This window comes from Rhipicephalus microplus, chromosome 1, assembly GCF_043290135.1.
Source record: "Rhipicephalus microplus isolate Deutch F79 chromosome 1, USDA_Rmic, whole genome shotgun sequence".
In the NCBI taxonomy this organism is placed as follows: domain Eukaryota; kingdom Metazoa; phylum Arthropoda; class Arachnida; order Ixodida; family Ixodidae; genus Rhipicephalus; species Rhipicephalus microplus.
In genome coordinates, this window is record NC_134700.1 from 265,342,100 (window position 1) to 265,413,379 (window position 71,280).

Genomic DNA, 71,280 nt, shown 5'->3' on the forward strand with positions numbered 1-71,280 from the left:
TTGTCACTGGACCATGATCCAAAATTTAAAAGCCTGAATTAATGGAAAAAGAGTGGACATAAAGAGTTCTCTGTGAAATAGCTGCAAGACAGGATGTCCAACAGTTCATTGGCAATGAATGAGGTCCTAAGCCAAGCTAAAGAAAATTAAATATCCAAGGGCAGTGCCAGGAAGTGCTGTGCTCCCCATGAAGCAGACTGGAGGCCTGACCCCCCTCCCGTACTCTCCACTTATGAAAGAAAGTGAAACCCAGGCTGTCTCCTATGCTATCTTAGTAGCGCATAAAATTTGAGTAGAGGAAAGTCTATGTGTTGTTTATGTAAAATCATCTAGCTATGAGGAGTGACTGATGTAAATAAGTATTTTCCACAATTTCTTTAGTAAAATTGTGTTTTGCTGTGCTTGTTTGGACTGACGCTGTTCCAGATTCAGAAATATTGAGGAGGGGCCTGCTGAAATGTGCACGCTGTCAGACACTGCTTACACATTTTTGCTCTGTTCAGCATGGGTCTTCTTTCTAATTACTGGTTATGCACTAGTGGTAGTCTATGGGACCCAAAGGGACACTGGACTTGGTGGTAGGATGCAGTACCAAGGTTGGGAATGCCGGACACTCTCCTACACCTGGCATTGAAGCTACTTGTGATCCAAATGGTTTGTTGCAAAGAAAATCACCAAGAACATTGCACTTGCTTTTTTTTTTTCTGTTTTTCTACGAATGACATCATATGCAGCTTGTGTTCTAGAAATGCCATATGTACTTTCAGGTTCGAAATATGCCAGAAATGTAGCCAGCTCTGTGTACAAATCAGTAAAATTATCTCAAGATTGCATGTATCTGTTCACTCACGTCATTATGTTCGAACACAACATTGAAATAATTAATGTGTCTTAAATTTTAAATGTACGATTGCTTGAGGATGCCAGACATTTTACTTTACACCCGATGGTCACAAGACCGAACGGCAGCGGCAGCGACCGATCTTATAGGGGGTAATGAAATTGTTCGAGGTCCGTTAATATTTACGTGTGCACCCAACTGGTCAAAATTTCCGAAGCTCTCCAATAAGGCGTCTCTCAAAATCATATCGTGGTTTTCGGACATTACACTCCAACAATGTCGATTTTTATTCAGCTTCTTTGCATACAGTGTAACATTGTTGGCGACATGCATAACGTTCGGAGATAGTTATGAGAACTGACGAGGGGACCTCCTAATTCTAAAGCAAATGTTTGTTAAATATTTTGTGCAGCATGAGCAAAAATAATACATTTATAAAAGTTTACATTGAAGCTAGGACAATGCATGATTCAAAAGTGAAAGCAAAATATTAATGAGAAATGATAGCAACGTGCAACAACGAAACTAACATGGTATATAGAACTACTATTGTACAATATTCCGTACGAGCTGAAAAAAAAATAAATAGTTCCAGTGAAAATCTTGATGATGCACACACCATGAACACATCAAATCAAAGTAAGCACAATAACATAAAACAATGTATTATAAACATTTTGCCTTACACTGAAAGCTTACCTCTGAACGTTAACATTTCTGACTGTTGACTTTATAGCAATTAGTCTTAGCCATAACCACATTCTATTCTTTTTTGTTAGGGTAAATGGAGTGTTATGTTACATTTGGCAATAGCCAGTAGATGTCAAAAAAAAGTAGGCCCTTTCCAGGCTTTTTCAGGAAATGTTTTTTTTTTATTTACATAAAAGAGAAAAAATAGCGATTTCTCCGTAAGTGCATCATCCCAGCCATGAGATATTAGAAGTGCACACAAATTTTGAAACTCGTTAATATTTTCCTTTCAGAATTTGCCCAAAGGACTTTATGCTGATATAAAATATTCAAGGTAGTACGGTACAGAACAAGTGCATAAAAAATTTATAGCTCTTGTTTCTTCGAGTGTTTCCTCATATTACTTATTAATTATACACCTTCGGCAAAATGTTGCACTTTTGGGTCTGCCAGCTTATGTCAGTATGCTTTGGCACTGCAATTCTTATCCCTTCTGAAGGCCGCCCTCACAACCATTGCCACAAGACTATTTAGAACATCCACGTATTTCACTGTCAGTATGCACTGCACTAATTTTTATGTAGTGACTTTACATCAAATATTTATTGACCTTCATTACATCCTGGTGGGGACCAACAAGCAGTCTGATTTCTGCTAGTATAAATAATTTACAAAAAGAGTCTCTTACTGAAGTTTCTTCCTGAAACATTTGGTATTCCACGTTACATTGTGAACATACTGCACTAGATAAAGCATGTGTATTTTACAATGTGCTATAGATGAATTCAGCCACTGGTTTTCATGCTAGTCTGCCTTTTATATATTGTATCCCCCTTCCCTAGTGATAGGGGAACATTAAACTGCCAATTGAAAAGTTCATCATCAGTGACAATGATAACTCAAATAGTATGAGTTAATAGGCCATCGAGACTTCATGAGACCACTTTCTAATTATAATTTTCGTGGTGAATATTACTTATGGCATGTGTATGAGAAAACTTTTTTTCTATTACCATGCACGTTTCAGACTTATGGCATAACCGTTAAGAACTCTTCCTACCTTTCGCCATGGCTTTTGTTGTCAGTTATCTCTCTTTCTTGACTGCTTTCACTGAAGGCCATGGAAAGTTCAGCTGCCCACAACACCCTGATGCAGGACATGTTGTAATCAACCACTTGTACAAACTGGTTCAACTTCCCTCCACTGTGTCTGGTGGTGCACATTATATCGTTTGTAATAACAGTGCTAAATTATTTTTGTGAAATGCGCATAATGCACAGGTCTAGTACAGAAGGCATAGATTCCCGATGTGTTTAAAGCTATTGTGAACTTTCATGCACGGAATCGAAAAGCTTGTGCAGACTGAGATGCAGCTTGCTTAATCTGTCCAACCATCTGTCCATCCATCTGTCAGTGACATTGTGCATGCTGTGGCTAATTTGCTTTACTTTTGGTCCGTGTATAAATACAACTTATCAGCAGGGAAATTCGTTCAACTGCTGTCAGTGGCATGCGCTGCACAAGAGACTCTCAGGCAGGCCTGTAGCCAGAAATTTTTCGCGTGCGGAAGGGGTTTCGGGAGCCCCACTCGATAAAGGCATTGATTATTTTAGAAAAACACCTACTTTCATAATTTATTTTCTCTAAAACACCCACTCCCCCTTTATCAAAACTACCTATTTTGTAGCTGTGAGCTTGTTCTCAGACAATCCAACCACTACACTGCATATTATTGTGCAGCATGTAGCTACTGCTTGACTTTTTTCACCCCCTCCTGTCCATGCGTTAAAACATCGGACTTTTGTTGGTGTACAACTTAGTTTTGAACGCTCTGTCGCCGTATATCTTTATTGGAGCCAGCCAGGGGCATACCCAGAAATATTTTTCATGGGGGATGGGTGCAACTATACTTTATGTGTCTTTGTGTACATGGAAGCAAAATTTCCAATTTTCGTCCCCCAGGCACGCCCTTGGAAGCTTACTTAATTGCTTGAGCTAGTATCCCTGTAGAAAGAAATAAAGAGAGGAAATAAAAGAACAATGATCGTGGCTTCTTTTTTTCCTTTTCACATTTTACAAAGCAGCAGAGTTATTGGACAACAACACAAATTGATGAATGGCATTCCTCTGCACAAGCTGGAACGTTAAACTAAAAGTGTGGCAGCTTGGGCTAATTGGTATGGCATGACGATAGTTATAGCGCGAAAACAAAACGACAACACAGAGACAAGAAGGACACGAGCGCTCGTGTCTTTCGTGTCCTTCTTGTCTCTGTGTCGTCGTTTTGTTTTCGCGCTATAACTATCGTCATTAAACTAAAAGCTGGGATGGTGGAGTAAATCTCACAGCAAATTCATGTTGTACATACTGCTCAAAAATTACTGATAATAAGTTACACGTGTAATTTCGGAAAGCGTGCAAGTTTTTAACAGCGGTGTTAGAACAGATTTTTTTTTTTCGTAGAAGGGGGAAGAGGGGGGAGGGTATTATTGCGCATCTAAAATACATGCTCGCCCCCCACCCCCCCACAACATTATGTCATAAATTAAATTGCTTTCAAGGACGGCTCCATGGGTGCCGCCATGATCCCCTACCGGCTGGCGTAAAGATTCCTGACCCCCCCCCCTCTCTCTCTGAAAAAAAAAAAAAAAAAAGGCACCGGTGTCAGCGCGCATCAGCATTTGCATTCTGTGCCAGCCACAACCCTTAAAAAAGCTGCTCCTCTTCTCCTTTCGAAAGGTCAATACATTGCTGCTAAATTTAACGAATGCTTTTGTGTGCCGACTTGAACACCCGATGCATAGGCGAAAGTGATAAGGTTATGCATAGGCTAGGATCATAACACTTTTTTTTTAACTGCAGTTAACTGGATCAATTTGTTGCTACAAAGCCGCTGCAATGTCGCGAGTTCGTATCTAAACAGTGGAATCGAAATTCCGGGGTAGATGGAATAAACCATGGAGAAAATAAACGATCGTTGCCTAGCTGTTCCGCTGCGAAACGGAAGCAGCTGAACAGCTAGGCAACGAAAATTGACCAGTTAGTCGTTCACTATCATTACTATACAATTTCCGGGAATCTCGTGCCTTTCTATAAGGTATTGCATCAGCCGACAACGCTTCTCATTAAGATAGCGCATACCCTATGTGAAGAGAACTGATAAAAAGAAGGAGGGGGGGGGGTGCGTTATATATTTGAGATTGCTGCCGATGCATTAAGATGGGTAATTAGTCGCGTATCAATAAGGCTCTAGACCGAGACGGTTCAGTGGTGTAGTACGTAATGCACTGTTTCATTACAATGCTAACGAGGAAAATAAATTCACGAGAGCTACTGCGGTGCACTGCAGGGGGGAGACGCGCTTAATTTATGCCTACAAGGTCAAGAGCGGAGCGCTCTCGGTGCGGAACGCGCCCCCTACGAAAGGAAACAAAAACGCTGTCCGATCCGAGAAGCGGGAGCGAAAAGCCTTCCTCTCTCCAGAATCTCTTGTCGCCGTGGGCGGCGGCCATATTGCTGGATGTTGGCCTTGTTTTTTGCTGCTCTCCGGCCGCGGCGTCTGGCCGCTAACCAGCACAAACTTGAGGAAGCGTAACCAGTGGAGTAGCCATCCCTGTTGAAAGGCACCGCTGCTCGAGGCTTCCGAAGTGCGAGCGCACGCTGCGTCCCCCGATATATCGTGTCCGTCGAGCCGGGAAGACTGTCCGTCACCGGAGCCGGCGGCTACTCGGCACCCAACGAAGCATCGATGCCCCCCAGGCGCTCAGACAATCAAGTGAAAGCGGTGCTTGTGCGACATCGAATTTTGGATTTGTGCTAGCGAGTGCACCACAGACTACCATCGCGGACCCACGATTCTGACCTGGGATAATCGAGGTCGGCTAAGCCTAAATGTGTTGACTTTTGATCTGGATGCCGGCGACGAGCAGATGGAGGTAAGCGGCCACTTTCCTGACTCTGGGGTCACCGTCGTTCTAATCATGCCCAGCGCTGCGCTCCCGTTGAATTCAAATCGTTGCATTTTGCCAGGCGCTCGTGAGACTGCGGCAACCCTAGCCATCGGCGCATCGGTATTTTTTTTTTTTTTTCGTAGGGTCGAAGTATTGGAGTGCGAAGAGAACGTTCGTTTTAGTTCTTTCTACCCTCTGCTTTCTCTTGAACAGCTGAGCGCTGCGCTCCGTTAAAAAAAATAAAAAAATGCAATGTATGCGCGGAGGTATGCAACGCGCCTTTGATGAAAAACAAAAAAAAAACAAAAAGGGGGCGAAAGCTCGTGATAGGCGAAACAATAGTCAGATCGCCATGTTTGTCTTTGCTTGTTTTTTGTGGATGTTTGCTTTTCATGTTCGCACGTCCCGCCGGTCCTGAGGAGGCGGCGCTAGGAGTGAGGGAGGGGCGCTGGAGGGGGAATTAGTAGTCATTGCAATTGGCGACTTCGATCGAAAAAGGCTGCGATCGAAGACAGCGGCGGCGCTCGCGCTTTGGAAGAGTTTTGCGTTTCCGTCGGATAGCTCGCGGTCACGTCCGTGGGCCTGATTGTCATTCGTAGCGCGTCGTTCCTTCGCGCGGTTGCAGTGTTTCTCGCCGCCTGCGGTGTTCGCGACTCTAGTTTGCGTGGAGGAAGCGGTTACTAATACGAAGCATGGAAAAAAATCGATGATTTCACAGCGTTATTTGGCGCTTCGTTTTCTCCTATTACGAGACGGGTGCGATATTTTTCACGAAGATGAGAGCAATACGAGATCATTGCTCGAGGAAATGGGTAGGTGCCGCCATCTACTAGTGCGTGATACGGCGCCTCCGTCGCTTTTTGATAGGCTTGTTGAATGTGTATGTATTTGTCGACGGCGGGAGGTGTGTGGTGGGTGAGAGGGAATGAACTCGCTGGCTCCATAGCTCGGGACATGTCTGCACTTGCGAGGAGGAAGGAGACCCAGGCTGGTGCCTTCCCCCCACCCTTCGCGTCGTCGATTCCCTTTCCTTCTCATTTCTTTTTTTGTCGTGTACCGGCGTGCTCTCCCTTCTCGGCATCTCTTTGTTCGGTGCGGTCCATGTGTTCTAAACCAAGCAGCTGTCGGGAGTTGTACGTCTGCATTGAGTGCATGCGCTAAGAGGTTCCAGGCCATTGTTTTAAGAGTCAACGTTACGTGTCAGTGCCGAGTAGCGCCGATCGTAGTGCAGTTTAAGCAAGCAGTCGATACCATCGCGCCGTGCCGTATCTCTTCGAGGAATGAAAAAGATAGCGGGCGAAATCTTAATCAGTTGAAGAGATTGATAGGATTTTTGCATTGTGAATGCCTGCACGTGCGCATCCTTAGTACCTTCCGCGTGGTTTAAACGTGCGGTGCGCCTAGCGAACCACCGCGAAGGAAATAAATAAAAGCAAAAAAGATTGCGCAATGAAAACAAAACAAAAATGTTCTCCCGCGGCGGCGTTGTCCATCGCCGTCGTCGCGAGGTAGCAAAGAGAAAGAAGGGGCGGCAGACGAAAACCCGAGACGGTAATTAACGAAAAGTTCGCCATTTTGAAAACGACACGGCGCGTTGGGGCGCGATTGAGGTTGTAATTTGTTATTTTTTCCGCACGTCTATGCCGTCCTTTCGAAGTCACTCTCGCGATTGCACTGGGACGAAAAAAATGCGAATGATCCGCACAAGCGAGTGATCAAGCCCGTTCCGCTGCGTCCGGTCGACGGAGCGCCATCCAAGTAAGCTGATGATGGCTGCGATGCCTTTAATTGAAAGGTCGGCTCGTCAGCTAATTGTTTCGTCGGACGCATTCTGTCGATTTCTGCGTCGCTTTCCAGCTGCGCGGTGTGCTGCGAGGACTCCTTGAATGGTTGGTGTACTTTTTGACATCGTTCGAATGTTTTTTTGGCGCGCTGGGGCCGTCCGTGCGGCCGTTTTCTACGCGAAGTGCTGGGACGCTGATACAAATGACCGGTCGGGTCAGCGACCCACGGCGGCTTGCCGTCCGCACAGGCTTACGTTGTTGTCAAGATTAACATATTTAGCGCGTCATTTTTTATACGCACGTAACATCGCGGGGGGGCTGATGGGTTCGATTGGAATCGCGGGTCTTGTACCGAGTGTTGTTTCGTATTAAAGCATTGGAAAGCAGGTCCCGCACTGCAGTTTACGTCACCAGTGCGCCGGTTTCCGATTCCTTCTTGCAACAAAAAGCTTTTGCACCAAAAGTATGCGTGCGTGTCAGTTCCCCACAACAATGTGTCGTAAGCCGAAGCTGTTTACCCGATGACGACTGATGTTTGAGAGTCGCACTTTCGATTCCCATCCGTCAATTTTCTGACGCCTTTAGCGAATCGAGCGCTCCATTCGGCGCAGTTTCTCAGTTGTGCACATTGTTCGGTTGTGTGCTGTGCACGACAAGGAGAAAGGTGTACACATCTGGAAAGATGCGTGTCGTGCAGGCATCCAGAAGTCGCAATGTCATCTCTTCCGCCGACCGCATTCATTTGTCCGCCCTTTTATTTCTAGGACGCTGGTAACGCGCGCGAGGCTGTGTGGTGGTGGTCGTCGTTTTTTTTTTTGTCTCTCGGGCGGTCGCATCCACCACCACCGGCGACGTTTGGCCAACACGCTCGGGCGTAGTGCGTGACCTACAATTCGCGGAGGCCGCACGCTCTTGCTGCTTGAGCGAGTACGGCTCGCACTGATGGTTGCACTTCCGCCGACGTTGCTAACAGGCGCACGCGCGATCATTTTTTTTTCGCAAACAGCATCAGTCGTCGCCCGCAACATCCATGCGGCCGACAGTTGTGGGTGTAGTATAAACATTCCGCCGCTAATAATCTCGTCTAGGTTTGCATGCCGAGCGGCTCGTGCGAGCTCTTCTTGCACGGGGTCTAACGTATCCGTACAGCAGTGACGCTGATTATGAATGATGAATTCCCCCCCCACCCCCCGCTGTCTTCCCAAAACATTTTGGCGGCTGTGTAGGCAACAAGTTTTCGAAGTGCAGCTTTCGTGTCGTTGCGGCGTATGTATGCACACTATCTGCTGGCCAATCCACTGTCTTTCGTTCCTCGCCGCTATGCCTCCTGGCTAGTTTTGTTTCCATCATCCTCCAAACGGCTACCTTTGCAAAACTATGCTTCCTAAACGGAGACCATGTTTGGACTGTGCTCTCAGTTCGTTCTTCCAAATGCCTATGCACATTTTCTTTGGATTTCTTTTTCTCATGCAATGCCACGCATATCCCCCCCCTTTTTTTTTCTTTGTAAGCAATGTGTAGCATTGTGTCCCAAGAATGCTTTGCCAAGTGTAAAAAGAAATGTGTCCACACAACTTCCCGAGCTTCAATAAACCTTCCATTTCACTTCCATGTTTTTCCGTTTTAGATTGCACAACCTTTCATCTACTGTGCTTGCGACTGAGCCCAACAGTTAATTAACTTGCACCATTGCTTTTTCATGAATACTTGCTGTACTCTATAGCAAACACTCACTGATAAAGTGCACAATTGTCAATCTGGTTGCCACTTACACCATGTCCAGTGTCTGTTCTGTGCAGCAGCGCAGTGCTTGAAAAGGTCATAAACCATCCCTCTGGCTTGCTGGGCAACGGTGATGAGACACTGTCCGCAGCTTAGCCAAATCTTGCATTCGTGTGCGGCAAGGAGCGTTTAGAAGGGGAGCGCAAACTTGCAATTTTCTCGGGTGCCCCCTTTGCATACAGAGACCCCTGCTCACTTTCTTTGGGGCTGCCGGCAGCTGCTGTTTAACATCGGAAAAAAAAATGGCATGCTTTTGGCCAGTAGCCAACACAAATCATGAGTGGTGTTTGGTGAGGTGGGCTTCTTGCTACGGAATGCCACCTCATTGTGGGGCCACGCTCGCATGCACAAGAATGTTGATGGAAGAGAGCAGTCGGGTTTAATCACGCACTTTTATGAATTTTCTTTCCCATGTCCCATTCCTATTGTAGCTTTCAGCATGTACATCGGAATGAGAGAAGCGAGAAAGTGCGTGACAAGTTCCCGTTAATCCACTTCTTTGACTTGAATATGAGAAATATTTGCTGCGATTGACTCGAAAGGCAATAAACTCCCAATACTGAAGTCATTCAATGACTACTTCGAAAAAGTGGTTCCAAGCAGTCATGCACAAAGCTCCGATCCCTTTAACGGCTTGAATTCTGTACATTGGTTGCAATACAGCAGGGCATGACTAAAAGTGCATGCACGCATCTTGCTCTCTATGCAGCTGTAGTTCAATACTTAGTTAAGAAGCACCTATTGTTGGTTTAATTAATGTGATCTGTTCTAATTTGTATTTACAGCCGATAACTGCGAGTGCTCACCAGAGTGATTTGACAAGGGCCAGTTTGTTTCCTCATCTGCCAATTTTATCGTTACTATCAAGTCCTTAGTGTGACTTGGCGTCGAGCACATTGGGTTGCATTAGCTGTAGACGTTCTACCCACTGGCTGTAAAGCAACACATGAGAGAAGCAGCAAGATGGCAAGTTGGGCCAGTTGGATTACGTTCATAATTGAAAATTTTGTTGAAGCGCACTAAAAAATGGACGGGCAGATGAGACTGAAGAGGCAAGTGTTGTTCTTGTCATCCTCTTCTGTCCGCCCGTTTTTTAGTGTGCTTCAACAAAATTTTCAACATGAGAGAAAAACTGTTTTCGTCATATTAGCAAATTGCTCATTCGAAATACCAAAACCACCGACCTTTCTGTGAAAAGATGCTCGTTTTAAACGATAAAATGGGCGAAAACTACTTGGGATTGGCAATGCCATCCTGAAGTTCCCACGCCAAGTGCTGTTGCTACATATATTTTGATGGCATCTGCTAGGTATTGCATAGTTTCTATTCGGTAACAAGGAAGTATGATGTCCTCTGATGAGGCCAGAGGCTTAACATACCAAGTTTCAGGAAACTTCACGTAGCCCATGTCACCAAAATGTAGCAAATACTTGATGAAATTTGTGACGTCATGTGTGTCCAAATTTCAAAATGGAACTTTCGCTTTTATCTTCTGATCCCGTGACGGTGAAATTAGCATTTAGAGTAATCTGAGTGTAATTTATGAAAATAGAATCGTTCATTGCTTCTCTTAGGTGTCTAGGCACTTAACTTGTGGACCTTAGCCTTAGCTGGTAATTACCAATAGCGGGAGTTCTAGGGTGGAAACCTTAGTGCATTGCAGTTGAGGTGCAAAATGTTCATTGACCAGTTTTCTTTTGCCGACATTAGATTTTCAGCGCACCATTAATAAAGCTGTCTCTCAAGCACACGGCCAACTTTCGTTTCAACTGCCTGAAAAAAAAAAAACAGCATTTTCTGCATTTAATGCTGGCATCACACATGCTAGGATGGAATGCGGTGACCTTGAATATTGTCAAAAGTATGACACTGCTAAAAATGCCCTCTCTTCTGTAACCGAATCAGGTTAAATTAACTAACATAGCCTATCATTCCTAGTCGCCCTGACAGATGTGTTATTTCTCTGTGTTCACGCGCACCTGCAGAGACAAAATGGTTCATATTGGTTTGGTAGCTGAGGTCGTTATTGCTAGCGCAGGACCTGCATATGTTGCACCTCTGAATCAAGTAGTCTGTGTTTCAAGAGTGAAACTTTGCCCTTGTAGTATGCAACCATTTCAGTTTACTAGAATTTGTGTTCGAGCTCTCACCTAGTTTATGTGACAGTTAGAATGCTGTCCAAATTTTCTGTGCTCATAGCATTTCTGCCTTTGCTGAGTGTTCTTATTGTGCATATGTAATGCCCCCCCCCCTTTTTTTTTTCTTATTTTGTCACAGTCTTAGCAGTGGAGGCTTATTTGACAATTGTCTACAAGCAACAGGTGCTTGGACATTATTGTCTTGAAAGTCGGGCTGACAAAGTGACTTGCTTGCTATTCAGATACGTTAGTTCTATTTTTAGTAGGTATTTTATTACCATACTGTTAACTACTTACATTTTTTAACGTACTTTTTTAAAATTTCTCTTATTTCTAGTTGCATAAATAAATGCCCATTCACTAATTTGCTCAAAGCCCCTTGCTATGTTTTAAAACTTGCACCATATAATTGCCCAATATTTGGGCATTATTATTTAGTTCTTGTTAGAACGAGATGTTTCAGAGATAAATATGTACCCATTACTTTTCATGAAGTAAGAACTTGGCCTTGTGTCCTTTTTTTTTTTTCAAATTTTTTGTTATAAGGGATTTAAGAATGGTATGCAGGACTTTAATGCATGAGAACATGGCTCAATATAATTCTCAGAAAGTGAATTGTATAGATTTCTCACGTGAATGAAATGAACATTCAGTCATTTTTTTCAATAGTAATTTAGATTTCGCACTTTTATGCAAATAATTTTTACAAGTTGTCGTAGGATTGACAGTAAGAGTGGGCTACATCTGCTAGTCACATGACATCAAAATAGTATTTTTATGAGAGCTGCTCATGCTCTAAAAGCACTTCAGCCATATGGGGCATCCTCCTGTTTCTAAACAATAGCAGTGTTCTGGAATTCAAAGGTTTTCTTTTTTATGTAGGCATGTGATGTGGTATCTAGCAGTACAATGTAAAACTTTTTCTGTTTTTTTTTTTTTTGAACAGTTATGCTATATCTATTGTTGCAAAATACTGCGAAATCTACGGCACGAATCCCTTTGAGTGTGTTGCAGATATCCTGTGGATATGTGTGAAACCGCTTTCCTTTTGTAACAATATGCAAAACGTTTTGTGCACGTGTTTAGCCTTTGCCATGCAGTTTACCAGTGTATCCTCCCCTTGATCAAGGAAGTGCTAAACTGTGAACGGCACGCCGCCAAACTTACTTCAATAAAAGAAATTCGCATGCGGTTACAATGCCACCGAATGCTAATTCATAGTGCAGTCGTGTTGAGGCAAAGACAACTTTGTTTGCAGTTGGCTGCCGACGAGGTATTGACTGCGCGGTAAAACATAATTTTCGTCAAGTAGGACAGCGTCCAATGCGCTATTATTCACCTTTCTGTAAATAAGTAAGGTGCCCGTTGCACATCTGTAAGGTAATATGTGCATTTTCTTGATGCTGCGTGAGGCTGGTGAGGATGAATTAGGGCTGAATATTTTGCGAGGCGGGTTTGGAAGCATTAAACCACACACATTGTGCAGGCAGCATTGTGTGGTTGTTAGTTTTTCTTTGACTCTTCTGCCATGCTAATTACATTGGTTGATACGATTCCTGGCCTGACATGATGCCACTATAGGCTCTTTTTGTGATCGAGTTTCAGGCACCATCATAGCTCTGTGGCAGAATACACTACTGACATGCAGTGGGCCCTGATGCAATTACCATTCGATCATGTTTAATTTTATTTTCTCATTATTAATTTTTTTATGTATGTCTGTTACACCAACTGCAATCCCACTCAAAGCAAGAATGGACGCCTAATAGTAGCTGCATTCTAAAATCTTACATGCTTTGTTTTGTTTTTGAGCTTTGTATTACTATTGTATTTATTGGAATAGCTGCTGTAGTTGGGTAAATTTTCTTGATAGGCAGAACTACCACAGAAAGCTATTGCATATAAGTTTAGCAGGTGTACCTAATAAAAGTGTCCGCGCACATTTCTTTCAGGGTGTCGGCATGGCGGCAGCTCTTCACTGCTAGGAAAAGTGACTGGTGGCAGTAGGCTAGAATCATCATGGAGACCAACCCATTTTTTCGAGGAATCCTTGGCCAGGCTCTTCCACGACCTCTCCTCAGGCCACCTCCCGAGCCAAGGTAGGCAACATTTTTGGCCAATGCGGTTCAGAGTTGTTCTTAAAGGGGCCCTGCAACACTTTTTGAGCATGGTCAGAAACCACTGCTATTCGGTAGTAGAGGCTCCCGACAACACGCGAGCCAAATATTAGAGCACTGCACGCGGCCTGGAAATCACAATGAATTATCAAACTCAGCTATAGATTGCTTTCTATTCTCTCGACAAATAACGTTATATGCCCAAAAATCGCGCGTCAACGACCCATCTATCAGCCATTGGCCGATTTGAACATGGCACGCTCGCTCATTACAGAGATTGCCGCGGGAGGCTGCTACTTGTCCAGGCGTTCGCACGATCGCACTGAAAAAGTCACATACGAGAAAAAAAAGAAAAAAGTGCTCAAGGTCGCAATGCGCACTTAGAGTTTTTCTGTGGCCCTGCCATCCTTTCCTGCTTAGTTTCCAGCGCTTTCGGCGGGACTAGAGAAGAGAGAATGCAATTGCAGCATGCAACAAACCTTCGTAACTGCACTCGCACTGGATGCATTCTTAAAATTTTTGTGGCATTGAATTTGTGAGGCAATAAGCTCTTCCTCTGAATTCATTCCATTGTTGCTTAAAAAAGTGTTTCAGAGTCCCGTTAATGAAAAGTCACACGTTCTCCTTGTGTGTGATCCCTATGGGATCTTTAAAGGGACACTAAAGTCAAATGACAATTTCCATCAGAGGGAAAGCTCAGTGTATGACAACATCTAAAACGATAATATTATCAACAACAGTGCCCTACTTACCGAGAAATTGAGGTAAATGCACAAGAACACATGTGCCGCGTTAGGACATCTTCAACATGATCCCAATGACATCAGACAGACCACATACAATTAATCACTAGTAATCAATCTAGCTGCACTAAATAAAGAACCTTTTGTGCTTCAAGAGACGACATAAAATGGTGCCTGTTCATTTCTGTATGATTCATTGAAAAAAAAAAAAAAAAACGCTGGATGCTACTATGGGAAATGGCGCGAGTGGTTCGGAAATTCAGTTTTCGCGTAGTTACACAGGACAGGTGGTGCCCTCTAGCGTCCAAAAAACGCCTGCAATCTTGAAGCCAATGGTGGGAAATCGATCAATGGCCGTTGTTGCTGCTGTGGCTCCCGCTGCTTTTGGTGTGCTGCTACTAGCGCAGTAAAGCCGGGCAATGTTGTGCACGGCAAGTAACAGGAGTCTTTCCGGTCGGTTTGCTTCTTGAGGCGGGTAATTTGAAGTGCGCTAACGTGATGCGGACCACTAAAATGTGATTTTATATCAAAATAGGCCCTTCCTTAGCACAAAAGTATCGCTACGTGGTTCCCGGACCGCTATTTCAACAATCAATGTCTGCTTAATAGTTGTCTTTAGTGTCCCTTTAACATCTCATAATCACTGATTAAGGATCGGCAACCTTTTCAGGCAGAGGGCTAAGTTGCATGAAGCCAACAGCTGGGGGATGCACACCAAATGAGTTAGAAGCAGGGGTGCTACGCAAGCAACGAGAATTGTTGCTACGTATTGGGAATAGTGTACCCAATTCGAATAGCAATCGTAATTATTTTCAGAGACTATATCGTAAAGTTGCAGTGTACGAATATAGGTTACAAGCAAAAGAAAAAAAAACTAAAATTTCTTTAATTTGATTAGCTAATTTGCAAACATTAGTCATTAGTTAGTCGGGAACAAAAGTTTATCTGGTGCACTTCATTCCCGAAAATCTGTTTGCAGGCTTGTGTGCTGCCGAACACTGCAGTCATGGCTGCTGCTTGTTTCTAAATAGTCTCGCATTCTCATATATGTTTCTTGCATTTGCTGGAGAAGTGGATGCAGAAACGTTCAATTTACCACAACTAAATAAAACAAATTATATCAGTGAGTGTTAAGTCTTTCCTGCATCTTTCCTCTTATCCTCCTCCATTGGGGGAATGTAAAGCCATCACACGTGGTAGTTACACCAATTCAGTGTCCATGCTAAGAGATTGAAAGAGTTTTTAAATACTGTCAGAATACTGGCAGTCGTGCAGCATTCCTTTCACTGACATAGAAGATTGTCTACATATAGCTCTTAGAGCATATGGGCACTGTGGAAAAGCTTGTAGCAAGGGCTTGAGGAGTAGACCAGACACTAAAGGTTAGCGGTTCTTTAATTCACAGTGCAATAAAAAAATAATTTAGTTGTCCGTCACATTGTCCTTCGAAAGGGTGTCCTATAGTGCCACAATTTTTGACCTGAGCTCTTAGAGCATATGGGCACTGTGGAAAAGCTTGTAGCAAGGGCTTGAGGAGTAGACCAGACACTAAAGGTTAGCGGTTCTTTAATTCACAGTGCAATAAAAAAATAATTTAGTTGTCTGTCACTTTGTCCTTCAAAAGGGTGTCCTATAGTGCCACAATTTTCGACCTGACAGGCCCTATCTTCTCATTGTTGTGCCTAAGCATTTGCAGCGCTGTGTCCTCATTGAACTTAACTGCGCACCCACAGCTGGACACCTTGGCGTATCTCGTAGGTACGAGCACGTACGGTGCTGTTTCTTCTGACCAGGTCTTGCTCGCTCAGTACTCCGATACGTCGCCATGTGCGAGTTGTGTCAACATCTTAAAACACCATCGCTACTACCCGCTGGCCATCTTCAACAAATCAACATACCCGCAGAACCATTTTACCATGCTAGGTTAGACCTGCATGATTGTTTTCCCGCATTAACATTGAGAAACAAATGGATAGCCGCCACTACAAATTACGCGAGCTTTACTGACAAGCTGTGCAACTGACGTCGCTGACTTGTCACGGGACACTATATTGGTTCTTGGTGCCCTGAGACAACTCCTCACAGACCGTGGCTGTACATTTTTAACCCTAAGTCATCGCCTACATTCTGCGTTCTTGTTCCACGCTACACACACTGACCACAGCTTACCGCCCTCAAATCAATGCACTCACGGAACGTTTTAACTGTACTCTCACGAATATGCTCGCTATATATGTGTCGCCCGACCACCGAGACTGGGATCCTGCCTTACCCCACACAACTTTCGCATATAGTTTATTATGTCTCGACACGCCCCGCCGCGGTGGTCTAGTGGCTAAGGTACTCGGCTACTGACCCGCAGGTCGCGGGTTCAAATCCCGGCTGCGGCGGCTGCATTTCCGATGGAGGCGGAAACGTCGAGGCCTGTGTGCTCAGATTTGGGTGCACGTTAAAGAACCCCAGGTGGTCAAAATTTCCGGAGCCCTCCACTACGGTGTCTCTCATAATCATATGGTGGTTTTGGGACGTTAAACCCCACAAATCAATCAATCAATTATGTCTCGACACAGCAGGTTTTTCGCTATTCTACCTATTATACGAAAAAGAGTCGAATTTACCTCTGGACACAGTCATCTCGGCTCATACCTCGTCCACCAGTTAGTATGCCTGCGACATATTCACGTGAGCCGATCATGCCCGTCAGCTCACCCGTGCGCGGCTGACGCCGTCGCAGACCAACCAACGGCATCGGTACGATTTGGAACATCGAGGCATACATTTAGCACCCACTGCCCTTGTGTTACTCTGGTCTTCTCATCATCCAGTTGGCCGATAAGAAAAACTTACACGGTCTCGTTACACGTGACTGTGTATTGCATCAAGTAACATGTGTCGCCTATGAGATCAGTCTCATCTGACCATCTTCATCTGTTGTGCGCTCCAGTGATGCTGTTCACATCTTGCAGCTCAAGACAATACAAAAGTTCATCTGATAACCTTTAAATCTTCGGGGTGGTGTCTCTGCTGCCAGGGTTCATGCTAAGTACCAGTAGCATCGAGATAAAGAGCATAAAGAATTCAGACTGGCGCGAGATAATCTGTGTTGCTGGCGCTGCTTGCTTGTCCAGCTGTACAGATATATCTGTCTACTCTTCCGAGTCTGTTTCCTTCTCGTAACAATATGAAAAGTCGGGAAAAGTAGAAAAGAGTGGCATAATAGAGAATGTTATCCGAGCCATCGTTTTCATGTTCGCTCTAGTGGTGTTATGCTTTTTCAATTAATTCTAGTTATTTCAAGCCTTCATCCTCTCCTGAAGATGTGTCAATTGGATTTCTAACATACGTGGTCCTTAAAAATTCACCCAGCCTTGAAAGTTCTAGAAAATTCTCGAATTTTTGTCATGTAAACGATCATGAATCCTGTTATTTAATGGCCTCTGTTTTGCTTGTTGCATGTGGGCCTTATTCCTAAAGCATTTTACCCGGCAGTTATTTGAAATAGCAGTTTGTATAGTTTACTTCTAATTATGAGTACTGTAATGACCACGAAGTGTACTTTTCTATTGTGTATTCCTCATTGGAGAAATGGTAAGGGCCTTTTGAAACTATTTGTGGATGACATGTTGCACAGTGTTTCCTCCTTGTATCGACAGCGAAGGGTTATCCTAATCCCCTGTGGCTTTGCTATGCAGAAGACGTCATGAACGACCTGAGCCTTCCATCGTTGCCTTGGACACAATGGAAGTTGAGGATCTTAGTATCAAGTGAGTGTGTGTAGCATGCTGTTCTACCACTTCTACTTGTGAATTTTGTGCAAACATTGCATGATTGTCTTTGTCGGAACATAGAGTAGTGGATGGGTATGTGGTGGAGGGAGGCTTACTGCCTGAATTGTGTTGTCATTGCCTTGTGACGAAAACATTGTTTACTGGATATTATCTCTGTGTGAATTATTATGCACTGTCGACAAATGCGTTGATTTGGCATGGCATGATTCCTAGGCACCCAGAATTACATTCTTGGAGAGAAATTGAAGCAATGCATTTTTTTTGCAAGTTTTAGTAAATAATGTTTATTAGTACACAATTAAATATTCAATTATATCTAAGTCAGTGAGCTTTAATTATTGCATAAAAAGCACCGAATATTAGGCCCAAGACGCAGGCATAGGTTGCTTCTTGGTTGGACTTCTATTGAGCAAAGAATAAATATGACACATTGAACAATCATCGAGCATAACAGTGACTCCAGCAAAATGATCATCTACAGCATGCATGATGAAGTTATAAAATAACAATAATATCCGGGGTTTAATTTTCCAAAACCACAATATGATTATGAGAGAGACCATAAATGGAGGGCTCCAGAAATCTCGGTCACCGGGGGTTCTTTAACATGCACCTAAATCTAAGTGCACGGGCCTCAAACATTTTCTCCTCCATCAAAAATGCAGCCGAGAGTGATCCCGCGACCTTTTGGTTTACAGTTGAGTGCCATAACCACTAGATCGCCATGGCAGGGCCGATAAAGTTATACGACTGTTAGTTGTCTGCTCAGTTGTGCACATTGCATTTCAAGCCATTTGAAGGAACACATATGGTGCGTGGTGCGCCTCTGAAGTTTTTGTGTACGCAGTGCTTGAAGGGGCTGTAGCTCTTTTTTCCCCGGTGTGTCAATGAATGATAATGTGAGCCACTGTGTTATCCACTCAGGAAAGAGCCTGTGCCAGCAGTGGCTCCTGTGGCAGCAGCACCATTGCCAGAAGTGGTACGCAGTTCAGGAGGGAGGCGCAAGGCAGGCTTGGGCCCCCAGCGGCTCGGTCCCGACGACGTCATTGTGCTCTCGGACGAGGAGAATGGCCGCCTCAACGGCCATCGGCTTGTCAACGGGGCTACTGGTAGCAGTGGATGGCAGATGCAGCCTCCGCCACAACCTCCCCCGACACCACTTTCTCAGCAGGAGCTGGCTGCACGCAGGGCACTGGTGCGAAGCCTGCGCCAGGAGTTGCGCAATGAAGAGATGAAGTTGGTGCTGCTCAAAAAGGTTTGTGTGCTTCAAAGTAATCCCCTTTAAATGCAGTTTTTGTCTGCTTGGTTGCTATCAATAGCAGCAGAAATGTGCTGAAACTGATTGCTGCAGAAATCTGCAGAAAACCGATTTTTAAGTAGCATTTCATTAGAATCATGGATTTGCATTCCTAATTCTTGGCTGCTGTTCCGTCACCATTTTGAATTTTGGTTCATTACTAATGAAAGCCCTCTCCCTCCAAATCTTGTCGAATTGTCCTTCGCTGCAGGGCGGGGGAAGGGGGCGCTTGCTCAGTATTTCATGTTGTTTCAATTCTTACGTAGCAGAAAAAAGAAATGCTTCGAAAGCATAGTTGCAGCACACTAGTTTCCGCCATACTCATTAGTCTGGCTGCATTGTTTGTGCCTTAGGTGCGTCAGAGTCAACTCCTGCAAAGGCAGGAGCCAGCACGGCCTGCACAACCAGCAGCGCCACCCAACGTGCCATCAGCCCGAGCGTCAACAGTGGTCCCAACTGCAGCACCTCCCCTGGCGCCCCCACCTCGAAGTGCCCCGACTGTGGTGGCCAATCCAGGCCAGAGCCTCGGTGCATCAGGCAAGATGGCACTGAGCAACCACCACCACCATCATCACCACCACCACCATCACCACCACCATCATCAGCAACAGCAGCAACACCACCATCAGCAGCCGCCACAGACACATCAGGGGTCCAATAGTCGAGCCACACCAGACCTGGTGGGCGTCAATGCCAGGGTGAGTCTGCACAGCAACACGGGTCATCAACACCCAAAGCTAGCCTAGTCTGTCAGCCCTGAGCCAGCACTGATGTGTTCAGCCTTGTTTGTAGCCATGGCAGTTCTCAAAAGATGATTTGCAATACTAAATTTTTTTGCACTGAGCCATACCAAGACATCAAAAGGGCCTCTGTTTCGAGACACGATTATGCAACGAGAACCTGTTGTGCCTAGTCGACCTAGAATTGAAAGCAAGTTTCACTAATAAAGTCTTTCTTAAAATGATCTTCACGTATTCCCGCAAGGCGTTTTTCTTCTTTTCTTGTGAGATTTTTGGGAGGTCGACCTATATTCAAATCTCGTTATAATGGTGTAAATACAGCAATTGTAAAGGTGGGCGTTCAACCAGAATGGCGGGGGGCAGTACCAGTGCTTCCCACTGTGGGGAAAACCCTCTTTACTGCGTAACTGAACATGTATCAAGGGGTAGGATACTTTGTTGAAGGCAAGACTAGGAAAAGTGGTTGTGTGAGATGAGTCTGGTTGATGTAATACTATGGTTGCTCTGTATTCCTGGGAGAGACTGTTGCTCCTGTATTGGATTTTAACGGGCTGCTATTTGCAGTGACGAAGGGAAATATTGTGGCCAATCTTTTTGTTGCAGCTTCGCAACCAGGGCCCATCCCCAAGCAGTGCACTTCAAGGAAGCCTTAGCTCAGGAACTGCGTTGCGAGCAGGTAGTAACAGCGCAGGTAGTCTTGGACAGCTGCAGCAGAACGTGCTCAGATTGCCTGCCAATGCGGCCAGCGCCGCGGGCATCAACAACATGGCCGGTTCCCTGTCCCGAACATTGTCCCATGGCTCGCAGCACTTCAGTGGCAACCATGCCGCTCCAGGAGCTCACCAGGTTGGCAGCACAGCCAATCAGCCACCGCAGCCTCAGGTACATCAGGCATTATCTTGTGAACATTTCGAAGAAATGCTCGCGACTTGTAGATAACGCCACCTTGAACGTATGTATAATCCAAATATTCTGCTTGATGCCATAGGAAATTGTACGGGGCTGTTCGCTCTTAGGTAACACTGCTCAGCGTGGGCATACTTTGCAGAAGTTTAGCATATATATGGCTGCTTCGCTTTGATGCACGTCTATATGTTCATGAGTGAGTTGAGGTAAAGCTGGGATTACTCGCATGTGTTGAGCATGTCATCAGCTTTGCTCAAAAGGGTCTAAAATATTAATTCTTGTTTGATTACATACATTCTCAGTTATTATAATATGCTGATTTACTTTGTAACTCTCTGTGTAGGAAAATTCTTGCTCAAATGAAGGTTTTGGAGAAAAAAACCATTGCAAGGCCCATCTAATGGGGTCGGCTACTGCAGGTGGAAAAGCAATTCATTCACATAGAAAAGTATTGCGGTGGGCTTGGCAGCAGCAAGCAGCAATTGGGATTCTTATGTGCAGGGAACGCCACCAGGCCTGTCTGCAGCTGACAACCAGAGCCCTGCTCAGCGCCAGGCCGCAGCCAAGTTGGCTTTACGCAAGCAGCTAGAAAAGACGTTGCTCCAGATTCCACCACCTAAGCCACCTCCGCCAGAGATGCACTTCGTGCCCAACGCCAGTAGTCCTGAGTTCGTGTACTTGCTTGGACTGGAGACTGTGGTGAGCTTCCTGACAGACGGGGAGGCAAGCTCACGCGCTGCACCTCCTGAGCCATTTGCGTGCAGTCAGTGCGGTCTGGACTTCACGCCCGTGTGGAAGTGGCAGGACACTCGGCGCGCCGGTCGGCCATCAGTCATCTGCGAGGCCTGTGTCACCTCAAACCTGAAAAAGGCGCTCAAGGCGGAGCACACGCACCGTCTCAAGACCGCCTTTGTCAAGGCCCTACAACAGGAGCAGGAGATTGAGCAGCGACTTGCCAGTGGTGCAGCACCGTCACCTCCACCGTCATCGACGCCTCCACCAGCCGCGCACTCGCCGCGACTAGGAACGGCGGCGGGCAGTGGCGGCTTCCTGCCCAAGCTGAGTGCCCAGCAGCTGCTTCAGGCCCAGCAGCTGCAGCAGCTAGCGTCACTGCCTGGGGCATCTCAGCACCAGGCCGCAAGTGGTACACCTCAGCCGGCCCACGTGCTGCCCTTTGGACCCCTCCTCGCTGCGTACTCTTACCAGATGCTGAGTGCTGCCGGTGCGGCAGGTGCGGCGGGAAAGCTACCACCCACGGCAGACCTGCATCGGCAGTACCTGCTAGACATGATCCCACCTCGTTCGATGGCTCAGGGCTCGCTCAACTGGAAGACGTGATGACACAGCCTGTCCAGCTAATGAGTGATGTCCATTTTCTTCTGGAGGCACCTCTGGAGCACGTCAGCGACAGTCTCTCTTTCTCTCCCTAAGGTACTGGCTATATTATTGGGTGGGTGGAGGTGGTGTGGCTGCGGTGATCAAGAGGTGCATCGGTTAGTGCTGCGGTTGTGCCCAGTGTGTAGTCCTGTCTGCCCTGATGGTGGCCCACAGTGCTGACTTGTTTTGAATAAAATAACTCGGGCGTGACAGCCCCCTCCCGTGTGTGGTGGAGATGATGCTTTTCACACACGTTCTTCGTAAAGACTGTGGCAAGAACGACTTTTGCATATTTCTCAGTGCAAATGTGCACGTGTTGAGGACATTATTGTCTGGTTTCTTATTGTCTGTAAAGGCAGTATTTAAGCTCTCTAAGTTCTTTACTTCCCCTTCTCTGCCAATTTTTTCTCTCTCCACATTTCTTTCCCATATGTGTGCGAGTATATATATGTGTGTGTGTGTGTGTGTGGCACGCGTGTGCATTGCAGTCTTCGTGTCCGCACTAGCAGTGATGGGAATCTACAGTGCTGCGGGTGCCGCTTTGTTTTTGTTGTCACCACGCAAAATACCCGGAGTTGGGGCTGTGGAAACCAGTTAGCCTGGGACTAAGGATTTTGTAAACGGAGATTCTGGATAACAGCTTCAATAAAGGGTGATCCAGTGGAGGGAAGCCCTCCGAAACCTCTTGTGTTGTATTCCTTCCGACTTTGCCAGCGTCTAGTAAACAATTCAGGACTGAGTGAAATTAAAGGTGCTGTGCATTTTGACCAATAATGTTGGCTGTTACATAAAGTTGTGCCATAGCATTTGCACGGCATCTTGGAGAAGACCAAAGCACTTGCATCCTGAAATACTACCACAGTGTTTGATATTGTATGCTCTGGCTACAGCACGCAAAAATTTAGAAAGGGATCATTGCTTTCTCTCGTGATAAATGATCTTTTTACTGAATTAATGCAGAAAGGATTTTGGAGCACTCTGAAGCCTCCTTTAGTATTTTTTATTTACTAGCTTCCGTTTATCTGAGCTGTATTGTTGCTTTTGCATGCCACTGTGACCTTACAATATGGAGGCTTTTTATTTGTTGGCTAACGCATAGGCATCTTCATTCTTTTGTGAGCAGTGATAGGGTTTGCATGCATTAGTCAGTGCTCCGACGCTAGGCATATACTTGATTTGCTAAACTCACTCTGAAGTTGTAGCCTCCCGTCAAGTGTAGCTTTGTTGCAATGATTGCTTGTCCGCAATAATAATAAATTTCTTGTAATGTTCACTATTAACAATTTTCATATTGCCCACTCATAAAAGTGCACCATAAAATTACCTTTTATTGCTTCTAAGCTTCAATGCAAACTTTTGAAACTTTTTGTAGTCTCATAAATACCAAAAAGCACTGACCAACGCATACGCTGTTTCACCATGACTGCGATAAAGGTGGAATTCATTTGGCACTCGGCTTGTGAGAAGAGCCATTACAAAACATAAGCACCGTCAAAAAGATCTAAGCTGGCTGGGTCACTGGAGAGTAGTGATACGAGACTGCCACCTTTGCTTTTCGTTATGTGGATGGTATATTTAACACAATTGTAGCTGGTGCTTTAATTGTCTGTTTTGGCCTAGTGGCATAAACATCCTGTGTTTATTTTGGTGCTCTTTTGAAATTCAAGTCATTTTAAATCTTGATACTGTGATTAGTGTTGGCAGCTATTTAAAGAAGCTGCACAATATTTATGTCAGTATCCATTCAAATTTAATGGCTAAAGAGGTGCATGCTTCTTAACACTTGAGTACAAAATGTTATTTGTGCTCCTGTTGCTGTTCACAACAAAGGCAGTGGTTTCTCACTCACTTAGGTCTTGTTTGTTTAGAACCGGTGCACTGCCAGCGTAGCTGGTACTAACAAAATTAATAACACTTTGTTTTACTGTTGACAAGTATACTCAACAGAATCAGCAGCAGTATATCTAACGAGCAATTTAGAGTAATAGTACACAAAATCAATTTTTTTTTTACTTCGGATGCTTGAGTGCTTTTATAAGGAACGAGGCTTTTTTGTGTTTGGTATCTATAAAAAACTTAATTCAATTTTGAGAGTATCCAAAAACGTGCTCCCAACTCGGGGACCAGTCATGATGAGGACTGAAAATAGTGCTAAGAAACGGGGACACAAGAAAAGGACACAGGCGCCGTGTCCTGTGCACTATTTTCAGCCATCACAATGCACCAACAGGCCCAAATTTCGACAGTGCAGCCAAAATAGTTTGCATATTTTTTAATCGAGACTGGCTAGCATAATATATTTTGATCTGGTTCTTGCGTTTAAGGGTACGTTGTAGGCCCTAAACCTCCCATGTATCTTAAGGCTTCTTGAGAACCCATTTTCTCTGAAACTACTATTTGTAAAGCATTTGGGTTCGTTTCATTTTATTCATTGGCGTCTCTTCTTGCTATGGAACTGGAATTACCAATGAACTTAAACATTCTACTTTTTTTTTTTTAGCCAGCCTCGTCGCGGTGGTCTAGTAGCTAAGGTACTCAGCTGCTGACCCGCAGGTCACGGGTTCGTATCCTTGCTGCGGCGGCTACATTTCTGATGGAGGCGGAAATGTTGTAGTCCTGTGTGCTCAGATTTGGGTGCACGTTAAAGAACCCCAGGTGGTCCAAATTTCCGGAGCCCTCCACTACGGCGTCTCTTATATTCATGTGGTGGTTTTGGGACATTAAACCCCACATATCCATCAATCAATCTAATCGATTTTTTATGCCAAGCAAGCAAGTTTTGTCGCTATTTTTTATGAAAAACTGCCCACAAAATGAAAACTATTCTGCACATAGTCACATTTCTAGTTCCTTAGATGCGTATTGATGTTTGGTTTACTCTAGTAAAAAAAATCGGTATTCCGTTTTTCAAGTTATTTTGATAATGGGACAAATGTAACAAAGAAAAAATTGATTACAAGATATTAAACAAGTTTACTTCATTGTTTTCTTCAAAAAGGAGCTGTACTGAGTAATTTAATAGCAATGTATCCTATAGTCGTCATATGGATCGGCTTTTCACTTTTCTTGGTTCTCTAGCTTCATCCCGTCACGGTGGTTGGGTGGCGAAGGTACTCGGCTGCTGATCCCGGCTGAATTTTGAATGGAGAATAAAATGCTGTAGGCCCATGTGCTCAGATTTAAGTGCATGTTGAAGAGCCCCAGGTGGTCGACATTATCGGAGGCCTCCACTACGGCGTTTCTCGTAATCAAATGGTGGTTTTGGGACGTTAAACCCTACATATCAATTAACTGGCTTCAATGGCAGTGGTTCTTACCCAACTGTATAACACTTTGTATCTCACCGATATGCCAAACAGCATTGAGAATTCTTACTAAAGCCATGCAGGCCTTTTCTGAAAGTTGGAACTGTTTCAAGTGGCAGTTTTAAGAGTCTCTATTCCAAGAGGCGCAATCTATTGTGTTCTCGTGAGTGCCACGGTTCTACCGCATTTTGTGCACAGTTACTTGTAATCATGGTTTCTAGAAGATTCACATCGATCAAAGCATAGGCATTGCCATGACAGGTATAATATTTTGCCCTTGTGGTAATGCCCAATGATAACAAAGCTTGCTTGCTGAAGTGCTCACTCAAGTGCTCTTGGTATTTTTTATGTCAGTAGCTGAAGCGTGTCTTATAGGTGACTTGCACGTGACCTCATGGACGCAGCTGCTGAAAGGAACTGGTACTCGACAAGAGAAACAAGTTGTGTTCATGTGAAAACGGCTCTGTGGAAAGGTCTCTGTTCGTGGATAATTGAATAACCTTCATATGATGCTTTGACAACATTAATGTGACACGAGAAACCTTAGTTAGTTCCCCATATGGTGGTGCTCCAACATCGTAGTGTCAGTGCTAGCTGTCTATACTGCGCTTTCTAAACAGCTTCTTTGATTCAGGAATATGAGAATATCTTTTGACATCGAAACAAAGCCAGCCAAGGTGCTACTTAACTGAAAATACGTGCACATAACTGTGTCATGTGTCACACACACAAAGCAAGTGGACTCCGTAAATGTCACGTCTGTTAAAAAAGAAAATGTAGCATTTTTCTTTCCAGTAGCCGGAACACTTTTATAACGACCTACTGAGCTCAGGGAAACTAGCAGTCTCTATGTTTTTAAAAATTCAGCTGAGGCAGAAAGCTCTGGCTGTCCACCTCCGCTTGGATGCTCATCAGTTGGTATCATAAACCTAACATTTTTGGCTGAATCAAAGATACGAAAATGTGTGGGGCACTCTATATTATTAAGCATGGTTTTATCATTTAAACAAGCAATTTAACCATGTTCAGCTTTTTCTTTTCCTTTTTAAAAATTTTACTCTACTCTGTGCTCTTGGGCATTGTTAAAGCATAATGGTAAAACTCGTGCCTCTTGGGAAGCAAGGTTGTGCAAAATAACTGGAAGGAAGCTTTGCTGGGTGAATTTTTGATAATTGTGGTGTGCCTCATGTAAGCAAGGCAAATTGGTCAAAACTACACAGAAGTCATAATTTTACCAACTGTAGTTGTGGGGGTTTGCAGGTGATTCAATGGTTTATTACAGTTGGAACTGAGCTGTTGTATATATATTTGTTTACTGCACTTGGTTATATTGCAATGGAAAATGAAAATGTATCGATGGCTTGCAAGTTATTCTGTAGGTGGGACTTCTCACTACAAACACACCTGACAGTGGCAACATTTCTCGTAATTACTTAATGCGTAAAGGAAGATAAGGAGGGTGCAAAAATTTAGTTGATTATCATATGTTGGAAACTAAATATTTGTTATGAAGTGCCAAATGTAGCATAAGCTCGCATTTCACTCGGGCCTTGGAATGCACAGATACCAAAGGGCCATTGCAAGAGATATACAGCTGTTGTGGTGAAGCTATAGCGACAAATGCAGCAACTTTAGTTTCCCCTCATAGTATAGCAGCTCAGGCAAGAAAGTCGTATGCAAGTACAGTGTATTTTCTGCACACCTTCATAATGTATACTGAAAGATCAGCCTTCAAAATGCGTACACGGAAGCGAGACATGACAAGCTACCACTGAATTTTGCTGCAGAACACCTGTTTTAAACTGCTTGTTTTGTCAGGATGAGCTATGCAATCGCAGTATAGTAGTGGTAAACTTTATTGATAGTGATGGAACTCATATATTGTCCTGGCGGAAGGTACCCAAGAGTCTAGGGATTCCATGACCTCTACCGTAAGGGTGCGCAGGGTTGGTGGGGGAACTAGGGAAGGGGAGAGCCATAGTTCCCTGCCACCTCCAGTTGATTACGGCCAAAAGAAGAGATGCTTGACAGGGGGGGGGGGGGGGAACAAAACAAAAACGATTACATGTTTTTTTTTTTTGCATGGAGCCAAACTGGGAAGTGAAGAGTTCTTGGGATGCTACATCATGGGACTTCGGCCGCCACAATCGCCGAAAAACCTCCGTGGCCATGCATAACCTTATACTCTTTCAACAATGACGGGACAGGTCCGACTGAGATAGCGAGACGACCTTGCACGCCTACGTTTATTCGTAGAATGAGATATATGTTAGTGTGTGCCAGCGCGTGCTTTATTAAAAATTTTTCGAGGGAGTAAGCGTTGACCCCCCCCCCTCGCGCTTCTATCTCTGCCCACGCCTGTGGTTGTGCCAATCAAACGCCATTTCACAAATTAGACTATTGTAACGTGAGGGGATGTGTTTCGCGGACAGCAGCTGAAATACTTTCTGATGAACTTCCATGCGTCACAACACTTCAGAAGCCATGAAAAATTGTGCGCCTTCACAAAGATTCTTCTGACTAGCGGATGTCTTACCTTTGCAAGGAGGTTACTAGTATAAACTACTTGTACTTTTGTTACCATCTCGCGTATACGCGAATGTAAGTTATGTAAGTCACTCAAATGGTTGCTATGGTGTAAGCATTAAACCATGGATGTGCCGTAAGTAAGTGACCTTCTCGAAACACTGACAATAACCGAAGATAAAATAAAACCTACTAAAAATAAAGTGCTAGCAATTCATTGATAAAATTTTTTTACATAAAAAATGTTAGAATAACAAGTTCATTTAAAGTTTATAACATAAAACTTTTATATGTACAGTCGCTAGCGCCGCTTTAATGCCGCATTTTTTTTTGCGCAAACATCAATGCTGATTTGACAAACGGCATTTTTTTAGTTTTTGTTTTTCTGCGAATCTCTGAGCCCCTAGAAAATTGCTGTGCAGACCTCCGTGTGTGTAGAGGTGTTGTGTGGGGCAGCCTCCAGCGTGCTGCCCGTGTTTTCAATCGCACTCCTGGAAAAATGGCGGACGTACTAGATCTCGATGGCGGCGCAGAAGAATTCGAAGTTGATGAGGAAGGAGACCGTGAGTAATGAATTATTTTCAACGCGAGAGTCGCTTGGAGACTTGGGCTCAGTTTATTGTTTGCGAGACCTTGGTTTATTGTTCTTTCAGCGACTGAGGCAGGGAAACTTTCGTGCTCGCGCATTGCTGGGCTCGAAGCTTACTGCATTATTCCGCAGCATCCTTTGCGTTGCTTTGTTTATTGCTGCGAGGTGACGGTACTGTGGCCGGCATGCTTACAACCCGGTTAGCCATGGTGTTACTAATAGAACAGCGGCGTCGCCAGTTTGGCACTTGCTTGGAACCTCCGCAACTTCTGATTGCGCACGCACGGCCCGACTGGTCGCTTCTGATTAAAAAAAGTGATGAATGAGTTTATTTGGTTATCCTTCATTGTTTTCGCGCTGTTAACGAAGCGCTGTTGGGGACTTGGTGAAGGCTTGTAGTGAACGACGACATAATTTCACACGCTGAAGCTTTTTGCAGAGGATCCTGTCGCCGTATGGTGGCTGCGTACGCTTTCACAGGCTGCATCTGCTATTTCCTCTCGTGTTTCAATACGAGCCTAGCTAGCATGCGGTACGACCACATGTGGTATCGTTGCGGCGTTGGTCTTTGCATACTTTTGGAGAATACGGCGGGCTCATTTACCGATTGTGTCGGTTCAGAGAGCGTCAGGTTCGTCGCAGTTCTGGTTTGCCGACATGTTGATTGACTCTTTCAATGCGATTGCCTTTAACGGGCTTTCCGTGAATTTTGGCGATGGTGCCGTCGTTGACCAACCATAGGCTTTGTTTGTGAGTGAAAATTCAAGACGGAGGCAAATAAACAACAATAAAATATCTTCGGTTGGAGTAAGGATCCAACTCACGACTTCCGCGCGGCAAGCCGCTATTCTACCACAAAGGAACGCCAGCACTTGAAACTTCTTAAAGTAAACGCTACAAGAATGTCATGTTGTGAGAGGAGTCTCATTAATGCACGTAATGTGTCGTGGATGCTTCGCCAATATGCAAAAGAAAAAAAATTAGGTGTAGTAGGCACTTCGCTACTGTACTTGCAGTAGGCATTATAGGATAGTTTGAACTGGCACATGTAGAAACGTTCCTTTCCTTGTGGCACAGTTAAAGTTTTCAAGTTAAAGTTTTCAAGTTCAAGTTTATTCAACAACAATGTCAGTTTACAGAAAAGTGCGTACAGTATTGGTAATACACACAAAGAGCCCCAAAGTTAGAAACTGTCAGGGGGGCTCCCATACATGATGTTAACAGGAGAAGAAACAAAATATACAACATTCAGTTGTTACGGTATCTTCAGTAAGAGAAAAAAAAGCACAGTGTGAAAAAACGAAAATAGAATATACATATATGTTTAGCAAGGCAAAAAAAAAAAAAAACTTTGAAGAACAAACAAGCGCAAGTTACACTACAAAACGTAAGGCCAATATAACATGTTGCATTTGTTATCGATACATTAAAATCAGTTGCTAAGATGAAGACAACTGTTGCAAAAAATATTTCGCTTGGTTTTTGAATGCATGTTCTGTGGTTGATGATTTTATTACATAAGGAAGGGAATCCCACGGCTTGATTCCCGTAAATGTGGTAGTGAACTTGCCGTAGTTTGTGCAAACTTTAGGCAGAAGGCAGTTATCAAGCTCAGAAAACCCAGTAATATTATTCTTTAGAAGGCTTTTCACGACAATGCCATCTATATGCACATTACCGCAAAAAAGCTTATACATGACAATTGATAACTTCAGCTGAAAGAGGTGATAAAGAGGATGTATATTTAAATTCTGATAAAGTGGCGTTGCATTGGTTAAAAAATGGCTGAAAGTCTAGAGTCCGAAGTGCTTAATTCTGTAGGCGTGTTAGTTGGTTGAGGTGGGTCAAATGTGTGTTACCCCAGTTCAAGGTGATGTGCTCAGGGCCCGATCACGCTATCGCGTTCTACTCCTGAAGTTTAATGTGAACCGCCCTCCAACCTTTTTGTTATCTTTGGGATGACATATCGTAACACTGAGGCAAGCTGATACATCATATTCAATCATTTCTTTTATAGTGAAGCATACGCACTAACGCGTATGCGCCTTCTAAAAAGAATGAAAAACCTCGTGCTCTGATTGCACGAGAACTTGGGTCGCCGTTGCCAGACTTGTCGTACGGCCATTTTTCGTTGCGACATCGTTGCGACTTCTCTGGTTCAATAAACGTTATCATATTTGGTGGAGGCTACTGAGATCCCCAAGCAGACCTGGAGCTCCGCTCTCGCAAGTTGCTGGAGAGACCACCGCTAAACATGACTGACGCAGTCGCCAACCAGCCCAGCCAGCACCACCGGCTGTCCCGTCTACCTGCCCCAGCGCTACTCGCCAACGGGACCCACCAATCTTCAGCGACAGTGGTGAGCAAAACGTCGAATACTGGCTCTCCTTGTACGAACGCGTAAGCGCCAGCAACAAGTGGGACGACTCTAAGCTCGCCTACGTTATCTTTTACTTGGCAGACTTGGCTAAGCTTTAGTTCACCAACCGCGAAACCGCCATCGCCAACTGGTCCTCCTTTAAGACACTCGTGACTGAAGCGTTCGGCCGACCAGAGGTCCGCAAGCTCCGCGCTGACGAGCGTCTGTGCCACAGAGCCCAGCAGCCTGGCGAGACGTTTACTAGTTACATAGTAGACGTGTTCGACCTCTGCAGGCGTGTGAATCCATCTGTGCCTGAAGGAGAGAAAATTCGGCATTTCTCAAGGGCATCGAGGATGGCGCATTCCAGATGTTGCTAGCGAAAAGCCCGACCACGGTGGCAATCCTCGTAAGCCTCTGCCAGAGCTTTGATAAATTGTGCCGTCAGCGTTCCATCGCCCGACAGAGTGTCCCACCGCCGGATTCGATCTTGGCCGTCGCACTCGCAAATGCCAACGTTCGCCAAGAAAGTCTGTCCAACCAGATCAAAGACTTCATCAGGGAGGAAGTCGCCCGACAGCTCTCCCTGCTGCCGCATAGCGGCGTGCCGACCGCAAGCCTGCCTTCGACACTGCAGCAGGCCATACGCACTGAAATTTGCGATGTCCTCCCTATAGTGCAGGTCCCTTACCCATGCACTTCAGTAGCACCTAATCTCTCAGCTGTCGGCTATGCACCACCTTCACCTCTCAGCTACGCAGCTGTGGTCGCGCGGTCCGCACCGCATCCAGTCGCCTTATCGACTCCACCTCCTCCGGCCTCGCCTCCAGTTTACAGGCCCCCACCTCGCTTTTTCCGTCGATCTAATGAGTGCCACACCTAAGACAATCGTCCTATCTGCTTCCCCTGTGGCATCGCTGGCCACATTGCACGCTTCTGCCGCCGTCGCCCCACACCTGCAAATGCATACTTCGGAACTCCTACCTACGCGCCGCAGCAGGCCACCGCGTCTGCATATGAACAGAGGCACTCAGACTCGGATCGCTGCCCATCGACTGCTCGTTTCCCATCCCCTCATCGCCGATCGCCATCGCCTATGCGTCGTCGACCACCTCCTGAGGAGGGAAACTAATCAGTGCAGTTCCGGAGGCAAGAACTGCAACTTGTGCGCAATTCCCAAGGCCTCCGTTTTTGCCGCAAAATGTTGTTGATGTCGATGTTGAGGGAGTCGCCACATTAGCGTTAATTGATACCGGGGCCGCGGTTTCTGTGATGAACGCCAAATTTTTTCGGAAACTGAAGAAAGTGACCCCATCTCTCTGTGGCATGGTGCTGTCCACGGCTAGCGTGCAACGCATTCATCCCTCGGCTGTGTGTACGGCGCGCGTCATCATCCAAGACGTTTTGTACGTCGTACAGTTTTTTCTTCTGCCATCTTGCTCTTATGACCTTATCCTCGGTTGGGATTTCTTATCACGTCATGAAGCTATCATCGATTGTTCCCGTGCCGAAGTGTCCCTTGTGCCACCATGTGAATTTCCACCACCCGACCGGTCTCCTCGGCTCTGCAAACTCATCGCTGACGACGACATCACCTTGCCTCCGGAAGCTTCGGTCCCTATAAGCCTTTCATGTGTGGCGCAACCTGACGTCACGGTGGTGTTTACGCCATCTCTGTTTTTTACTGAACGCGAGGGCATCATTCTCCCATTTGCCGTTCTTACAATTGCGTCTGGTTTATCCGTAATGCTGGTTACCAACCACTGCAACTACTCCATTGGCTTACTTCGTGGTGAAGCGTTGGGATATGTGCTACCTGTCGACCATATCTATGATATTATTCTTCCCGACGAAACGCTATGTCACATTGCCGCAATCACTCATGCGTCTGAGCCATCAAGTTTGTCATCCTTCGACAATGCTATTGACGCAGACCTTCCACTCTCGCATCGCCGCCAACTTGTTGCTCTCCTTAACAAGTTTCGCTCTTCTTTTGACTTTCAAGAACCTGCTTTGGGCCGCACCATGACTATCACTGATACTATTGACACCGGCTCACATTTGCCTCTGCGACAGCGTCCTTACCGCGTTTCTGCCGAAGAGCGCCGCGTCATTACGGAGCAAGTAGACGACATGCTTAAACGTGGAGTCATACAGCCTTCTCAAAGCCCTTGGACATCACCCGTGGTTCTGGCAAAGAAAAAAGATAGCACTGTTAGATTTTGCGTGGACTACCGCCGCTTAAACAAGATTACGAAGAAAGATGTCTACCCGCTACCACGAATAGACTATGCTTTTGACTGTTTACAAGGCGTCGAGTACTTTACATCCTTGGATCTGTGTTCCGGGTATTGGCAGGTGTCAATGGCTGATTGTGATCGCCCTAAAACAGCCTTTGTAACGCCAGATGGCCTATATGAGTTCAAAGTCATGCCATTTGGGCTCTGCAACGCACCTGCCACATTTGAGCGCATGATCGATACCATCTTGCATGCCCATGAGTGGAAAACTTGCTTGTGTTGCCTGGACGACATCGTAGTCTTTTCATCTGATTTCCCGACACATCTTGTTCGCCTCCACGAGATTCTGACGTGTCTAACTTCTGCAGGCCTACAACTTAACTCCAAGAAGTGCCACTTCGCAGCACAAAAACTAACCATCTTGGGACATGTCAACACAAGAGATGGTGTTCTTCCGAATCCCGATAAGCTTCGAGCTGTCGCTGACTTCCCGTTGCCCACATCACTGAAAGCCCTAAGAAGTTTCGTTGGTCTCTGCTCCTACTTTCGGTGCTACGTGCGCAACTTCGCGTCCATCATCGCACCTGTTACGAGTCTGCTTTCCAACAGCAAAAGTATATCTGCATGGTCACCTGCATGTGATGACGCATTTCACCAGCTGCGCCGCCTGCTGGCCTCACCACCTATTCTTCGTCACTACGACCCCGCTGCTGCCACAGAGATTCACACCGATGCAAGTGGCATCGGTCTTGGTGCATTTTTGGCACAACGGAAAGGCACCCAAGCCGAATACGTAGTCGCCTATGCAAGTCGCGCTCTCAAGAAGGCTGAATTGAATTACTCCGTAACAGAGAAGGACTGTTTGGCCATAATCTGGGCCTTGACGAAGTTTCGCCCGTACCTTTACGGCCGTCCTTTCGACGTGGTCACAGACCACCACGCTCTATGTTGGCTGTCCACATTGAAAGACCCGTTCGGACGCCTGGGACGTTGGACACTTCGATTGCAAGAATACAACATTCGTGTAGTATATCGTTCCGGTCACAAGCATGCGGATGCCGATGCATTTTCGTGATCGCCATCAACCCCAGATGTGGCCTCTCTGTCACCCCTTCTTACCACCTTGTCACTAATAGACACCACTGACATGCTTTCGGAGCAGCGTAAAGATCCATACCTTGCATTGTTACTCGACTACCTTACCGATCCGTCTGCTGTCCCTTCCACGAGAGGGCTACGCCGACAAGCAGCCCACTTTTTTGTGCGAGACAGCATTCTGTACCGCCGCGACTACATGCCTGGTGGTCGGAAGTGGCTCCTTGCTGTCCCAACTCATATGCGCTCTGACATCTGCATGAATTTCCATGCAGACCCCCAAAGTGCTCACGCAGGTGTCCTGAAAACCTACGAAAGGCTGCGTGAACGATATTGCTGGCGAGGAATGTATCGCTTTGTGCAGAATTACGATCAGTCTTGCACCACTTGCCAACAGAACAAGACACCTCCGCAGCACCTTACTGGCATGTTACAGCCGCTCCCATGCCCGGCTCGCCCATTCGACCGCTTAGGTATCGATCTCTATGGCCCCCTCTCATATAGTCGCTCTGGAAACCGGTGGATTATTGTCGGCGTCGATCATCTGACACGCTACGCTGAGACTGCAGCTCTACCGGCAGCGACCGCCCACGAAGTTGCACTCTTCATTCTGCGCAACTTCATTCTGCGCAACTTCATTCTCTGCCACGGGGCTCCACGGGAATTACTCAGTGATAGGGGTCGAGTGTTCCTGTCGGAGGTGATCCAAGCTATTCTCACTGAATGCAACATCATCCACCGGAAATCTACCGCATACCAGCCACAGACGAATGGTCTCACTGAACGGTTCAACCGCACACTTGGCGACATGCTGAGGATGTACACCTCCTTCGACCACCCTAACTGGGACGCTGTATTACCTTTTGTTACCTTCGCTTACAACACCGCGACGCAAGCGACTACCGGTTTTTCCCCATTCTTTCTGTTGTACGGCCGCGAACCATCCCGCCCACTCGACACCATACTCCCGTACCGCCCTGATGCATCGGAGTGCTCCCCGCTTTTGGAAGTCGCCAGATACGCTGAAGACTGCCGTCGGTTGGCTCGGTCTATGACAAGTGAGGCTCAAGGTCTACAAAAAACCCGACATGACGCTCATCGCATAGCACCTACGTTTCGTACTGGCTCCCTCGTGTGGCTTTGGGTGCCCCCGCACGTTCCTGGCCTGTCTTCTAAACTTCTGGCTCGGTACCATGATCCATACCGTGTCATTGACGCAACCTCGCCGGTGAATTACGTCATCGAGCCCCTAACACAATCGCCAGGTTTGCGCCGTCGAGGATGCAAGACCGTACACGTCGACCGTCTCAAGTCCTACTACGACCCCCTCATTGTGCCTACTCCCTGAGTCGCCAGGATGGCTACTCTTCACCCTGGGGGGTATTGTCGTGGAGCATACGCACTAACGCATATGCACCTTTCAAAGAGAACGAAAAACCCCGTGCTCTGATTGCATGAGAACCTGGGTCGCCTTTGCCAGACTTGTCGTACGGCCATTTTTCGTTGCGACATCGTTGCGACTTCTCTGGTTCAATAAACGTCATCACACTTTGTTTTGTTTTTAAACAATAGCTTTAGAAGCAACATCGACATAGTCACGGGTGAGTGCGGCGAGTTGGGCAGGTTGGTAACGATGCATGACTAAGAAATCTTAGCGCCACAGAACGGAAACAAAAGAAAGAAACGTAGACAACACGAGCGCTATATTGTCTAGCGCTCGTGTTGTCTACGTTTCTTTCTTTTGTTTCCGTTCTGTGGCGCTAAGATTTCTTAGTCATGCATAGTCACGGGAGTGAACACAGCACCTTTTATTGCAAGGAGTACTGTAGAAATGTCAAAACGACACTGGCGTGGATGCCAGATTTGTACATATGGTCTAACATCTGACATTACAAACTGCTACTCTCATGCCTTTCAAGAATGCATAGAGCATTAAATAAATTTTTTTTTTTGCAATGTGAAACTGAAATATGAGGCAAATAGTTCTGGGTATCTGGGAAAAAGTTTGGTCACTTGGCGTTCTGTTACGTGTCCTGAATCGAAGTACATGCATTTCTACATTTAACTTCTTTTAATGTGCAGCAACTGTGGCCTAGAATAGAACTCTCGACCTCACACATGGGAATTTTATAGCCACTAAAATACTGCACTGTGATTACATGCCAATCTATATATTTACGACTTGTAAATTTGAGCAGATGGTCATAGACTTACTTTCAATTCATTTTAATGTTCTCAAAGACATCAATAATGATACCTCGAAGAGGTATCATTAACCCAAGAGTATCATAACCCTTAAGGGGTATTATTACTGGTGGATTTTACTTAGCTGAATTAAAATGGCTGAGTTGGAGCACTCGGCTCTGGCATAGAGCAACATTTCCTGATCGGTGACTGGAACATAGCTTGAGCCGCTGAAGCAATGCGAAAGTGGAAAGTCTATCTATCAAGTTTCGAGTTGTCGTGAGTACAGTGCATACATTCTAGCTATTCTTTCCCATTTATAAATTCTGTTGAATCCTTGCTTGTGCATGGCAGTTTCAGCATCACTGCCACTATCTGATCAATCACTCATGCAGGAACATGCTCATGACTTGGGGCTGTCGCTCTCGAGTAGCAGAAATAATGCCACACAATTTGCCGACTGGCCCATGTCGTTCGTCATTACCACCAAAACATGGGTGGGTGGATAAGGCTGTACCCTTTTTATTGGGCAGTGGTTGACACCACTGAGGCGTGATATATAGTGAAGTTAAGTACTAGTACTATGCAGTGAACCAACTACTGGCGACGCCCCCAAGCAGACAAACGTGTTAAAGGGAGTACGTCACGGCGAGTTCCTGTCCACTTCGTCGATCTCGGTGCAGCAGCTCCTGCTACACAGAGCGACTTCCACTCTGAATCCACTCCAACTATCTGTCAGCTTTCTATCATTAGTCAGGAAGGAAATTATATTTAAAATTATGTATTTTTAAAGCATTGTTGAACTTGAGCATCTGCTGTTTTAGGTAATGCTGGTAACTGTTTAATGTTCTTTTTACTGGCTCCAAAGTACTATTTTTATTGAGGTATAGAATGGCTGGTGTAAATTATAGTAATTGTGCCATGTCATCTTTGGAATTTATGCATATTAGTATATGCTAAATTTCCTTGTTCAATGCTTCTAATTTTTTATGTAGAGTCGTTTAAAGGTGCTGATTCATTTATCCATTTTAGAGAGTGTGCAGAAGCTCAAAGAGCGGGCCCGTAAGAGGAAAGGCCGAGGATTTGGTTCAGGTATGCAGCATCAAAGTTCTGTGCACCTTTTCATTTGTTGCCTGTAGCTTTGTGTTAGCTGAACGACCTTTATTAATGACCTCTTGCAGAAGGAACTGCCAGAGAGGAGATACACGAATATGATGCCATGGACACAGATGATAATGACGAACCGGGCCCTCAGAGGTGTAAGTACTCGTTGTGAAGTGATTTATTGACAAAGATTTTATCTGCCGAGATTCAGCTTTGTAGCATCCGGATAAACTAAAGCAGCAATTTCGAACATATTGAAGAGAGTTGAGAACAGATCCTCTAAAGCCCTTTACTGAACCGGTGTTTCTTTGTGTGTCTGACCTTTTCTCTGGTGGGAGATCAGGTGCGATGCCAGTGGGGCGGGGGGGGGGGGGGTAAGGGGGTAACAACATCACAATGTTGTTGTCTGCAACCCCCTCCTCCACCACTCCTTTCCCCTTTGAAGGAACTTATTGGTTGCCAGGACCCCCTCATAGGCAAAAATATCCTGGCACCGCAGCTGTTATGGATGTTGTACCTTTATGAATTAAGCTCAACTTGCCAGGAGTAGGTTCTGCAATGCTTGGCATGCTTACCTTTTTGTATGCTGCTCGAAGTGACTGGTTGGCGTTTTTTTTTTTTTTTTTCATACATTGCAGCGGTTGAAGGCTGGATTTTGTTTGTAACTGGTGTGCACGAAGAAGCACAGGAAGATGACATCTACGAGAAGTTTGCCGAGTATGGGGAGCTTAAGAACCTGCACCTTAACCTTGATCGCAGGACAGGTTTCCTCAAGGCAAGTTGTTTCTGATTTGGTTGTTGATAATATGGAAGAAAAAAAATTGCCAGTTTCTTTAGAGCTTTGGTGCTGGCTCGGAGTTTTTAAAATTCCATGACAGCCCCAAAATGTAGTTTTTCATCTATAAAATAGAGTAATCTTGAATGTCCTCTTGAGGCACAGGTACTGAGACTAAAACTTGGTATTATTTTTGCATTGCCCATACGGACTGCCCGTTCATTGTAGTGCAGATACTGTTGAACCCCTATATAGGAGACACTGATATAACAAATGGGTATAAGAGATACCAGTGTGCCTACACCTACTGGTTGATAAGAAAATGCATATGAGGTACCCTGCTTATAAGAGACATCTCATATAAAAGACGAGCATTGCCGTCTGGAGCATGCCTCTTATAAAGGGGTTTAACTGTATTCTTCAGCCCCGCCGTGGTGGTCTTGTGGCTAAGGTACTCGGCTGCTGACCCGCAGGTCGCGGGTTCGAATCCCGGCTGCGGCGGCTGCGTTTCCGATGGAGGCGGAAATGTTGTAGGCCCGTGTGCTCAGATTTGGATGCACGTTAAAGAACCCCAGGTGGTCTAAATTTCTGGAGCCCTCCACTACATCGTCTCTCATAATCAAATGGTGGTTTTGGGACGTTAAACCCCACATATCAATCAATCAATTAACTGTATTCTTCAGTTCACAGGGAAATAGTTTGCTGACTTTGATTAATCATCTTGTAACTTAACTTATGACAGCATACATAAAAAAGGGTTAAATGGATACAAAGATGGACGTTGATGTAAGCGCTGAGGTCTATGTCAATTTTTATGGGCCTGGTTCCTTCTTGTTTTTGATGTATGCTGCACATGCTGCCCTAAGCTATCACGAGCCAATCATCTGATCAGTGCGTCTTAAGTTATATGTTAAGTATATATTTCTTTTATTTCACCGGTATTCATTTACAGTAAAAGCTCATTAATTCAAACCCATAGGGGATAATGACATTGTTCAAATTAAGCAGAGTTCGAATTAGGGTGCAGGTGCTGAACAGACGTCACGCCCCACTGTGCGGAGAGAACCCACAGAGGCCACCTTTGGACTAGTTCCCTCAAGCTAGGCGATACTGCACATTTGTAGCAGGTAATTTCGTAAATAAAGTTCATCCTCTAACAGCAAACATAACCGGAAACAAGCAGCGACTTGCATTCACATGAGCTGCGAGCCTGAAAGCCCAAAATATACGAAGCTATTGGTGCTCAACACACGTTCATTTACATGGCAGAGTTAACAAATCGAAATTTAGTCTTTTTTTCCTTAGTTTATTGAAACCAACATTGTCACGTATAAAGGCAAACAAACATTGCCTGACTGGGCCATGCCACCCATACAGCTGTAGCAGCTTAAGACAAATGGCGTCTATAACCATAAAAGCATTCATGGAAATCAATCGCTACACTTGTTTTACACAGATGAAAGTAATGAGTAATTTTGGTGGACATTATGGCTCGAATTATGATCATTCAGGGCAGATTTCTGCGAGAATGGTCAGAAGCCAGATGGCTCCCAGTTTGAATTAACTGTTGTATAAACTGAAGCGTTCGAGTTGTTCAGAGTTTTTCTCCATAGAAACACATAGGGCCGCCCTGCCACGGTGGTCTAGTGGCTAAGGTACTCGGCTGCTGACCCGCAGGTCGCGGGATCGAATCCCAGCTGCGGCAGCTGAATTTCCGATGGAGGTGGAAATGTTGTAGGCCCGTGTGCTCAGATTTGGGTGCACGTTAAAGAACCCCAGGTGGTCTAAATTTCCCGAGCCCTTCACTATGGCGTTTTTCATAATCATATCGTAGTTTTGGGACGTTGAACCACACATATTAATCAAACCCCACATATCACTCAAACACATAGGGCTGTGCTGGGACCAGGGTGTCAGTTCCAATCAACTGTAAGTTCAAATGAACCAAGTTCAAATTAACAAGCTTTTACTGTACTCATGTTAACCTTGGATCGACAACTACTCATTGCCACATAATGACGACAGTGCTGTGGTACTTAACAGGCCCTTCAACTGGCCATGATATATTCAAAGGGCCGTGACATTGATGAAAGCAGCAGTCAGTGTGTCCCAGTTGAAACTCTTTGTTTGCCTGAACTTGTGGCCGGGAAACTGAAAGTCAAACTGCAGCTAGCAACGTACACTGTGCACTGATACACTGATGGCAGCAAACAAAGTGTCGGCATTTATACATGTGGCGTCAAATATTTGAACGCTGGTGGCCGAACTTGTTTCAGAATAAACTTGGCTATTCGCGTTTGAGCGCTCAAGCCGTACAATTGACCAGAAAACTATCTAGAATGCTCTCGGACATTCTGGCGCTGATTGTGCAAGGCAGTAAAAGCAAGTGCAATACACTGGCAACATGAAACATAGAAAGGAGTGTGTGTGGCAATGTATTTTTTAACATTTCGAGCAAACATGAGTATTGAGTTCATAATGCCACCATGATTAGCAGTGCCAGAAGTTGGGTGCGGCACAAAATAGAGAAAACAATTCGATGCTGCCCTCTGGGCGTTTCAGTATATCCGAAGTTGGTTGTGCCATGATCAGGAAAATGTGGTCACGTCAGCTACAGCAAAAGCTTGTTTGTAAGCCTGTAGCTGCTTTTCGTCCTTGCCTGCTTTTCGTCCTCGCCTGGCAAGGAGGAATACAGCAAAGTCTTCTCATAATAAGATAATGGATGTAGCGATGAACAATTTCACGGCACCGTGCACTTTTACTGCCTGCCTTCTATAGTGAAATATGTATGCCTTCTGTCTGCCTTTTATAGTAAAATAAACTGCTTGTTAGATTCCCCAGTGCAGCGATTTTGTATATAGCGATTGAATCTGGCTACAGCACGGGCATTAAATGTTGTTCGGCGCTGACCATGCTGACATTATGCGCTGTGATTCGCCTTGCACTTTGTCTGCATTCTCAGAAAGCTGGTTGGCTGCACTGCTTATGAGGTAGCGAGAGGAGGAAGTGCTTTCCTTCCAAACATCCGATGTGATGCCAGGAGAAACCTGCCAAGTGCCTGAGGATAATAGGGTGCCTGAGTTGTGGCTGGTGCCTATATAGAAGATGTGTCGGGTCTGGCCAAGTTTCTTCGTGCAGACGATGTTGTGGAAACATCTAAGTGGTTCAATGATGAGGGGATCATCACATGTATGCGTACTGCTATCTTAAGTTATATGCTAAGTATATATTTCTTTTACTTCACTGAGAGCGACGACTCCAATGATGCGGTTTAGCAGCCAACCTAGGTATTGTCACTGCAAAAGACCCAGCAGGTGGTACAGTCGCTGTGGGACTTTGTTTTCGTGAAAGACGTCCCGTTCAGCTATGTGGAGCACCTAGACGCTATTGAGAAAGATGTGCGCCAGCTTCACATTAAGCAATCAAAGCCGACAGACTATGTCTCTTCTACAAACAAGTACATGGTTGCACTACCCGACATTCATGCAAATAAGATGTTTTGATCTCCCTTCTGGCTCTTTTTTCTCGACCCGCTTATAACAATCACCGGTTATAACTATGGGAGTTCCTTGGCACTTGAATATTTTTTATTTTTATTTTTTATTTATCATATACTGCGAACCATTTAAGGTCCAAGCAGGAAAGGTACAGCAAGTTCAAAGGTAAAATAAAAGTACAACAAAGTTACAACAAAATTGATACTGGTATACACGAAATGTAAGAAAAACATAGCAATCATCATCAAATTATACTCGTTTCCAGAGGGCTGAGTACACCCACTGCAACACAATCCATAAGCAAAGCACCACACTCTTAGGCACACAACAAATTGTTAAATCAAACAAGTATGTGAAAGCCAGGAAACACAAGGCGCATTTCATGGTGAAAAGGAAAGAAGAGTAGAGTTTCGGGGCAACAAATTCCACTCGGAGATTGATTTCGGGAAAAAAGAGTGTTTGTATAAATTAGTTCTTGCGAAAATTGGCTTGATGCTACAGCCGTTGAAAGGATACTGCAGTGTACTCGGCCTGGGGAGAAATGGGCCAATGAACAGAACATTGCAAAGTAAGAAAGTAAAAATAAGTGGGCGCAATACTTTGCCCGTCAAACTTGTGACTCCCTCTTTACAGCAGCACTTGGCAAAATCCTCACAGTTACATGTTTGTTGTACTCGTGTACAGCTGCAACACCTTAACTAGGTTTTCACGTGTGGGCGGTTTAGAGCTCGACCACTATTCAGTGGCACTTGGCAACAGCATGTTTTTATGTCGAGCGACTGATCTCTGGAAATTACAATTTTTCTATTCTAAAGAAAAATAGAAAATTTGTAAGATGAACTTGCATGAGGTTTCCAGAGTGGAAAAACTAGCTTTTAAAAAGGCCCTGCAACACTTTTCAAGCATGGTCCAAAAACACTGCGGATCGGTTGTAGAGGCTCCCGAGAACACGGGAGCCAAATATAATAGTGCCGCACGGGTCCTGGAATTCACCATAAACTATCCGAGTCAGCTAAAAATTGCCTTCTCTTCTCTCAACAAATGATGGAGGAAGCTCAAAAATCACTCGTAGAAGGCCATATATCAGCCATTGGCTGATTTGAACATAGCGCGCTCGGCTGCTACAGGTATCACCATGAGAGGCCGCGACTTGTCCACGCATGTGCGTGCGATCACACTGAAAAAGTCACGTATTCGAAAAAAAGAGCAAGTGCTCAAGCTCACGAGACGCGCGTGACGCTTTCTTTTTTTTTCCCCATGCGATCTCTTCCTGCTTAGCTTCCAGAAGAGAGAATGCGATTGCGGCGTGCGACAAATCTTTGTAACCCTGCTCGTACTTGACAGATTTTAAAAATTTTCATTTAGTTGAATTCGTGATGCGATAAACTCTTTCAGTGAATTCATTCGATGGTAAATTAAAAAAAGTGTTTTAGGGCCCCTTTAACAAGTGTATAAAGTTACTTGTTGATAACAATCAGTTGCAGATAAGAACATATTGTAGAAATTAAGCATTCTTGGTCTGGCTTTCCGCCAACGTATAAAACATTCAGGTCATTGTTTCTTTTGTACCTAAAATTGGGCAACCAGTGTTTGCAAGCTTATGCTCTACATCATCGATGTTGTGCTGTTGCTGAAATGCACGGCCATCTAGTCATATGTTATTCAGGGAATTTCTGAATGCCGTTTGTCACCACTGAGATCACTGACACTCTTTTCAAGTTTAGCATGTTGTCGGCGAGCAGCACAGGCTCTTTCTACAATCGTTGCATGGGTCTTCATCTTCAATATGTTACTGAAAGCTCAAAAGGGTGCATATGCTTTGTTATATTTTAAAGATAATACCCAAGTTATACTGGCTTTACAATAAGCGCATGCTTGAAATTGAGTTGTTCATTTTTGGGAGATCAGTAAGGTGAAAGAATTTCTATCAAATGGCAAAAGGAACACCCCATAGTGTTGCACAAAGCATGTTTTATGCCATCTTCCAAATTTCTGCTAAACAAATCTGGCAGGTTCATTTTCTCTGTGCATTGAGTTGAGCAATTAATTTGGCCTGGTTGTGTAACCTTATCTTTTAATTGTTAGCTTAGGTGGTAAAGCTCCAGCCTTATTCTTGGGAACAGACTATACAAATCTAAAATGTGCCCACTAAAAGGCCTGTCTTGTTTCTTTTTGCCGGCACTCGGCTACCTCCAAGTTGACGTGATGTCTGTGATAATGCCATACCACATCATGTTGTAGCATGTGTTCTTTTTTTTTAACATTACCATATTTCTTGTTTTGACGTAGGGTTATGCCCTTGTAGAGTACGAGACATTCAAGGAGGCCCAAGCAGCCATTGATTCTCTGAATGGGGCGAAAATCCTGGACCAGGTGATCAATGTGGACTGGGCCTTTGTCAAAGGACCCACAAAAAAGTAAGCAATCGCCTTGGTTTTTCCCTGAAGATTTGTTGCTTCGCTGTGCTCAGTATCAGCACCTCGTTATTTCTAGCCCATTGTTCAGTTGGGCTGCCCGAAAGTGTCTCAACACTTCTACTTTCTACACACCTGCATATTGCGTTAAGGTGGCAATTTGACTTCTGAGTGTTTGCTTCCTTGAATACACAGAATACAGTGTTAAAACAGATTTATATGAAACTCCCATCATGTATTTCTGGGGTCCCCCTCCCCCCATTTTTCCGAGGGATAGAAATTAGGAGTATGGCTTCCACCAATTAAACTCGTATTGCATAGTTCATGTCTCTATCTTCAAAGGCTTTTGCATTTAATGAAGGCAAAGTATGCCTTGAAACTTCCATGTTTGTTGTTGCATTATAATTGTATGATATTTGTCTTATTCAACCTTTATTTTTTATTTTTTTATTTTTATTTATCACATACTGCGGACCAAGTATGGTCCATGCAGGAGAGGGCAATACAGTTCAAAATTCTTGTACATACATACACGTCCGTTGCAGTATACATTCATTGCAGAACAAAATTTATGTACATTAAAAATTCGCGAAAAACAAGGGACAAATACAGGCAAATAAGCAGACTTAAGCGACAAGAAAAGGGTATAGTTTCATCTCGGCGTGTCGAGCATAGGGGAATCATGGGGCAGAGCATTCCAATCAGAGACAGTTCTCGGGAAAAATGAATACTTGTAAATGTTAGTGCGTGCAAATATAGGTGTAATGCTACGACTATGTTTATGACGTGAAGCCCTGGTTGTGTCCTGTGTTATGTAATCTGGTGCATGCAATCCTGATCTGGAAAAGTATAAAAGGCGGAAAAAGTTAAGCCGTGCAGTTTTCCTTCGATCGGCCAAAAGTTGGAGGTTCGCATCCTGCAACAGGGCTGACGGCGAATCGCGACATCTATACCGGTTGTATATAAATCGAGCAGCTAATCGTTGTATTTTTTCTATTTTCTGTATATTACCAGCTGTGTGGGGGTCCCACACAATGCTGGCATATTCAAGAGAAGGACGAACTATGACTTTATAGGCTCTAAGTTTTAGTGAACTAGAAGAACGACCCAATTTATATTTTAGAAAGCCTAATTTTCTCCTGGCAGCAAAACATATACCATCAATATGTGCTGTCCAGCTAAGCTTCGATGTAATCGTTACGCCCAAGTACTTGAATTCTTCTACTTGCCTGATAGCGTATCCACCTACATTATAAGTAAACTCCAGTTTTCGGATTTTGTTACTCAGACATAAATATGCAGTTTTCTCAAAATTAATTACGATTTCCCACTTTTTACACCATTCTTTTATGTAGTTTAAGTTCTCACACAAGTCACGCTGGTCAGAGATAGAATTTATGGTATTAAAAATTATGCAATCGTCTGCAAATAACTTAACAGACACGCCAGGTCGGATGGCTTGAACTAAATCGTTAATATAAATATTAAATAGTATTGGCCCGAGAACTGACCCTTGCGGGACTCCAGATAACACCCCCAAATAACCAGAGGTGAAACCGTTTATATCTACATACTGTTTTCTGTTCGTTAAGTATGCTATGACCCAGTTAATTATTTCCGGAGGAATGCCAATATCCTTCATTTTATCTATTAGCTTGATATGCGGGACCTTGTCAAAGGCCTTGGAAAAGTCCATAAAGATGACATCAACCTGTCCAGACTTGTCCAGAACTTTGGAGAACTCGTTAACAGTTGCTAATAATTGTGTGGTGGTAGATAATCCCCGTCGGAAGCCATGTTGCGTGCTGTGAATTACATTTTTTTGATCAAGAAAAGTATTTATATATTTCGCTATAATATGTTCAAGTAATTTGCAACAAATACAGGTAAGGGAGATTGGTCGATAATTGCTGACTAATAATCTGTTACCTTTCTTAAATACCGGAATTACACGTGCTAGCAGCCAATCGTCTGGCACTGTACTAGTTTTAATCGAAACATCAAATATTATTACTAGGAATCTAGCTATAATTTCAGCATATCTCTTTAGAAAAACAGCTGGGATACCGTCAGGGCCGGTCGATTTTTTTACGTCTAGCCGCAATAATAGTTCTGTCACCCCTTCCAAGGATATATTTATTAGGCTTGAAGGACCTGGCACCGTCATAATACTCAAGTTTTGTGGTCTTGAGGAAACGCTCTGAAAGTAGGAATTAAATGCGTTTGCTATTTTGTTTTTATTTGTGACAGCGGTTTCTCCGTTCATTATTTCATCAGGGATACGGTTGTCTTTGTTTTGTAAGAACTGGTAAAATCTTCGTGGACACTCTGCCGCTTGTTCACTTTTATCACTTGTTCGAAATATGTACTTGGTTTTTGGCAGCTGTAGCAGAAAAAATAGTTATACTACAATCAATACCTTATTGGGGCTTTGCTTTCTCAAGCTCAAGAACAAAACAATTGGTCAGAGTGCCAAGGAATCGCTCTAGCCAGTGGTGCTATCTTTCTTGCTCCAATGTTATTTGCCAAATTGCTAAAGTCTAGTTATTATTGCAAATAATTCATAAGATTATTATACTCAAGTTCATATCAGAATCAATTTATTTTGCAGTGAAGTGCATTGATAACAATAAAATTAACATGATTGTATATCAAATCATTGTGGATATCAAACAGTTATAATACCCATTGAATATATCTGAAAATTTTGTATGGTCAATTTACCTGAATACAGAATTTTTTTGTGATCCCCTTCAGGTTCGATATATCCGGGTGCAACAGTATTATAGAATGTGTGTGTGTCAAGTGCGCTTTTAAAAGGAAAAGGAACTAAAAGGCTTGGTCAATTTGGACTGTTAAATAATGTTTTGGCTGCTCCTGTTGTCATTAGTATTTCCCTTATTGGTTCCTTATAGGAGGGTCAAACAAAGTTGTAAGGTTGATTGCGGAACTTTGTGCAAGAATCTTACCAGCAGATTGTCTGTGTGATGTGCAGATTTCAACTTTTTTTAAATGCGAAGCGTTTTTTAGCGAACTTCGGCGACTTTGAGCGCATCTATCTATCTAGCCACCTACGACATTTAGCTCTCCTGGCCATTTCGATTATGGTATTGATACCAAACTTGGTATGGCATAACATGACTGTATGACAAGCATATTTGACTAGTCATAACATGAAAATTATGACATGTATGCCATGATTTACATTTCATGGTCCTGCTGCTGTTGCGGCGGTTTCATTCACATGACATCTTTCAGAACTGGTATGGTATGACATGATTGCATGGCGAACACAAGGGACAGACCTTAACATGAAAATCAAGACATGCGTGTCATGTAACAACATGACTGCATACGACGCTCATTATGCGCTCATGGCTGTTTCGCTAGTGTCACATAAACCAAATTCAGTATTATGGTACATGAATAGATGACGAAGTTACGGGAGTGGTGCAAACATGATTATCATTAGATGCGTATAATGTAACAACATGACTACAGGCTACACTCATGATGCGCTCGCGGCCGTTTTGCTAGCTTCACACGTACCAAGTTCGGTATTACGTGACGTCTATGGATGACGAAGGCATGTGACAGGTGTGAACATGACAATCTTAAAATAAGTGTCATCTGAGAACACGACTACATGCCACAGTCAAAGCGCCAATACATTTCGACGACGCCGGCGTTCGTTTCGTCGCGTCACAACAGCGTTGCCACGCCAGGCGCCGGTCCTGCCTTATACTTGCAGGTGCGCGCCGCGTTGCTTAGATGCATTTGCGCTTCAGCGCGTTCAGCGTCCCTCTGTCACAAAAACAGGCAGACGCAGGGCTGTCTGGGAGCGCATCGGTGTGAAATGCAGCGCGGTGCATTTCGCACCGGTTGCCGTCATGCCGCGCTATAGTGATGCTGCGCCGACGGATGCCGGTCGCGCCGGGCATCAAACTATAGAATGCTCACGTTTTGCTAATGTAGCGTCGCTGTGCCCAGCGTGCGCGTGCGTCAACGTTACGTTGGAGTATAGTGGGCCCTTCATGATGCCGTCACGGCTGTTTCGTTAGCTTCACATATACCAAATTTGGTGTTACATGACGTCAATGGGTGACGAAGTAGCTCCACATATACTAAATTTGGTATCACGTGACGCGAATAGTTGAAAAAGGTAAACGACACATCCAAACATGATAATCTTGACACGGAAGTCATGTATGGCATAATTTACCTTCAGCTCGTAACGTGCTGATGTTGAAGTGACATATCAACCTTCCTCATTCGTGCGTCACATATCATCGATTCCCACTGTACGTGGGATCTGCCCTTTTTTTTTTTCACTCTTTCTTTTCGGCTACATTAAGCCAGTAAAATTTTCATGAAACTTGCAATGTTAAGTCTCTGGCATCCTTAGGGCATAGGCTTTACTAACTTACTTATCTGTATGTTTTGCGGCCGCATAAGTAGAGTATTTCAGGAGTGGAATTATTCAATGCTAAAGATAGCTGTAGAGGAACAAATGAAACAATAGAAGCCTATTACAATGTTAGAGGTTTTAAGAGGGGCCCTGCAACACTTTTTCAGCGTGTTAGAAGATGCTTGCCGATCAATATTCAAGGCTCCTGAGAACACTCAAGTAAAGCATGACGATGCATAGACCTGGAATTTTAAATTAATTATCTAACTCTGCTAGAAATCGTTCCCTCTTCTCTTAACAATCGATGCCATAAACCTAAAATGACGGAAGTCGTAAGCACAGTCCACAGCTATTGACAGATTTGAGCAATGTGAGCCGCATAGTTATTGCGGCCACTGCCCCCCTTTTTCACTGTCTATCACATTGAAAATAAGCCATCTGTTTGAAGAAAAAAAGAAACGAAAATGTTCAAGGTCATGGTATGCACTTGCAAAAGGGCACATCTTGCTTCCTTGTGTCCTTGTGATCCCCCTCCCGTGTAGATTCAGTGTCCTTGCTGGTACTTTCTCCTCCCTGGGTAGCTTTCAGTGCGCTTGCCGGTACGAAAGGAGACGGGAAGCTCTTAAATATGTGGCAAATCCTTATACAGTAGAATCTCAGTGATACGATTACAGTTGATGCGAATTTTGCGATGATACGAATTTTAAGGTTGCATCAGATAGGGTACATTATATACAATACGCTGCGATTCGGTGTTATACGAATGGTTTCCCCAGCAACTGCAGATGCTACGAATGTGCGATTAACAGCTGTACGCGGCCGGGGCGACGGGGCTTTTCTGTGGGAGGAATGCCCTATCATACATGGCCTCGATGGGAGCAAATGCGGCAAAATTCACCAGGATTTCCCTCACCTCGCCGCCGGAAAACCACACCACGAAAAAATTGGTGCGAGACCGATTTCGCCGCCATGCGATAGCAGATTGCCTTTCTTCTACGGCTTTGGCTGCACCGGCCGCATTAGCTAGCTCTCAAACCTCAAACCACGTGATGTAAACAATCAGCCATACATTTAACATGGCAGCAATGGCATCGGCGGTGGCATGTGTTGCCGCAATCGCTAGCTACCTGCGCACCACAAGATAAATTTCACAGCCTTGAAAAAAAAAAAAAAAAAACTGGTTCATCGAGAACCCGGTTTGAATTAGGATTGCTGCGAACACGGAAGTAGAAGAAAGCAAAGCAGCAGTCAGTTGGCATGCCCCAACGTGTCTCGTTTTTCACTGCCAGCTGAATACGTCGCTGCCGCTGCGTCCGCTCGTGTTGTTTCTTCTGACGTATCTCCCAAAACAACATTTGTAAAAGTGTAAAATATTTCTTTTCGGTGCTTTGCATGCATAGCTAGAACTTGGTACAAATTGTAATGCTAGAAAATAAATTCACAAGCGGTGAAGGTGACGATGGCGGCTGTTCGACGGGCGCGGACGTGGTTTTGAAGCTGCTGTGGCGTTTTCGCTTGCATTCTCCGGTGTGAATTCTCCAGGACTGATATTTTTTCGTGTCAGCTTCGCAGAGCATTTTTCCGGCCGCTTCAGCAGTAAAGCGAGTGAATTTTCAACAAATTTTGCCGCTTTCGCTCCCTTAGATTAGATGCCAAGTGTGAAAGCGCCTGATAGTGCCAGCAACATGAGTGTAGAAACCGCGACACTTTATTGAGAGGCAGTGAAGCAGGAAAGTTCAAATGAACATCATGGACTTTCTTCAGCAAGTAGTTGACCCCAATAAAGTTCTTGTTCATCTTCATAATCAACTTTAACTTGTTTTAGGTTCATACGAATTCGGGACGATACGAATATTTTTCATGCTCCCTTCGAATACAAATCATTGAGATTCTACTTAGCTCAGCATGTACTTGACAGATTCTAAAATTTTCATGGCAGTCATTTTGTCAAGAAGCTCTTTTAATGACGCTGTTTGATGGTTTCTTGAGAAAGTGTTGGAGGGCACCTCTAATGGTAGACACACTGGTTTCTAAGAGTACCATCAGAGTCATTAAGTGGGAGTGAACAAAGGCAGCACAGCATCGAATCGCAGTCTCAACGTGCCATTCGTCAGTGACGAAATATAGGGGCTTTAAAGGACACAGTCAAAATTTGTGACATACTGTGACAGTTGCTGGCGGAACCTCGAAATGGCACACCAAAATGCATTTTTTTGCATGCTTTCATGTTTGCTTAGGTGTCATAATGGCAAGAGTGGTGCTTCTGGTAATATGAGAGAGTAGTGTGCTAATACGAGAGAGTGAGAGAATAAACTTTTTTTGAGCAAGCGCACTGTGCAAGCTGGGCTGCCTCCTTATTCTATATAGCTGCGAGCCTTTGCCATCTCCCGTACCTGTTGAACCAGGCTTCGCTTATTCTTTAGGCCTGGGTCCGATAACTTGGCCTCCCATTGTCTTCAGTTGAATAATCTTTCTATTTTTTGCGTCTCTTTAACTCAGCATTGTGACTTTCATGCTTTTTTGGTGCTGTAATCCTACAGTGTTTTGTTTTTCTAGTCGCCTTCTTTTTTATTGTTGTGTTATTGCATTTCAGAAAAAGAAGCCATCGTCGCAGGGACCGGTCGTCTGATAGGAGGCGCCGTTGAGTCATGCCCAAAGATGATTTCACTTATCTTTTTCCCATGTAATGAGCAAGTTTTTTTTTTAATCCAATAAAACATTGTACTTCTGTCACCTCATATATCATTTATTTTGAGTGGTACTACTTTGTAGACAAGTAAGCAGCAGCGGCACATTTCATACTGCTTTAAGTAGCTCTAGGTACCCGCAAATCTGTACCCCTATAAGATGGTGTCAACTCTTAGATGGGTAGTACCAGTGGCGTAGCCGGGGGTGGTGTACTGTGCTTGTGTCATTCTCCCTCTTTCTCTCCCCACTTTTTTTTTTTCCCATGGTACACAGAGCCCGAAATGACACTCCATCTGTATGGCAGGCCCGCACCTCAGCTCAGATAAAAGTGACACTCTCCTCTGCCCCCCCCTCCTCCTGAAAAACATTCTTGCCTACGCCCTTGGGTTGAACTACACACAAAGAGTATTTTTTTTGGTCACCTTATACCTTTTACCACCATTTGGGGCCGAGTAGTGAAGAATCCTCCTACACCCTTGATAGAATTGAATTATGAACTTTTATTACTTCAAATGTTGGCACTTAATCACTTTTAGGTTGTGTGTACTTAAGCATAGGGGATGGAAGCTTCCAAGACACACTGATTTATACAAGAACTCAAACTAGTATATGCTAAGAAAAGAATGTAATGTGGCAGTTTGTGTATTCAAAGGTCTTCTGGATTACATGAGCATGTGAAATCTAAACAGCCCTGCTGTCAAACATGTTAGTATTTCAAGCTTTCAAAGAATCGAGCCCATCTTGCCCATTAAGTTTTGCTACGATAGTTGAGAACTTTGTGTCCACCCCTGTTGTCACTGTTGACCTTCACTGGTTGATGCTGTTGTCATTTCATTGGCCACGACTAAAGTCCAGTGTGTGAAAACTGCAGTATTGGTGCATAGTTCACTTTAGTGCCTGCTGACCTGCTCACAATAGTTCAACTTCTTTGAGCATGCATTGGTAGTTAACCACTTTATTAAACTCTTATTTTAAGTCTACAGCAGAAGTACTCCGCACCCACTCTGCATTCTTGGCCACAATGGTCATTGTGGGATTTTTTTGTAAGTGATCTATACGTGGCAGCTCTAATAAGAATTGCGTTTGTTTTTCCTTGCCGAAATGGCAACAGGTCAAACTGCAGTGCTAGTTCAGGCTGATTTCGCAACTTTTCGCTAGTGGTCTTTGTTCACACGACCACACAGAATTGAGTGTCTGCAGGATTTTGTCTTTGTGGTGCAAACTACCTCAAGACAATACTGCTGCACAGCGGCTAGTGTAGGGGAAGAGAAGAGTACCGACGTAGCTTGGGCGAGGGCAAGTCCCCATTTGCGCTGCACCCCTGCTGATGCCCATGCCCACAGACGCTGGAAACCAGCTCTCAAGTTTCTCAAAAGGTGCTAGGATGGGACATGGAAAAAAGCAATAAAGCTAGCCCTGGTCTTGGCTTCTTTTCATGTTCCATCTTAGCATTCTATTTTCATAAACCGAGTATGCAGCAAGAAGCTCTCATTAATATTCTATATCAAACAACTCTATAACAGTCTTTAGATCACTGCTGGAGACACTAACCACTCGGCTATCGTAGAACACTTACGCTTAGGTATTTGCGCCCATTAAGTCATCTGTTAATGTGTTTGGAAGGTCTCGGGAGTATTGGACAAAGTGTCTCTCTTTTATACATATAAGAATTTTTTTTATAAACGGTACATACCTTCCGAAGAATGTGTTTTTAGGAGATGGCTATGGCCACTGTGAGAGTCCGTTACCATCATAGCGAATGAGCTGACAGATTCAGAAATCGCTGAAGGCAACTACTTTGTGATAGGTAGGCTTTCTTCGCGTCTTTGTCCCACATGGCAATGACATGCAAGCTTAGACGTAATGCACCACTTTTACATTCTGTAGAGAACCAGAGCTTTGATTTGCAACATCTGAAGAATAACTATAAGTACTATAGCTATACATAGATACAATTAAAGGCCAACTACAACGAAATTTTACTTGGGCAGAAAAAGCCATGAATACGTAGTATATATATGGTAAGTTACGATAATGACAGTGAAAAATCCGTAGATGCGTATTCATTTTATATTTGGTGCTCTAACTGCAAGCAAGCAGATGACGCGGAGCTCTAGTGGTGTGCGCAGGCAAATCAGACAAAACCGGATATGACGAATACTACAGAGTGCCTCTGTGTCGCTCCTTGTGAGCAATCCTCCCTGCTGCTGAATTTCTCTTTTCTGCGTGACGCCCGTTCGCGAACGGTTGACTCGGGAAAGTTTTGCAGTACGATGCCAACGCAACATGTTGTCGTAGGCTGCAATAGTCAATGAATTTTTAAAAATAGCGGCCAAGCACCATTCACTTGTCATGTCGTAGTGCACGTAATTGAATGTTGTAACCAATGGGAGTTTAACCAACTTTGTGCCTACTTCACGTTCTCTTCCGCAGTACAGGTGATCGAGCTTGTCGTTGGCGTAACCGAGCTTGTCGCAGTCTTGCAGAGCAAGACGAGCACACCAACGTCGCTGGCGTCAGCAGTTTTTTTTTTTTTTGCTCTTCATGCATGACAGCGACTTGCCAGCAAAGTAACCAGTACTGCTTCTTCTTGCTTCCTACGTAGAAGATTCACCTAAGTCTAGACCACTGGACAGCGTTGTGGCGTTTGCGAGACTCGTCAAAAACCAGGTAACAGTGCATCCGTCCCGCGTTCGCGCCGTGGTAGATGGCATATTCGGTGGCGCGGGGCGCGTTCAGTGCGAACAATGCTGCGTTTTGGCAGCAGGAGAATTTCGCTTGCTGTAGAAAGCAGCGGCGCTTCAGTGTGAACTACTAAGTAGGGGTAAGGGGTGCGTCCGCGATGTGGGTGCTCGAGGAGTGACGCGGAGCAGACGATTGTTCTGTTGTTTACGTCACTTCCGGTCAGTTGTAATGGCGCCGTTTTTTCTAGTTTCGGTCTCAAAAACACCATCGTTTGCAAGTTTTTTTCTAAGATAAGCGCTCGTATTTCGAAGGCGACATTTGGCAGGCAGCACTACTTCTAGCTAGACTACCTATATATTGCCTTTTTGGGGGGGCGCCAAATTTCGTTGCAGTTGGCCTTTAATGTGGCACCAAATCATATTTTCACATGAAAGTGTTTCATGCCGGGGCCCACCAAGACTTCAGTGATGTATTACCATCACGGAAATAACGTCGAAAAAATACGCACAATTGGAAGACGAAAGTTTCTTCAATGCAACTCAAACCCAGAACCTCTCTGTCCGCATCAGCAGATGCAGGGCACGTTCTGCACTTTTCCATGGTGGATAACGTTGGCTTTGTTAAAAGCAGTGGACATAGGGTGCAGGAGAGGAAGATAAAAGACGATGGAGGCGCGTAGCACGGGGGTTCTTTGATTTACGCCGCAAGAAACGGACATCGAGACGCTCTGCTCTTCATCTCTAGGTGTATTAGTCCCTTGAACCCGGTTTTCCACGAAAGAAGTCTTCAAATTTTACATTGGTGCCGAAACCCGACCCGGTTTCACAGAGGACTATGGAACGCCTGCGAAGCACGAGAGCAGCTAGACAGCGACACAGCACCAAGATCATCAATGCCGCTGATGAGCATCTAGCCTCCAATGAATTCGACTTGGCGGGGCTTTGCAGCATTCTTCAGCGCCTCGAGAAAAGCCCCGACGAGCTCGCCAAGGCTAATGAAGCACTGCACGGCCACATGACGAATGACGAGGTGCTGGCGGACATGGACTTGGTGCTAGAGTACGAGGACCGAACTGCAGGGAGCGTTGGCCTCCTTAAACATCACATCCAGAAGCTGGCTGTCCAAACATCAGGGCCAGCCAGGTTCAACGGTGAGTTGCCAACCGACTCTTCTCTGGCGCGTCAAGCAGCCCCGTCAGATATTTCCGCCGGCACAGGAGCAAGGCTTCCTAAGCTAGACCTAATGAGATTCGATGGGTCCCCCACAAAATAACGACCATTTTGGGACCTCCTTCGACACTCCGTACACGAGTACCCGCATCTTAATAACGTCGATCAGTTTCACTATGGCTGATGGCTCTTCTCGACGGCCCTGCGGCAAAGGCTATTGTAGGCATACTCACAACCGACAACAGTTATGAGGACGCCGTTTCTATACTTAAAGAGCAGTTCAGAGATGTGCACATGATTGAGCATAGGCATCTCGAAAATCCTCGCACTCTACGTCACTACGTTGGCGAACGCTAGTGCCCAGAGAAGCCTTTACGACTTCGTTCAAGTCAACATAAGAGGGCTCAAAGGCCTCGGCGTCTAGGAATCCTGCCACTCTGCCATGATGTGCGAGGTGCTAATGAAAGCGATTCCACAGAACATAATGGTGGAATATCGCCGACGACGGCGACTTGAAGCGTCAAATGCGAACCCGCCGAGCTCGGAAGAAGAACTTCGACAGTTGCTCAAGTACCTACGCATCAAGGTCGAGTGCAGAGAGCTCACCAGCTACCAGCGACGAGTTACTTCTACCAGGGATCAGCAGACTTCCGGCAGCCGTGAGAATTAGCCGACAACATCAGCTGCAGTCCTTTATAACAGTGCCGTTAAGAAGGAGGAGGCTTGTCTTTTCTGCCAGAAGTCACACTCAACGCTGGACGGCGACGCATAACTTCCCGACTCGGAAAAAAAGTGTCCTTTCTTGACGACTGGGTGCTGCTTCAGATGTACCACAAAAGGACATCGAGCAAGAGACTGTCGACAGAAGGTGAGCTGCTCACATTGTCATGGAAGACACACTTCTTCGATGTGCTCTAGACAGGCTAGTAAAGCTCTTCAAATAATGATGCCACCAAAACACGCTACGAGCAGTACCTCCATGTACATATACGCTGTGTCAGATAGCAATAGGAGCCTTGATACTATACTACTGTAAACATTCAGAGGAATGATAAATGGCGCAAAGGGTTCCTGCTTTACAAGAGGCGTTCTGGATAATGGTAGCCAGCGCTCTTTTATCAAAGAAGACATTTCTCAGAAAATTGAACCTAAAGGTGCTGGGAGAAATCGTTATTACCGTCGACGTGTTTGGAACCAAACATTGTGGTCGATGTACACGTCGAAGACTAGTTCAAATAACTTTGCAAAGCCAGTACGATGATGTTCAGCATGTCATTGAAGCCATTGAAATAGGACAAATCTGTGAAGCCATTGTTGAGGTACCCCAAAGTCATGAATTCATCAAAGGGTTTTAGAATTGTGGTCAATGAGTGGTTGATGCTCTTTTCTTTTCCCACATAGCTCAAGAACAAGGCATCAGCCTATTGATTAGCTCAGACCAATTGTGGAAAGTCCTTTGCAGAGACGTCAGTTGGCATGGCGACCAGCTAGGTCTCCTTTTATTGAAACAGCACTGGGTTGGACATTCCAAGGACCATTAAGCGATGAAACCATTCATCCACGCACAAATGCGAACGTTCGTGTACTTCGGACGGATTGCTGTATGAACGATGAACAGATGCAGGAACGTGCAGGCTCTAATCTGAGAAAGTTTTTGCAACTAGAAAGCTTAGAGACCACTAATGCAGATGTACCATCCTCTCACGATGAAACGGTTTGCAATGCTTTCAATGGAACCATTGAGTTGCGCGATCAAAGATGCAAAATGTACATGCGTTTGAAGGTCCTACCAACAGACCTGCACAATTATCGTACGGAAGTGTTTAAACGGCTATACGCTTGGACAGACAACGCCGGGGGCATAGTTTCCCGAGACATGTCAAAAAAGTCGCTTGCAGACAGGGAGAATTGGTGGCAAAGACCAGTTTGGCTTGCAAAAAATGAAGAATGTTTCAAACACTTGACCGCCAATCCGAGTGATGTTGAAGACGATGTGAAAGAAAATGCAAAAGTAGACACCGTTACCCCAAAAACGATTCGGCCTTGAATTGGCAGTCTTCCAAGTTTGGCGAGAGATCTACCCAAGGCGTCAACAATTCGGGATTTGCACCCATTTCTTGTAGAAGAGCATGGATTGCTGAGAATTCAAACAAGGCTTCGGAATGTCGAGTACCACGAGGGCATGAAATACCCAATTCTGCTTCCCCGTGACCACATCATCACTGAACTCATCGCCACCGGCTTACACCAGAGGCTTCTGCACGCAAGAGTCCCAACAACCGTCCCAGAACTTCGAGAGCTCTTCTGGGTGACGAAATCATACTTCGTGCTATTTACTTGCGCGGTAGTATGCGCTGTTCATCGAGAGCTTGTTTTACGCTCAACAGCAGACAAGTTTCTTAAAAGCCATCCGGCGTTTAACAGCACGTCGTGAATTCCCTTCGGTGATTTACTCTGACAATGCATTGTGCTTTAAACATCAACGTTTTAAGCATGCTTCTCGTGAACTTCGTGCTGTGTATGACACTATTAGGGGAAGTGAGGTCGGCGATTATCTGTCTGCTCATAGCATCACGTGGAATTTCTCTGCTGACCGTGCTCCTTGGTGGGGCAGATTTTGGGAGCGTATGGTGAGGTCAACGAAAGACAACTTGAGAAAAGCTCTAGGAAGGTCTCTTCTAGATTATGGTCAAATGAGCATGGTCCTAGCGGGAATTGAAGCGATCATAAATAGTAGACCACTGACGTACTTGTATTCTGCACCAGGGGAACCAGAAGTCTTAACACCAGCCCATTTCTTACATGGCAAGCAGTTGAGGGCGCTCCGCGACTTGCAAACTGCAGACGTGGTGCCCAGCTCCCATACAGAGCTTCTTAAAACTGGGATACAGCGACAAAAGCTACAGAAAGACTTCTGGAATTGCTGGTATAAAGAATATTTAATACTCCTTAGAAGCGCTCATAATAGGCCAGTGATGGACACTACTAGTATTGCGTAAGACAATATAGTGATAGTGCACGATGATGCCCTGCCCAAGTTGTGTTCGAAACTCTCGCGGGCTCTGAAGAACATTACGGGACACGACGGCATTGCTCGTGCATGTCGTCTAAAGCTAGCAAATGGCAAAATTGTAACGCAGCCTATTCATCATTTGTGTTTCTTAGAAATGCGCCCGCAGCATTTCGTGTACCGGTAGTGTTAAAAACAGTGGACATAGGCGCAGGAGAGGAAGACGAGAGAGGCGCGTGGCAGGGGGTTCTTGGATCTACAACGCAATAAATGAACATCAAGACGCTCTGCTCTTCATATGCAGGCGTATTAGTCCTTTGAGCTTGGTTTTCCACGAAAGAGGTCTTGGGATTTTACACGCTTCATAGGCTTTAAAAACACGCCTTTTATATCTAACATAATTCTATCACAACATTCTTTGTTAAGTGCAGTAACACATGATCGTGACATCCACAATTACTTTAACGCGTAGTTTTAAGTGTCCGTCCCATTCGACATTCTTCCAATAGGAAAAATGCAATTTTACTAATGCTTTATTAACACAACCCCAGGTGGCCAACTTACTCTAGGCATCGGCCTTGCAGTGTCCATCTACATCCTTCCACATCAAACATAGCCCAGTGGCACCCGCCAGCTTTGCCTGGCTGTAATTCGGCATTCCCCACTTACGCTTGCCCCGCAAAAAAACGCGGCCAGCCAACAAGGAACACACAATGCGTGCTGCATTTCCCTCTGGTCGGGCACTCGTGTTCAATAAGTCCAAAACGCTGTGAGTAGGCAACCTTAGCTTCTTCCTTTGTGACCTCAGCCGAAGTTCGGCTACCAATGAGTCACGTTCTTCTGGCTGTCACACCATTTTATCTGGTTCCCGTTTTCACTATTAGCCACAACAGCTACCACAAGCATCTATGATTACAAGAATTTGTTTAATCATTAGTGATGGACGTTAGTCGTCGGGATAGAGGTCTACCACCATGCATCAACGTAGATGCATCCACGTTAAACCATGCTATAGCTGTGAAACACCAATAGACATTGTGCAAGCTCTCCTGTATCAGGGTACAGTGAATATTAAACTACTTTTGCAAGGACACGTTTTACTTTCACGTTATGCCGATTCCTATGATGGAGGGATAAGGCATGTTTTTTTACATATGTATGTAGTACTGCACCATGTTTAGGTTGAGAGTGTAGTAACGTCATTTCTCTCATGAGGGTGGCCGTGCAAACATTAGTGTCTTACTGCTCGTTCTTGCATGGCTAATGGAGTCAAACCTGTTGTTCCACGAATAACGCAGTGTCTTCTAATATCTTGCATTAAATGCAAATTAATTTGTGGTAAAGAACACATACAGTGCAATAACTAACTCTAGCCTTTGTTTCATCGCTTGCTGTCAGTCAAATTGAAGTATAAACAATGAAGCAGATTTACTTGTGTCTTTAATGTTACATTTGAGCTGACCAGTACAGCACCTTCATAAGAAATCTGTCACATACACAGCATGTTCTGAACATTTCTATTTCATAAATACATACTACACAAAGCACAAGGCTCTTCCTGGTGCACAAACACTCAATTCGACTAATACTAGAAAGATTCATAATTCCCCAGTTCTTTCCTTCAGTCATCACTTTCTGGCAGGAGTCACTCAGGTCACATGTAATCAGGTCCACTTTCTGTCAGCCACAAGACAAGTAATCCACAGGAGGTTTCTTTCCACCTGCGCTTCACACCGTTTGACAAGAACCAGCACACAATATTTTCACAAGTCAAAGCTTCAAGGAACGAAAAAGCCAAACTCGTTTACCCTGTCACAATTCGTTCCTTTGAGAGCAGCAATCGGTGGTGCTGCCAGCAGTGCCACATCACAATCTCACAGTCACTTCCCCCCCCCCCCCCCCCCCCAAAAAAAACTAAACGTGCTTCAACAAAAATCGGTTCTAAAAAAACTACATGACTTTGGGATCAAGCATATATGTATGAAGCATCTGACAGGAGTGCATCAGATGCAAGTTTGTCTAAGGTCCTGCTTTGTTAGAAGTGGCACATTAGAGCTTTGAAGAAGAGGAAAAAAAGGTATTTATAAAAACTCTGGTATAGTTGGCAACGTTAGCAGGTCCGTGCTAGTACTCAAGGTGGAGCGGAGCTCGGCTGTTGCGAAGGGGGAACAAGCTGATCCAAGGCTGCATGCAAGGCTGTAACTTTGTCATGGTCGGGGCCCAACTTGCCCGCCAGATCATCAATGGCTGCATGCAGTGCTTGCAGTCGAGCACCAACTTCCTCGGGTCCGACTGCAGCAGGTGTTGCCGTTGGGAGATCCCCGTAGAAGCTGCCAGGAGATGCAAACACGGGAGCCGGCTGGAGTGCATGTAGTGAGAAAGGCTTATGCTCTGATGACGGCACCTCTTGCGTCACAATAGGGGCAGGGTAGTAGACGGTGGTCTGGAGTACTTCAACACTGCGTGCATTTTCCGGCGAACCAGGCAGCCCCTGGTACTTGTGTCCCGAGAGGTCCTGGAACCGGTCCCGTTCTGCCTCCACTCCATCTGCCTCCGCTTGTTCTCCCTCCGTTTCACCGTCCTCTTCTCCTTCCTCCTCTTCTCCATCCTCATCACCGGAACCTTCACCACATTTTTTGAGCTGCTTTGGTGTGTTTTTTCTACGTTTAGCCACGTTGCGGTTGGGGCTTTGCGGGGTGATGACTACAGACACGGCTTCAGCAGGGATGATTGCTGGACCATGCTTCTCCTTGAGGTGCCGCACCAAGTTCCCACGAAGTGTAAATGTGCTGCTGCAGTCCGGACAGCGGTGGGGCTTGCTTGTCTGGTGGATTGCCATGTGTGCGCGCAGGTTGTGGGCTCGTGCCAAGCCCTTGCCACATATGCTGCACGAGTACGGCTTCACGTCGGCATGCGACACCAGATGCATCTTGAGTGTCTGGGGTTGCGAGAACCGCTTCCCACAACGTTCACATCCGAACCTACGCTGGGCTTCGTGTATAAGGACATGCCTCTCCATGTTGGCCTTAAGAGAGAAGGCCCTGCCACACACGGGGCATGGAAACGGTTTCACAGGGCTGTGAGTGACAAGATGATTGCGGAGGTGGTGCTCCTTCATGAAGCGCATGCCACAGTCAGGGCATGCAAAACGGCGCACCTGCGTATGCACCAGCATGTGGTCCCGCAGCTGACTCGGATACTGGAATAGCCGCTCGCACACTTCACACTGGAGTCTGTGAGCCGGAGGGGCGGGAGCACCTGTGCTTGTACGCAGCAGAGGTGGCGGGTGATGCTTGGCAACATGTGCGGAGAGGTCACTCGGAAACGCAAAGCGACGGCCGCAGATAGCACAGGGTAGGCAGCTGCCGCCATGAGTCACCAGGTGTCTCTTCAGGTGGGTCACCTGCAAAGGCACAAGTGCTTTATAGGAATGCGAAACAAAAGCAATGGGAGGGATCTACTGAACTTTGCTGTATTTACAATATTAGCAATTTTGGACATGAAGAATTTGTTTGCACAAACATACAGTTACAACATTAATGATGGTCATTCATGTAGGGATGTTGTAGCCAGAAATTTTTATTAAGAGAGGGAGTTGTTCCAACCCCCTCTTATGTATGTTGGTGCGTGCACACACACACACACACACACACACACACACACACACACACACACACACACACACACACACACACACACACACACACACACACACACACACACACACACACACACACACACACACACACACACACACACACACACACACACACACACACACACACACACACACACACACACACGAAGCCCTTGAACAGAGAATGTTGCTGAGACACACGTTTCGATAAGTGGACCTGCCATAATTCTAATTGCATGGTAGCAAGCAGCAGTGAAATCATTGTAAGCAAAGGTGTCCTTGTTTAGTACTGGTTTCAGTTATGCCCACAATTTCTGTGATGAACACATCAGCATTTTCCCACAATGTTGAGAAGCACCAGTAGTGAGCAAAGGAGAAAAAAGCAGGAGAATTTCCAGCAGTGTTGGTGGACCTGTAGTGATCGCACTGGGACCAACTTCAGCATCAGGAAAAGTGCCTCAGCAACTGCAATGGTGTGGTCCCACCATTGTACACCTAGCAGATTTTGCTTCTGAATGAATAAAACATTTATTGCAGAGAATGGTACACTGTAATTAGTCTAAGAGAGAATTGGGCAGGTCCCTATTCTGGGACTCGATAGGACTGAAAGAGTACATTACGCAGAAGGTTTACACAAGCATCTTTGATTGATGTTAGGTTACAACTTCAGAAGATTGCAGAGTTCTGTCTATTGTCCTTACGCAGGGGGTTAAAATGTAGATTATGGACAATTAATGATGTTCTCTGCCAAGTTATCCATCAATCACACAAACTGTGCTGTCAGTGCAGAGTTCAATGAAGCAACAAGCAGCATTTCATTCGACATTACCAGTTGTGCCTCATTCAAGTAAACTTGCCACACCTGCGAATTGCTGAACTAAAAGTTGGGGTCCTGACACGTGTACAAAGGTAGCCTTCAATGTCAGTACACACAGAGAGATGAGAGAACCTGTCATCTGGTATCTGAAATGGGGCGCACTTGGTAGCATGGCTGATTTTGTAAGCACTAACGACTGCCGAAACTCTAGCAGCAGGCCTGTCGAAATTCCAAGATTTCCTTTTGTTACTAGGTATAGCAGCATGAAATGAGGAGCCTGCAGCTAATTCAGGAACACTATCACGACACTATGAGAGAGAATATTTACATACGCATTTTTTTTTTACGTTTACCGATTCAAACGCTCCACAACATCTGTGATTCAAATGCAGTTAGTATCAAGGTGATTCAGCTGTTACGTTGACGCGCTACTGTCAACTTTACAGCCTTTTTTTTTTTGTTGCCAACCCAGGCAACACAAAAATAAGGCAGCTACACACAAGAGAGTCCATGTATGCGATGGCGAAGTTTCACAGACAGCGCAGCTGATAGCGTCTCACCTGCAGAAAGCTGTGGTCACAGTGCGGGCACCGATGCGGCCGCCTGCCTTCGTGGATGAGGAGGTGCGTGTTCAGGTGTGCCTGCTGTTTGAACGCCTTGTGGCACACTTGGCACTCGAACCTCTTCACGCCAGAGTGGCAGAGCAAGTGCGTCTGCAGGTGGTGCTTCTGCGCGAACAACTTGCAGCAGACCTCGCACTTCCACGACCGGCCTTCCGCCTGCGAAGGCACGACGGCAACCACCACGGACGACGCATCTTCCTTCAGCTGGCAGTAGGGATCGTTACAATAGCGCGGCGCTACCACCACTGCGCCTCCAGAGTCCGTACTCGAGTACGAGTCAGCCGTGAGCTCGGCGCCTCGCTGTGGGACGCCGCAGAGCGCTTTCAGCTTGGGATCGTCGCCGCTGCTTCCGTCGGCGTCGACAGGAGCCGAGTTCGCCGCAGCACTTGTAGGGACGACGGGAGTACAACAGCCGCTCCCGTTGCCACTCGCCGCTGTTCCATTCGGTCCGGCATCTTCTGGTTTCACGACACCGTCGGGACCACCGTTGAAATCTCGCACTACTGCAGCCGCGGACGCAGCTGAGGGGGCCGCGACGCACACGGAGATGCCGTTCTCCGCTGCCGGCTCCGACGGACACAGCATAATGCGGTCACATTTGCCGGCAGGCGGAGGCGAGCCACGAAAAGCAGTTAGAAAGCAGCAGAAAACAGTCGATAACCGATCACCAGCGGCACTGCGTCCCGGGCGAAGCGGCCACCAGCGCCCTACGAGAACGTCGACTACTTCTTCCGTAGAACTGATGGCGTCCAGATCATGGAGTGTGGCGTTTAGAGGGGTAACTTCGCTGCCTAAAGAGATGACGAGGAATGTTGGAAGTCCTTCACGGTAGCGCACAAGCGCGTGGCCTCGCAGTGACTCGTAATCGAACGCTTAGCTTGCGTGTTTGCATCGACTGTTCCGAACAGTTACTTGTCGCCATAGTGGAACTGGTGAAACTGACCATCGTCGCCGACGCCAACGCCGTCACCTGTACGGACAGTGGCTTATACATTTCCTTTTCTTCGGCTAATAAGCATTTCGTTCCAAAAGCACATTAAAGAAATGTTAATTTGGTAGAATTCAGCCAATCATTTGGCCTATGAAACCTCAAGCAGTACCTCAAGACAACGTTTTTGGTAGAGCGTGTGGTAAGGTACGTCCAACAAAACAATATAACTTTGTTTTGGTACGCACTTAAAGTCAATTGAATGATTTATTTATTTACATACACTTTTATACAAAAGTGATAATAATTTGGGCCCGTGTTTTCTTATTTCTAGAAAGACAGCGCTAATGCTCGCAGCGCCTCATAGTTTACCGCGGCTTTTAACTTGTATGTTTATTTTTTGCGGCCGATCCAGGCTGCCTCCGAGTTGTTGTGCTTCGCTGTGCGGCACAAAAATGTTGAATATGCTTCAATCGTATGCTGCGTTGAATGTGCCGCTGCGCTAGTTTATTGCGCTGCTCTTCGAATACTGTGTTTTAGCGGGCCGCCGTGCTTTAGCCGTCAACCGCACCTATGACGTCGAGGAGCTATCGGCTGCGTAACCCAAGCCATCAGTATTGAGGTAATTACTCGACTTCAATTTACGGTATTGACTAGCGAGTTTTGGCTCCCCACAAACTATTTTCACTTTAGAATAGCGCTGTGCTGCAGCTTTTGGAATTGCTGGAGAGATGCTCTACCTGGGCTACCGCCAGCCGCGACCCGAAACGTTCACCGATTGTCTTCTTTTGTTATTCCGCGCATCTTTAGGGCGTTCTTGAAGTTCTGTTCAATGGGCGCGTGTTCCCAAACGCATATGTTGTCAAATTTATTTCTTCATTCTGAATGATACACGTGCTTCACCGACGTTTGTATTCTCAAGGAGGCGAATATATGTGCCCGTCTCAGTCACTCTGCAAAATACATGCAGATGACCTCATCGTTCTGCCATGATGTGCGCTTCATTTCCATGTACTCGTTAAACTCAAAGTGGGTTAAATATTCCCTCATAGGCCCATACTGCCGACAAATTCGTCATCGGAAAGCTTGCGTTGTGGAAGCGCGAAGCGAAATCGAACGCGGAACTGATAAAACGACCTTTCTAGGTTAGTTCCGTGCCACTTATCTCAAGCAGGTGCAATCGCATATTTCAAAAAAAAAAAAAAAAGCCCTGAAATTCACTTTGTTGGGAGATTACGTACGATTGATGGCGCTGGTTCTTGAAGTACTGATTCGGGCTGTTTGATCATTTCGAATAAGCTGTCAAATTACTTGGACAGCCTAATTATGATTACATCATGGCTAGATGGTTTTTTTTACACCTCTAGCTTGTTGCTCAGAACGGAAAAATCGGAATTCATCTTTGTTGCGCTCAAAAGCTCTTGCATTCTGGTGCGTTTTTACACTACATTTTATTGCGCTAACTGTAATTTCAGATCACTGATATTGATATTTAATAGTGTAAATAAGTATTCTATACTTTCGGAGTTGTAACCTTAACTGGAAGGAAGTGTTTGCTGCTAACAAATATTTAAGTTTTGTCAAGAGTACTGATAGTTCAATGAGTTGATTGTTCATGATAAGGCAGTTACCAGCAATTTGCCAGTTACCGGGGTGCACAAGTTACCAGCAAGTCCTGTAAGTTTCAGACTGTACAAAAAAAAAGAAAAAGAAGCAAGCTTACTAAGCTATGCAGGGCACAGGTTATCGATTGGAGATAGCTCGAAACCTGCACCTACTGTGACCCGTTTTTGTATCAGAATGTATCAGGAGGTTTATCACACCAGCACTTGAGCAGTCTGTGAGTATAATACCACTGCACTAAATCACATGTTCTAGATTGCAAAGCAAGCACTAAAGTTATTATTCTCAATGCTTTATTGGTTAAGTGGGAAGCCAGTTTGCGCAGCTTAAAACTTGTCAACCAACTCTGGGGCTGTCCACGAAATGGCAAGCAGGTGAAACCTCAACTTCAGAAAAGTTTGTGTCTGTTGCTTGATCAACAATAGGCAGAATACATGGCACAGAAACAAATATAGGACACAGGTCCCTTCGTCACACCTGGATGTCCCTATAGAGACTCGAGTGTGAGTCTCCATAGCCTGCAGCATAATCAGTATACTTAAAAATTCCGAGAAAGTGCCCCTTTTCCCCAACGAAGTCAATATTGCCAGCAAAGAGGGGGGGGGGGGGAGGGTGCGCTATCTCGGAACGGCACCAAAATTCAAGAAGCCGGCAAAATTTTCACACCAGAAAAAAATGCAGTGCGCATGAGTCAAAATTTCATTACAGTGAAGCTTATTTAGGCCCAGGATTTGTTGTAGCTTTTAATTGCTTTCAAAAACCATCGAAAGACTCTTTTTAGTCAGTTGCAAACGACAGGCCGCAGCATTCCACTTGAAGTCCTCCGCGATCTTTTGGCACCACAGCTCCAACATAGGCCAATCCGCTGTGCAAGTCGTTGTCCTTCGAGCCATCGAGCGCAATGCCAATGCCCCATCCCTTGAAAGACCATGCCATTGTCTCCTCAGGTACAGCGGCCCGTGCCTTTACAAGAAAATCAAGGAAATGTTGCCGCAACATTTTTCAAGCTTCTTTTCGGTGTTCGTGCTTCCTCACGCATATGCTGCTCCCACAAACGTCGCAAGGTGGACTTGAATGGCTTATTGCAATACACGTCAACAGGCTGCAGGATGCTCGTGCATCCTGCAGGCACATCGGTGTCGTACTCTTCGAAGACATTTGTGGCGGCTTGTGTCTTATGGATGGGCACCCGGTCCAACACTACTAAGGTTGAACATTGTCAACACTTGGGGCCGAGACTTTCGACAGCCATTCTTGCATTTTCTCCGATGTCATGCAGCCGTTTCTTTTTGGTGGTGAGACGAGCATTTTCTACAAATGGGAAAAAAAGTCAGCATTGTGATAAAATGACAACGGTTATCACAATGCCACCATTAAAAAAAATGAAATAATTCTCACCTGGTAAGCGAAGGCTCACAAGGGCCCTGGCTAAAATTTTTCCGCTTTGCTCCTTTAAGATAATGAAAGCTGGGAGCTTGTGGCCGGTGGCGCAAGCAGCTAGCAAACGGTGAAGCCGTGCTGGGCACATCCAGTGTTCGCAATCTGTATGGTGCTTTCGCCGACCACATTGTTTATCCTATTGGTGGGGTTGTCTATTCACACGATCGTCTGATCCATGTGGGCCATGTTATATAAGGTGTAGCTGTTGCGACGTTGCAACAGCGACGTTGCTACAGCTACATGGTGTCTCTCATAATAATATGGTGGTTTTGGGACATTGAACTCCACATATTAATCATTAATATTTAAGTATCAGTTTTATTTAAAAGCTATTGTAACTGTTAACAAAGCACCACCTTGAATGCTATAGGCACTGCTATATTTTTGAAGGCTCCTGTGGCTTCTCAGTTTAAATAATTGTACTACTTTTGTGGGTAAAAGGTAGTTATAATGTGCCCTTGTACCTTGTGAATATTTCTTTCAAATATAATGTTTTGGAATTCTTGGGCTGTCTTGAAGTCTGTCACCTTACTAGTCTAGGCATGCTTTGAAGATTGTTGCCTTACTATTTGAGTAGTATTTGATTCGTAATTATATTCAATATGGTGTCATCACTATTGGATTCATATTTGATTCGGTTCTCAAATTCACTATTCAAGCACCCCTAGTTGAAAGACAAACAATGCAATGGAGCATAGTACCAGAGATTGACATTGTCCAGCCTGCATGACGAACTGGATTTCTATGCAGTGGTTTTGGTGTGGGTGTTCTCTTCATTTGATTGGCGAAACAAGGTGACAGTATAACGGAAAATAGGGAGAGGAGAGACATAGAAATGGTAACCACATAAATGTGGTAAATAACCATGCTATTTTGTGAATATTCTTGTGTTCAATAATTTTCTTCATAGCATGCATTCCATACTTGCCCATTATACACAGTTGCTGTACTTACATGAAATTAAATTACTACAATGATCATTGTGAGTTTAGTCATGCTGTGATGAAGAGTGTGAGACCAAAGGCATGATTCATTAGCCATGGCGAGCTCATTTTTCTGGCTACAAAATGCATGTACAATTTGACATAGGTGCCCAACGAAGAACACCAGATGGTATAAGAGAATCCCAAGTTCCACACCATCGCACACCTCATAAACTTAACTTGCCTTTTGCGTGTGCGATCTCTCGAATTCATATCTTTTCTTAAATTGATGCTACACTATCAGAAAGGTGTTTGTCAACAGATGCATCTTAGTTTTCTTGAAGTTGAGAAAAGCACTTCAATATTGTGTTTATTTCCCAGCTTCTTTCACCTGTAGGAAGTTGTGTGCACATAAGAAAAAACAGCTACACTTCTCTTTATTTTTGGCTTTACTTTAGAAGCTTCGCTTATAAGGCCTGTGACAGTATACCCAGTGCATTGTCCTTTCAGGAGAGCTTAGACAGTCTTCCACAGAAAAAAAAAACATTCTATAAAACCATTGAAAAAGAAAAGCCACACTTCATTTCATTGGATATACACAATTTGGCAAGCAACTATTGAGCTTCATTCAAGAAAACATGGTCATTTTTGTCGCTAGAAAAAAAAAAGGATGCTTGCATGTAACTGGAAAACTTGAAAAGCGTCTTGCAGTGCCTTAAACAGCTGTTTAAGACATGGAATACCAACCAGGCTGCTCTCACACCTTGCTTCATGCAATGCAGCGGACTTATAAAAAGCATGGACTGTTGTAGTTTACATAGAACTGTTGTTACAGGTTGAAAGAGGAGTACAAAACAAAGTGCTTACTTGATTAGTAATAAGATGGACATGCATTTTGTTTGTGTCCAACTCGTTTATTCACCAAGCATTCGAGAAGCTAATCATAGAAACAAGCTGGCAGCCATTCTCCAAAACTTCTGTTAATTTTATTTACCACTTAAGCACTAATTATTTTGTTTTCTGCAAACTATTTCAGACACTTGATTGCGCTGCCTCCTCAAGTGTGAAGCACATTTGCTGTTGAGTAGCCACGCCATAGCGTACCTGCCAAAATGAGGGCCACATTTGCTGCGGTGCTTCTGTCCTGGGCCATTATTGTCGTGGCCAGCGCAAGCCATCGGGCACCTTGGGCAGGTAAGGAGTGTTGCCAGTTCGCTCGTGGTGATGAGCTGCTATATGCAACATGCCTACCTCAAAGTGACTTTGAAAAGAGGAAAAATGAAGAAATAAGCGCTGTTTCGTTACTGCCTCTCTCGATGAGGGCACCTCCACGGTTCAGCACAAGAAATGGGGGAATCGGAATTAAAGAGACAGAAGAAAGGGGGTAAAAGAAGGGTAGTGAAAGGCATTTGATCGCTCGTCTCGCGCACGCACGTAAGAAACCAAACGCAGCACATGCAATCCGTGGAAAGACCGCCGAGAAACCGGAGGTGAAGTGATGCGCCCGCAAAGGGGGGAAAAAAAAAGAGAAAAAAACCCACTGGACAAGTGGAAAAAAGTAAGGACGCTCCCCGTCTGAGAGAGAGGGGAAAGAGTGACTGCTCCGCCTACCTCTTTCAGTAGTTGTAACAGATCATTGGCATTCACCAATTTTTTTAATAAGCATGCTGTTATAATGGCCTAGTTTAATCTAAAACAGCAGGTAACATGCTGTTTCTGCTGCGTTGTTGTGCAATGTCGAATCGTAAGCATTCATGCAAGGGTATGTAGATATATTGTTTGTGAACAGTACAACCTCTAAGCACGTAGCATAAGCAGATTTTAACTGGTTTAGCACCTTTTAAGGTGATACTAGCTCTGTTTTATAGTCCGGCAGATCTATGCAAGCCTGCACCAATCACATGCGGTAGACTGACATCACAAGCGGTAGTGTTGATAAATTTTCTATTGGAGTACATCATTGAGTACACGAACAGGACTGTTTCTTTGGTTGGGGAGGCAATCGGTTGCCATGCTTTGGTCATCTTCATGAGTCCTCTACTGCCATTTTAAAGGGACCCTCACCAGGTCACATAACAAATTGTAGTTAGCCATCTGAAGGTGTTGCATGCTCAATGATGAGCATTATCCCACAAGAATTTTTCAAATTGGTTTTTTATAAGCTGAGAAAACCATTGTATGTTAAAGCGGCGTGAGAACATCGGTAATGAAACGAGTTTGAAACCCTTGTGTAGCCTTTGCTAGCCAAATCCTTTTGCTACCCTCTTGTGCACGGGAGTTGGAGGATGACATGACGCACACGCATTCACACGTCGTACACACAAGGTCACATGCGCATGACGTGCCTGAACCAGCCCGAGCCCCTGAACACGTGAGCAGCGTTGTGACACTGGCGGTATCATGAGCCAGTGTGGCATGTATATTTAGGTAGATGTGAGAAAATAAATTAGCCTGATGAACGCTGCTATGCAATAGAAAATTAGTTTTGTTGCCAGGGCTGGCGTCTGCATGACACGCTGACCGCAAGAACATGAATGCATGTGAAGCGGAAGCAGATTATTGCCATATCTTGCTGTGAGTCGCATTAAAATAAGGAAAAAATACGAACACATTTTATTTGTGTGTCTTATTTGTCTCGAATTTCATTCATTTACTCAAGCAACAAATTATGTTAACTACACATGTTGCTTCAAATAATTATGACAGCGTCACGTGCTCCTGTAGTCAAAGTCAGAGCACAGATGTCTATATTGAGGAGCGACGTCAAACCATTGACAACTATGTAGGGCGATTCCTTGTTGTATGTCATCCCCTCCTTCTTTGGGTGTGCTCCCACAAAACGAAGGGCTAGCATTGCGAATTTCGGCAGACAAGATCATGAACACCCAGTGTGTTCATTTGTGCTTGTAAAACATGGTAAGAGGCTCTTTAAGTTGTAGTATCCTGCTGTATCTTCACAGTGCACCCATGTGCTCCTGCACTGCTGACCTCAAAGGCACACTGGTCGTAAGGTGTGTAACATGACGAACACAAGCGGCAATGACAAAACAAACAAAACTTTTCATTGGATTTTTCTGTCAACATGCA

General features: G+C 44.9%; 4 protein-coding genes across 6 annotated transcripts in view; 3 read left to right on the forward strand and 1 right to left on the reverse strand.

The window, feature by feature from the left end:
* The first annotated feature begins 5,048 nt into the window (after positions 1 to 5,048).
* On the forward strand, positions 5,049 to 22,388 carry LOC142815901 (uncharacterized). 3 transcript variants are annotated; one of them, XM_075894161.1, is made up of 7 exons: positions 5,049 to 5,467; positions 13,139 to 13,285; positions 17,739 to 17,810; positions 18,759 to 19,089; positions 19,485 to 19,829; positions 20,475 to 20,753; positions 21,279 to 22,388. In XM_075894161.1, the coding sequence occupies exons 2-7, from the start codon at positions 13,206 to 13,208 to the stop codon at positions 22,113 to 22,115; spliced, it is 1,944 nt and encodes a 647-aa protein (XP_075750276.1). In that variant the 5' UTR covers positions 5,049 to 5,467; positions 13,139 to 13,205; the 3' UTR covers positions 22,116 to 22,388. The 3 variants fall into 3 exon arrangements, with proteins under 3 accessions (XP_075750276.1, XP_075750278.1, XP_075750277.1); XM_075894163.1 differs by lacking the exon at positions 5,049 to 5,467 and adding an exon at positions 7,182 to 7,240; XM_075894162.1 differs by lacking the exon at positions 5,049 to 5,467 and adding an exon at positions 7,230 to 7,371.
* A 5,996-nt stretch (positions 22,389 to 28,384) lies between these two features.
* Positions 28,385 to 51,383, forward strand: LOC142815936 (RNA-binding protein 8A-like). Its single transcript, XM_075894164.1, has 6 exons — positions 28,385 to 28,548; positions 37,485 to 37,544; positions 37,634 to 37,711; positions 38,195 to 38,331; positions 44,118 to 44,245; positions 51,244 to 51,383. Exons 1-6 carry the CDS (start codon positions 28,485 to 28,487, stop codon positions 51,293 to 51,295), a joined length of 519 nt encoding a protein of 172 aa, XP_075750279.1. The 5' UTR covers positions 28,385 to 28,484; the 3' UTR covers positions 51,296 to 51,383.
* An 8,817-nt stretch (positions 51,384 to 60,200) lies between these two features.
* On the reverse strand, positions 60,201 to 64,146 carry LOC142815952 (uncharacterized). Its single transcript, XM_075894165.1, has 2 exons — positions 63,217 to 64,146; positions 60,201 to 61,605 (listed from the first exon to the last, which is right to left on the reverse strand). Exons 1-2 carry the CDS (start codon positions 63,862 to 63,864, stop codon positions 60,334 to 60,336), a joined length of 1,920 nt encoding a protein of 639 aa, XP_075750280.1. The 5' UTR covers positions 63,865 to 64,146; the 3' UTR covers positions 60,201 to 60,333.
* A 493-nt stretch (positions 64,147 to 64,639) lies between these two features.
* LOC119187895 (semaphorin-2A-like) overlaps positions 64,640 to 71,280 on the forward strand; it is a 74,584-nt gene continuing 67,943 nt past the window's right edge. The window contains exons 1-2 of the mRNA XM_075894167.1: positions 64,640 to 64,829; positions 69,230 to 69,387. Of these exons, the coding sequence (XP_075750282.1) occupies positions 69,306 to 69,387 (82 nt within the window). The 5' untranslated portion in view covers positions 64,640 to 64,829; positions 69,230 to 69,305. The remainder of the gene's footprint in view (positions 64,830 to 69,229; positions 69,388 to 71,280) is intronic.

Bases quoted from the DNA above. Each gene is read 5' to 3' on its own strand.
- LOC142815952 (XM_075894165.1), bottom strand. From the start codon at position 63,864: ATGCTGTGTCCGTCGGAGCCGGCAGCGGAGAACGGCATCTCCGTGTGC. The intron at 61,606-63,216 runs GTGAGACGCTAT...GTGCCTTTGCAG, and splicing joins GTGACCACAGCTTTCTGCAG to GTGACCCACCTGAAGAGACA.
- LOC142815936 (XM_075894164.1), top strand. From the start codon at position 28,485: ATGGCGGACGTACTAGATCTCGATGGCGGCGCAGAAGAATTCGAAGTT. The intron at 28,549-37,484 runs GTGAGTAATGAA...TATCCATTTTAG, and splicing joins AGTTGATGAGGAAGGAGACC to AGAGTGTGCAGAAGCTCAAA. The intron at 37,712-38,194 runs GTAAGTACTCGT...CATACATTGCAG, and splicing joins CGAACCGGGCCCTCAGAGGT to CGGTTGAAGGCTGGATTTTG.
- LOC142815901 (XM_075894161.1), top strand. From the start codon at position 13,206: ATGGAGACCAACCCATTTTTTCGAGGAATCCTTGGCCAGGCTCTTCCA. The intron at 17,811-18,758 runs GTGAGTGTGTGT...TTATCCACTCAG, and splicing joins GTTGAGGATCTTAGTATCAA to GAAAGAGCCTGTGCCAGCAG. The intron at 19,830-20,474 runs GTGAGTCTGCAC...TTTTTGTTGCAG, and splicing joins TGGTGGGCGTCAATGCCAGG to CTTCGCAACCAGGGCCCATC.